The sequence below is a fragment of the Pteronotus mesoamericanus genome, unplaced genomic scaffold (assembly GCF_021234165.1).
Source record: "Pteronotus mesoamericanus isolate MK-2021 breed Mesoamerican mustached bat unplaced genomic scaffold, CSHL_Meso_final contig_20, whole genome shotgun sequence".
Classification (NCBI taxonomy): Eukaryota; Metazoa; Chordata; class Mammalia; order Chiroptera; family Mormoopidae; genus Pteronotus; species Pteronotus mesoamericanus.
The window spans coordinates 39389657-39461745 of record NW_026555085.1 but is presented as its reverse complement, the minus strand read 5'-3'; the positions used below and the strand labels follow the sequence as shown (position 1 = coordinate 39461745).

The following is a 72089-nucleotide window of genomic DNA, read 5'->3' as shown; positions in this document are numbered from 1 at the left end:
ATTCTGTAGTAGCAGATTAACTTAGACATCTTTTGATTTTCAGCGTTGTGCCAAAAGCAAACGTATTAATTGTTTTAAAGGCTAAGAAAAAGCTTCTGTATGGAAATGAAAACAAATTGTAGAGTCAAAGGCTTTTAAGGATGTAAATTAGTTTTTAACTTCATGATGACAAAACCTAAAAAAAATATTTCCGAGAAGTTTAAATTAAATTGAATTTAGTTAACCCATAGAGCAGTCTCCAGTTTTTTAGAAAGATTAGTTATTACATCACAAAATTCAATACATCAAACTTTTTACTAAATAATAATTTATCAGGGTTATCTACAACCATACCCTCTATTCTAGGATACAACTTTTGGCCTTTTACAGTTATTCTTCCAAGTTCTTTCACCTGCAGATTTTCATTATACAGGCATTATGCTTGAAAAATGAAGGTAAATGATATAAATACACCTTATGACATGTTAAAACTATTATGGCTTATTGTCAACAGACACCTCAATGATAAGCATTTTGTATTGTGACTTCCAGTTGTATCTAAACTATTTCATCTTCAATGTTCTTCCCAGAAACCTCTCAAAATTTAATTTTTAATTGAATTGCCCTCATTTTGATTACTGGCATTGGGATCTATCAGCTGATACAAGCTTAAAATCTGGGAGTCATCCTAGCCTTCTCTTCAGCATCCAAATCTACTTGACAGTCATTAGTTTCTTTTGTTTCTTCCTCTTTAACATCTCTAAAGCCTCTTCCCTTTTTTCTCTTCTCACTTCATGGCCTTATTTCAGGCTTACAGAATTTGTTACCTGGACTGTTGTCTTAATTTCCTAACTGGCCTCTCTGCCTCAGTTCTTAACTCTTCCTTATCCAATCCATTTTCCACATTGCAGCCAAAGTGATCTTCCTCATCATTTCTCTCTAGTACAAAGTGCACAGGCATACACACACTTAAGAAATCCTTTCCTGCTTTCCAACCATATATAGAATCAGATTTTAATGTTTTTGCATATTATACAGGACTCTTCATTACTTGGCTGTTGCCTAACATTCCAGCTTTGCTTATTTGCTTCCCCTCTTCTATGTCCCAGCCATCCCAAACTACTTGGAAGTTCCTGAATATCATTGGTGTTTTCTCCCTTTCGAGTGTCTTTTCTTTTCCGTCTAGTTTAATGGTTTTCTACTACTTTTTAAATTTTACTTTGAAATGTCATCTTCAGGAAACCTTCTCCTAGGCTCTTTAGACAAAATCAAGCACTTTGTGTTCCCAGAACACCCTGTTCATTGATTTTTGTGGCAGGTAAACTGTTGAGAAAATTATTATTTTTTTTACATGTGTCTGTTTACAGTAGTATCAGAATTCCTGTGTCTAACTATTCAGTTCAGTAAATAGGCAAATGACTTCGTATATGTGTCCTTTACATTTTCTTTCTTTCTGAACTGAGTTAAAAGTTTTAAATCGTAGATTGGCCTTGCTTTTATCACTACGGAATCCTAATGAAATCAAATGTATATAGTGAATTGGTACTGGCATTACAATAGGGGAGGTCCAGTAGCCAATTTGATTTATGATTTTTGAGTATTGTGAATACATAAGAGTACCAACACAGTATGGAAATACAATTAGCTATTAAATAAGTCATTAATGAATATGTCATTTAAAATTTCTTAGTAGCTACTTCTAGTAACAACAGATAAAATTATCCATTTTATTAATGTTTTCTTTATTCTCTTATATCCAAAATATTATCATTTCAACATGTAATCAACATTTCAAAATGTATACTACTTCCGTTTTCAAATTTAAATTTAATTAAAAACTCAGTTCCTCAATTTTATAGGTACATTGCAGGTGCTTAGTAGCCTCAAGATTAGTAACTACCAGGACAGCGAAGGTCCAGATCAGTGACACTTTTCAAGCTCTTGAATTTCTTTTTAAGAGAGCTGCATTAGTCCTTAACCTTTTTAGGTTATATATTGCTTTATGAAGTTGATGAAACATGTAGTCCTTTTCCCAGAAAATGCACATAAGAATATCAACACAAAATTTGGACCATTTCAAGGAGTTCCAGGAGCTCCTGAACTCACATCTGTAGAACTTCTTTAGTGGGTACATGGACTCGATATTCAGGACCCTTGTCAGTAGTCTTAATGGAAAACAAATGAAAAGACTTAGAGAATTCTCAGGCAGATTAAGTGTAATTGTTAGAAAATGCTTAACTACTTTGTGCATGCACACACTTCTTCCCTGCCCTTCTCCCTGCCTCATCATTATAGAAAACCACCAATCTAAAGAAAATCATTTGTACTTCAGGAGTCAGGAAATGAGGGCTTTGCCTTCTCTGCTACTGGATCTAACGTTTTGTGAGTCTTTTTGATGTTTTTTTTCTTGATATTTATGAGTACAACTCCAACCTATGACAAAAAAAATACCATTTGGAAGCTGCTTTAAAAGAGAAAGCAGCTTCCATCTCTGTGGATTTCCTTTAAAGTATTATTGCATTGTAAATCACATAGCACAATCAAACAAAAAACTTCAGAATTTTAGAAGAAAAAAGTTAGTGGTAGTGCATGTATGTTATCTTCTTCTTCATCTGAAAGAGTAATAGATATATTTTTTTTAACCACAGAAAGGCAGTGCATCATGGTCTGTACATATAATTTGATCTCCCAAAATTTTTTTAAATAAAGCTTTATTATGGAGATAGTTAACGTGGTATTTTAATCATGATAATGGTGATATACATACAAGCATACCTTGGAGATAGTGCAGTTCCAGTTCTAAACTACCTCAATAAAGCTAATGTGGCAGTAAAGTAAGTCACAGGAATTTTTTGGCTTACTAGTGCTCATAAGTTATATTGATACTACACTGTAGTCTATAAAATGTACAGTGGCATTATGTCTAAAGAAAATAATGTTTAAAAATATTTTATTGCTAAAAAATGTTAACCATCATCTGAGCCTTTGGGGATAATGGTGCTGGTAGACTTGCATGATGCAGTAAAAAAATGATTAGGATTATGTCATTATGTGTAACTATATCAATGGCCTTATTGATTAGTTTGAGGATTAAATAAAAAAGCAGTTCTGTATATTAAGTGTGATGTTGTTCCTTTTTAACAGATTGTAAGAACAATGCTCTTATACCAGGAAGCATTCAAGTAAATGGCCATGGAGGGCAGCCGTCTAAACTTGTGAAGAGGGGGCCTGGAAGGAAACCTAAGGTAGAAGTTAATACCAGTGGTGGTGAACTTATACACAAGAAAAGGGGTAGAAAACCCAAAAAGCTACAGTATGCAAAGCCAGAAACTGCAGAGCAAAATAATGTGCATTCTATCAGAGATGAAGTCGTTCCTTCTTCAACATGCAATTTTCTTTCTGAAACTAATACTGTACAGGAGGATTTGTTACAGAAAAAGAGTCGTGGAGGCAGAAAACCCAAAAGGAAGACGACACAAAAACTAGACTCAGATCTCATAGTCCCCACAAGTGTTAAAATGCTAAGGAGAAGTAACCGAAAAAAGACAGACGATCCTATGGAAAAGGAAGAAGAGTTTGAGGGACTTAAAGGCTCTGAACCCCACATGAGAACTAGAAACCAAGGTCGAAGGACAGCTTTCTATAATGAGGATGACTCTGAAGAGGAGCAAAGGCAGCTGTTGTTTGAAGACACCTCTTTGACTTTTGGAACATCAAGCAGAGGACGAGTCCGAAAGTTGACTGAAAAAGCAAAAGCTAATTTAATTGGTTGGTAATGCATACCAGACTATTTTACTTCAGAATCATAAAGCAGGTACAGTTAAGGAATATGTAGAACTAAGGCTTCTGCTTCCTTGCTGCTGTGGTGGATTAGGGAATGTTATGATTTGATTTGCAAAAAAAAAGTAAACAAACTTAAGACACTTCACTTCTTTAAATGAATATATATAAATATATACATATATATTTTAAATGTTTGCTATTTATTACCCTTAGATAGGTTATGCATTTCAATATTCATTTCATTCACTGTTCCGGGGGAAAAAAAGGAATTGAGGACCTATAATGAATTCCCAGTTTATTTCTGGAAAAGACAGTTCTGCTACATTTTTAAGGAGCGTAATATTCCTAGTGATAGAGCATTTCATGTTAAAACAAATTATTTTTGACCAAGCCAGGTACATTTCTATTGCTATAAGAAGTTGTGCCCCCTAGGAAGACATATGTTACCAGAGCAGCAGTAAATTAAGAAATGTGTTTCCTCTAAAGATAAATATAAAACTCCCACAATTTGATACCCTAAAGAGTTTAGTTTTCATTATACAATGCTGATCTACAAAGAATCTAGAGGAGGCTTTTGCTGTATTCCATTTCTGCCAAACGTAAGAGAAAATGTACTGATGAAAAGGAAACATATCCACATTGGAAAACATTTGACTGTCTAATTTTTCAGACCTTGATTCTTGTATCAATCACTCGATCTCTGTTTATTGTGCCAAAGACTGAGAATCAGTGCAGTGGGAAGCCTGTTTTTGACTGTCAGGACAGCATACACTTTTCAATATTGGAAAGGCTATATATTATTCTAAAGAGCAAGTTATTAAAGAGTTATGCTGAGATGTATCTTTTTTTGGTACTAATAGTAGAAAATAATGCACTGGCGGGTCCTTTGACAGAGATGTTTTAGAGGAAGTGTTTAAGTGGTTAAAGGATTCAAGGAAAATACAGGAAAAAGGTATGGGATTTGATGTTTACTTATTGATCTGGATTAATGTCATTTCTAAACTTTAGACATATCTAATAGGCTAAAATGATTTAAAAAGAAATATGTCTGTATGTGTGTATATATTGATAAATGGGTATAATTAAATATATATACAAACACATACTTACTTATATACTATTACCCAGGTATAAATTCTTTTCTTCAGGATTTTTTTAGATAGTGGTAGAATAAAAATAATTTTAAAATGTCATACTTTATAGTTTAATTTTAAGGGGAAGATTGGTTATTTTCAATTATTAAAAGTTAAAATAGGCCAAATCACTTTTTATGCAATCATGTTTTATACAGTGGTCTCATTGCACATTGTGTTTTTTCTGCACTTTTTACGGTATCCTTATCACGCTGGTATGTCAATATACACCCTAAAGAAAAGTTCCATTTAATGATTGTGCCTTGTATTCTATTATTTTTTGCATCATTAGTAAAATTAAGTTGTCTATTGTAAATGATAATTATATGACTTAGGAGAATGTATTGCTATATGTACTGCTATGGAAAAGGAAGCAGTTATTTATTTGTTTATGGTACATTACTTATTTTATACCTTAAAAACCAACATAAATACCATTTCTATTGTTTAAAAATTATTGCCCATTTTTAAAAAGTTGAAAGAATGTAGTATTTTCTGAGGACTGGTATGGTACAAAAATGTAACCAAAATTTTCAGATACTACATTTTTTTTTAAGTGAGGATGAGAAAATATGTATCAGCATTGACCCTACTGTGGAAAAATAAAGACTTTAATTGAACCTTGGCAAAATACATTACATAATTATTTTACTTATTTCTGATAGGGATAAATGTTAGCTGTCATTTAATTGTTTTGAAGATAAATGGAAAGCAGTGCATTTGGGCTTTTTAAATTGTTTGTAACTAAATTTGTACAGAAATCCTGTGAAATTAAGTAAACCATTTTCCAGATCTTAACTGGATTGCTGTGATTTTGCAGTTAAAAAATAATTTCAAATTTTTCAGGTTTTTGTATATTTATTTTTTTCTAACAAATATATTTACTATATAATTAAAATTCAGTAGCCGAACTCTTCATAATGCAGAAATGGATGGCTTGGTTGTATAGTAAAATGAGTCTTTCAGTTACACCATTATTGAAAATAATAGTGTATATGTTTGAAATTTGTCATTAAAGTAATTTGTTGCTTTTGAAGGCAATCTATTTGAAACATAATTTCCTGATGTTATCTGCATTGTGTTAGAAAAAAATAATAGACTATAAATCCATTTTTGTAAAAAAATGTGTACAGTTCTAAAGTGTGTACAGAAAAAGGAAGCACGTACACAGTCTTAGAGTGGAATATACCTCTACTACAGTGTATGGATTAGTTCTAACTCTTGAGCAAGAAACGAGTATTTACCATTTTACCTGCAGCAAGTAAATGTATTACTCCTGTTCTAAAGACACTGTATATTTATGACCTTATTTGGACATTATTAGACACTGGTTTCTTAGTAAAGCAAAAATGACTTGGATGAGATTATTTGTAATTGAAACACTTAAAAATGTATTAGTAATACCAGATATATTTAGATTTTTATATTTTTATAATTTAGCTTCTATACATTGCAGAAGTTCAATTGAGAAATTTAAGTCATCATCATATTTTTGTTTTGTTTGACCACTTGGAAAATATCTTCTTTTAGACAGTGACTCCATGTATGTACTGTTTATAGGTAAAAGGAAATGTTGGCAGTTGTCTTGGGTGAGCAATAAAAAAAAAACCCTCAAGTTTACTGAAAATTTCAGAAATATAATCTGTTACATGCATGGAAATTGTAAATCAATTTATGTATTTTTAAGTACCTAATCCTAATATTCTCTCCTTTCATCCCAACATTCTCGAGTCCCAGTCAGATCTTAAAAAACTATAAAATGTTGCTAATGAGCAGTTAAACATTTACTCTAACTACAGTATCACAACTGGGCAATAGATACATACTTAAAATTTTATCTTTCACGGTCTGCTATTATGGCGTTAGACTATTTTCTGCATATATTTCTGTGTTTGTGTACTAAAGATTTGTTGGTCTTATATCTATTGTTTTTATTATAGCACTTCACAAATTTAAACTTTTATTTTGACAAAACTATCACCCTCAAATTTAATCAGAATAACTATATAGAATATTTGTGAGTTTGGATCACATCTGAGACATGAACTTGGCTAAATTTACTATCACTTGGAAATGAGATACACTGATCGGCAAACCAATCCTCATGTGGCATGTATGTGTCAACATCTAGAACTGTCCCTTATCTGCAGTGCAGTAGATTAATTAGACATTTTAACAAGTGTATTCAAATAACATTTTTGCTTATGTGATATTAACATTTACGTTTTAAAATATGATTTGTAATATAAATTAACTCATCCAGTTAATATTGTTTACTCTAATTCTAGCATTCCATTTTATAAATAACAACATACTTACATCTCTCAAATGTCAACTGGAAGCAATTTGATTTTCAGTTTTCTATCCAATGAAAAAAAATTATTATTCTGAATGTTTTTGTTCACCTGAAACTTTCTTTTGAGTAGACTGAAAGGACCAAGATACTTGAGTATTTAAAGGGCTTTGTGTTCCTTATATGCAGGAAATATATAATTTTAAAAGTCATAATAGGAGAAGTACTTTTATGTTCTGTGAATTACCCCCATACTTAGAAAGTAGTTTTTATTTTACAGGATAGGATGAGAAATTGTTTAGTTATGTTTAGGTGAGAATTTATTTTCCTATTAAAATTGGAAAAATAGACCTTTCCCTTTCTTTTCTCCTTGCATTTATCCTCAGTTCCTCAAATTTCCAAGTGATCTGAACTAAATATTACATTTACTAAGAAACTTATTTTTGTTCTTAATTATACTGAGCTAATCACCCCAAATGAAAAGTCATTTCATACTAAGTACAGTACCCAAGAAGTGGTCAAATTGAATCAGAAGCCTGTAAGTACCACTTTTGACACTCAAGATAAACCTTGTACACACTGCACGAAAACCATTAGAAAATATTATGAGCTATAAATACTTATTTTTAGTTTTGTTAGCTCTGTGTTGAAATACTTTTTTAATGCAGATAAAATCATCAGGAAATTTAACCAACCTTATATGGCACAAACCAAATACATATAGTGGGTGGCTATGAGTTTCTTCATTTAAGGAACTACAAGAATAGGTTTGAGATGATATATAGTACACATATGGTGCAGATGCACACGTATGCTCGTTACTTTTAAGAGTGTGTATTAATCACAGTGATAAACTATAAATTGAGACAAAATACAAAGTTACATTTTTGGACCATATTAAAACTGCAGGACATGGGGTCTTATTAAGGATTTTTTAGAAAACTTAAATCCTGTCACACAATATTTAGACATGTAGAATGTAGTTCAATTTTTAAAAAGTAACTGACCTAGAGGGTTAAAGTTGAAACTGACACATTTTCAAATTAAAATTATGCTTATTTTGTACAGAAAATGTTAAACACAAGCAAATTTGTTGTATGTAATAAGTAACAGAGTTTAAAGACAAATTAATTATTTAGCTCTACTGAGGTTTTTGTTGTTTTCTTCCAGAAACCTGGAGTATCATGTTTATAAATGGCAGTCTCACACCACAATAGCAGTGCCCTTTCTTTCTGTACATATTGATTGGACCTTTCTTTACTGTTATGTGGACACTTTCTATGTTAGTTTTGATGCATAATTCTTTGAATCCTTTTATACTAGAATGTATGTGTAAGAATTCCTGTCCCTGCAATGTAGTAACTACAAACTTATTTTTAAATAAATAGAAAACTTGTTTTTCTAAACTATTTGGTAGAGCCTCATGATTTCTTTATTATTTGCTCTTTGTTTTTTTTTGGTGGCTCATGAAGCACTCGGTACATAATTTCAACAGGCACTGTATTAAGCTGTTTGGTAAATATTGATACATTAAAAATTGCCAATGCTCTGTTTAGCAAACTGTTAAAATTACTAGCCGATCAGTATTGTGGGTATCTTAATATTTAATTCCAACATAACTGAAGGTTAAAAGTGAATCATTTTAGCTGTGTACATTTAATAATTTCATTGATTTGTTAACTACGTGCAGATTATGGGGGGATAAATACTTACAAATGCAGATATTTCTGTAAGATATATTTAAAAGGGAAAGTTCACATAAGCGTGAAGTGAAATTTAAGGGAAACAAATGGAAGAATGATGGAAAAGCGTTCTTTATTAAGCAGTTATACAGAATGAGATTGATAAAGCTACTACTGTTTTCCTAGCAATTTGTTCAAATTGGCATTTTTCTTGAATTTCTCAGAATTCCAATGTTAGTATAAGGAAAATATTAAGGTATAATAAATGACAGCTTAGGCACATGAGGGGATGATTTGTGATTTTTGTGCTATTAATGATCATTTCTCACTAAGAAATTTTCTAAACAACTTGGTATAAAATAAGTGTCTTACATTGAGGAAATCAGATGTAAAACATTCCTGGCTACCTTTTCTTTCTGAAGTATACATAGTAATGTACTTAGAAGAAGCAGCCAGGAAAAATGCATTCTCAGCAACCACTTTTTTCTGGTTCCTTTCTTGTAATAACATAAATTTTATGTTCTAGGCAAAGTTTCCTCATTACTTAAAGACATATTAAAAAACCAAAGCACTAAAATTCTGTTCCTTGCACAGGAGGAGAAAGATTACCTTGTATTTGTAATCTTTTTGCACTCAACACATTTACCATTTGTTAACTTTTTTGTTTTGTTTGGGAAAAGAACAGTAGAAAGGACTCAATGAGGTACCTTCCTGCCTAAATAGCTAGACTTGTTGGCAGCACAATGCAATGGAAAGAAATGGGCTTGGAATTGAGTCATCTCTTTGAGCTTCAATTTCCTCATCTGCAAAGTGAAAATTGTTGGTTAGATAATCTGCAGGATACAATTCAATTTGAATACTCTTTGATTAGTTCTTATTTGTTTATTGTCTTCTCTACCTATGGCTTAATCTTGGCTTTTCTATTTAGTCCCTAAAGAAAATACACCATTTAATGTATAGCTTCCAGGCAAGCTGTGTCTTGTGTCCATGACCTGATGTGTGTAAGTGGGAGACCTTCTGAATCCTTAGTAAAAGGATTTTTGACTCCACTGTTGCAACACACTGTAAATGAGTTTATTTGAAATATTTGTTTACTACTAATAAAAAGTACTAACGTTTGGGTTTTCCAGGGGCCCTCTGGGAAATGTAACCAGTAACAAGTTAAGACCAAAGAGCATATGAGGTAGGTAATTATAATTTAATATTATGTTAAGATTGCTGGAGGAGTTATGCCACCAGAAAGGGTGAAATAGGGAGTTTCAAAACTCCAGCCTTCCACTAGACTGGCAAAATCTGTCAGAATCAACCTTTTCAGAATTCTGTAATCTCATGAAAATTACCAGAAGAATGTTTAATGAAGAAAGAACTTGGCTGAATTTCAATAAGAAATTACGGCGTTTTAGCTTACGCACCATTCCCCACTCCCTTTATGACAATGCTGCAGGGACCTTGCAGTACTGGTGCCAGAGTAGGGAACCATATGGCCTGTGTTCTAAAAGAATTGTACTTTTGACCTGTCTAGTGACTCCTTGAAGGGTCAGCTCTGGGGCTAGCCTTTGTTTTAACCACCTCCAAACTTTCTCAGTTCTGAAGTGGTCCCCTGGGTGGGGTTTGCCAAAGCATTGAAAGGCAAATACACTAGACACAAGTGCCTGAAGCAGGGAAAACACAGGGCAAGCAGCAGACAGACCGAAAAGCTTGGAAGGAAGATACTACATGGGAGAATAGAGTTTGGATGCCTGTCCACCAATAACCCTGCTGTGTAAAAGCCAGACATTTTATTTCGGAAAAATGAAAGTATTCTCTAAGTAAGTTTAATGTGCTGGGTATTATGGTACCAAAATTCAGATGGCTTTTCTTTAAAAATCATTTAGTTAAAGACTTTAAAAGAAGTTACCCTCTAACCTGGGAAAGGTTATTTCTTGTCATTTGAAAGGCAAGAGACATGACTTTCCTTGAGTTTTGAGAAAACTTTTCAATGTTCTCTTACAAATTATTAAAATTACCTAGAGTTAGCTAATGAGTGTATTTGTTTGTTGATCCCTAGTTAAATTGAGTACTTTTTTAAATTTAGAGGAATGGTTAAAGTGGCCGATATTACAAATGAAATTTTATTTTGAAGCATGTCATATGACTCAAGCATTTTGGCTTAGTATTTGGTTGGCCAAAAAAGTTCATTTGGTCTTTTCCATAAGATGACTCTAGTAGCACTCTAGTTGTTTTTAACTTCATTCAAAACAATTTTGTTAGATTGTATTTTGACAGCTGTCATATCAGTGTGCATTAAAAAAAAAAGTTGGTGAAATTTTGTGTAGCATCTTTAATATTGAAGATGGAAGAAAATAGGCAAAATATTTGGTCTTTTATGCTTTATTATTTCAAGAAAAGTAAAAATGCAACTGAAATGCAAAGAAAGATTTGTGCAGTGTATGGAGAAGGTGCTGCGACTGATCCAATGTGTCAAAAGTGGTTTGTGAAGATTCATGCTGGAGATTTCTCACTGGATGATGCTCCTGGGTAGACTGGCTGAAGTTGATAGTGATCAAATCAAGACATTACTGAGGACAGTCAACCTTATACCACATAGGAGATAGCCAACATACTCAAAATACCCAGATCAATAGTTACTGGTGAAAATGAAAAATGCCTTTAATGGAAAAAGCCACACAAACTTTTTGGTCAACCCAACATAATATTTCAATCACAAATATAGGTCCTAAAAGTCATCTTGTGGTTACTAAGAAGCAGCTAGAAAGTGTCAAAAGACAGAAAAGTTACCACCTGCTAATTTCCTATTTGCTTCTCCCTATTTTACTTCCTATTTTATCTAATATCAGTGTTTTTCCAAGATTCCCAAGAAATGCCTTTTTATTATTTAATAGTTGAACTATTGCTAGAGAAAAACAGTAGTAGTTTCATTTTAAATGTTTCAGTTTGTTTACATCACTTGTCTAGATTTTTATTTTTTCCTAGACTTATTAAAGCATAATTGTAAATAAAAAATTATGTATACCGAAGGTGTATAACATGGTTTGATAGATACATTGTGAAATGATTATCTCAAGTTAATTCATACATCTGTCACATCATCTAATTACTTTTTTAAAAACTTTTTGATGTGATAATAACACTTAAGATCTAAATTCCAAGTACACAAGACAGTATTAAATATAATCACTATGTCATACATTAGTCCCCCAGAACTTACTCATCCTACAGGGGTGTCCAGCATGCGGCCTCTGGGCCACATGCAGCCCAGGATGGCTATGAATGTGACCCAACACAAAATCGTAAATTTACTTAAAACATTTTTTTTGCTCATCAGTTTTTGTTAGTGTTTGTGTATTTTATGTGTGCCCAAGATAACTCTTCTTCCAATGTGGCCTAGAGATGCCATAAGTTTGTACACTGCTGGACCCTTTAACCACTTTTTCCCCATTACCCTTCCCACTAGACCCTGGAAACCATTGTTCTACAATGTGGTTCTGTGAGTTTAACTTTGTTAGATTCCACATATATATAAGTGAGATCATACAGTATTTGTCTTCCTCTGGTTTATTTCACTTAATGTCCTCTAGATTCATCCATATTATCACAAAAGGTGGTGCTTTTTTTAATGACTAAATAATATTCCATTGTACCACTTTTTTAAATTCATTCATCCATAGATGGACTGTTGTTTCCATGCCTTGGCTATTGTGAATAATGCTGCAGTGAATATGCCAGTGCAGATAGCTCTTTGAGATACTAATTTCATTTCCTTTGAATATATACCCAGTAGTGAGATTGCTGAATTATATGATAGTTCCATTTTTCATTTTTAAAGAAAACTCCAGACCTCTAAACTCCACTTTTAAAGTGAAATTATGTCCTCAATAATATTTGTGCCATCAATTATGCTTTCACAGCCCATTTTATACCACTTATATAATGTGCTTATATTACATGTATACAGGTGATTTTACATGCCTTTTGATTTATAAACTTAAATTTTTGTGAAGTTGCATGTGTAAATATGCAAGTATAAATACAGATGTCACATTTTTCTTTAAAAAAATGGGAACTGAGTGCTATCTAATATTTTCTAAATTTGCAAGGGGGGCAATACTTGTCGTCTCTATACAACAGTAATTTTATATTTCCAAGACTTGTTCATGTTTTTACACAAGATACAATTCATTCATTTTCACTGCTGTATAATATTTATTGTGTGAATATATCACAACCTTACAAGTCTGTTTCCAATGGACACTGTGGTTGTTTTCAGCCTTTTGCTATTATGAATAATCCTGTTATGGCTATCATTTCCTGTGTTTCTTTTTGTCCCATGAGAACCTATCCTTCTGTGTGTGTGTGTGTGTGTGCAGTAAATCCAATTCTGATCATGTTACTCCTTTACTTAAAAATCCTTCAGCCTGGCCAGGTAGCTCAGTTGTTTGTTTAGAGCATCCTCCCAAAACACCAAGTTTGTGGGCTGGATTCCAGTCAGAGTGCACAGAAGAATCAGCTGATGAATGCATGAATAAATGGAGCGACAAAGTCAATGTTTCTCTCCACCTCTCCCTTAATCAAAAAAAAAATTTTTTAAATCCTTCAACTTGGTAGTTTGGCATAAATACCTGGAATAATAGTCCAGATAGCCTAAAGTGATCTCAGAACAGCTACTTTAATGCAAGCAAATTCTTTGTAGAATATACATCAAAATAGCCATGTTGCTGAGTGGCTTTGCTCCTCCTCTTTCCTTTCATCAGCAGGATCTACCCTGTTCTTCTCTACTCTGTACTCTGTCACTACAAATACTCCTTATCTGGTCAGATGTGAAAATGAATCTCTTACCACCAAAGCTTTTCAGGAGGAATCAAAAGGAAACCTGCCTTTGGGAGGCTCTCCCAGAAAAAGCTACGATGGTAAAATAAATAAATAAATAAATAATGGATGGAAGGAGTCAGATGCCCCCATTCTTCACCATGGCACTGCCGTTTATGAACTATTATGTTTCTTTCTGGGTCTCTTTGGACATCTGGGGGTGGGGGGAAGGCAGTTAAGATTCTTGAGTGGCCTGACTCCTTGAGTAGAAGATCAAATAAAACCTGATTTATTTCACTGACACATACTATGTCCCGGTCACTGTGCTAGGTCCAGAGATAAAACGTGGCCCCTTGTCCTAAAAGAACTCAGGGCCTGGAGCAGTGGTCCTCAACCCTGACTGCCCACAGGAATCACCTGGAGGGTGGTTTAAAAAAAACACGGATGCCTGAGTTGCCTGCATCCTGGCCATGAGAGAGAAGACAAATTTCTTAAACTCTCAGCCTATACTGCATGTGCATGATGGGGATAATAGAAGCTACTTCATAGGTTAGTTGTATTAAATAATTCATAATACATGCTTAACCCTGTACCTGGAATAGAGTGCACAGGTGATAAATTGCTGGGAGTGTAGAAAAATCTACATAACCGAGGTGGATAGGTAACTACATAGCTGGAGGTCTTTGCTACCGTGGAGAGAAACACGCAGGTGCTCTGAATACCCCCAAGAGGGTAATCTAAATCAGCTGGAATGGCCATCCTGGAGGATATGATATCGGAGCTGAGTTTTTAATTCAAAGGTGAGTAAGTTAGACAAGCCAGGGAGATAGCGGGAATGAGGAACATCCCAGAAAAGGTAGTCTGTTTGATTCTCCTGGAGCACGCCAGGAGGGGTGAAACTAAGAAGGGTACAGGGGCCAGGGTCTTGGGGGGGGGGGGCTTGAAACCACGCGGATGGAGTTGGCCTCCAAGCTGCTGGCTATCAGGAGCTACCAAACGGTTTTAAACCGTGAAGAGCACGATGGGTCTTGTTTAAGTTAGGTCACTGCGTCCTGGATTTGCGATGATCAGGTATCTCTTTGAGACACTAATTTCATTTCCTTTGGACATGTACCCCGAAGTGGGATTGCTGAATCGTATGGTAGTGGGAGCGGCTGCTGTGTCTCAGGCAGTTGAATTGGGAACGGAGTAGAGGTCCAGAAAGGAAAAGGGGGAAAGAGGTAAAATTTACAGCCCCTGCAGCCATAAGGTGGGGTAAGTGATGGAGTGGACCCGAAGGCCATTCTGAGCCTTAGCACTAACAGTGGGCAAACGACGAAAAGTGCTATGCCTAGGGACGGGGCTCACGGCAAGAGATGAAGCTCTGGGTGAAGTAAGGTAGATTCCCTTCTAGGGCTGGGTGAGTCTCAAATGCCCCGAGGGCCGAGAAGGTGCGACTCGGACCTGGGGTGTCCTAGCGGCGCTGACGCCCCGGCAGAGCACCCTCGCGGCGCGCCCTGGAGGCCGCTCGCACCCAGCGGCGAAGTCCGCGCGCAGCGCTCGGGGGCTGCGACGCGGCGGAGGCGGGCTGGCACCTGACCCACCGCTCAAGTGCGTGATTCTCTTCCCTGCTGTTCCCGCAGCCGCCGTCTGCGCCCCGCCCCGAGGTTCGGAGCCGGATCGCAGACCTGACTGCACAGACCGAGCGAGCGGCGCCCCAGGGGCGGCGTGCGCCTGCGCAGGGCCAGTCCGGGTCCTCCACCCTCCCTGCTGCCCCCCGGAGAGGCTCCGACCCCCTGGGCTCGGTCCCGGTGCGCCACGCCCGGATCTCGGTTTCTACAGCTTCAGGCCGCTGCGTGTGAATGGAAACCCCGGGACGGCGCAGGTCAGGCGAGGGAAGCTTAGCACCCGACTTCTTGACAGGTAACGCGATTGAGAAGGAACCAGGGCGAGGGCACCGCCTTCTCCTTTCGCCTTATTTTAGATATTTTGGGCTGATCATGGAAGAAGACGACCACGTGTGTAATTTATTGCTGCTTCGGGGGCAGGGGGAGGACAAGTGTTTATCTTTGCTCATTAAGGTTAGTTTTGGTTTGTGTTTTGTCAGCCCCACCTTTCTTTTGGTTAAAGTCATGTTTCCTCCCTTTGTTACTACCTATCCTTCAATTTCGTTAGGTATTTTTGTAGCTATTACACAATTTAGGATTCTGTTTGTGTATTTATAATTCTTCAGTTACTCTACCAGAAATGGATTTTTCTCTCAAACGTTATCACCAAGCTAACTTTTTTCCATGCATAATTTTACTCCAGTGATCCTGTTCTGATGTTGATTCCTGGACTAAGTTCTGGGAATTGTATTTGTCTTGAATATTCCATAATGCCCACTTCTTTGGTACCCTCATGGTGGACTTCCAGCATATTCCTGATACTCTATCAATCACTTTTTTATGCAGTATCCTGTTCTCATTCCTCTTGTGACCAGATCAAACCCCCACCACCCAGCCAGCCAAGCGTGCCCTCCCAGACCTGCACTGCCATCCCAACTAGCAACTCCAGTTTCTCTGCATTACTTAACAAACCCCTTCCTCCCGAATCTCCCAAGTCTCTCCTCATGATCACTCATAAATGTCAACTTGGACATTGACTTCAGCGTGCCTTTCAGTCTGCATGTCCATCCTTTGTAACTCACTCAAGTCTTCATTTGTTCTTATGTTCTTACCAAAAACAGAATACTTATGGAAAGATGCCATTTTAAACAAACATATTATGAAAAATAGCAAAGATATAGAAATAGCATCAAACGTCTAGTTAGTATTTAAATTTCCAAGTGCTTCCTGCTCTGAATATTTTTTAGTTTGTTTGAATCATCCAAATAAGCTCCACACATTGTAATTGGTTAATATATATTTTTTCCCTCCATATGTGTTTCATCTCTGCTTCTGTACCACTTTCTGTTGTTACTAGTAAATTATAACTTTTTAAGGCTCTTCTCCTAGACAATGAAATTATGGACTCATTAGCAATGTTCAGATTTAAAGTTGTGGAGTTTTCTGCATTTCTCATGCCTTTAAAGCCTGACATTTGGGCTTGGAATCAGGAAGTGAAAAAGGGCATATAAATACAAGTCTCTTAAATTATGCTTTCATTCAGGGTGATCCTTGGTTTACTTTATATAACAAGTGCACTCATTCATCTATATACAATGATTGTGCTAAGAGAAACTAGGTTAAAATCTTCACATTTTGGGGAAAGAGAAGGATGTCTTAACAACTTTCAGGCCACTCTGTTACGTGCCTGCTTTTCCTTCTTAAATCAGTTTTCCTCCTACTCAATGTACAGGGATGGGCAGAAGTAGTTTTACAGTTGTAATACAAATGATATTAATAATAAGAATAAACGCTGCATTTTGCACACTCCCAACTGTAAACCTACTTCAGCTCATCCCTGTACATTAGACGTCTTTGCTGAGTTGTGCTAGTCTCAATCAAAGATAGTCTCAATCAAAGTAACAAAGATAGCACTTGTTCTTGGTCAGTGTAATGTAGGTACCTACATTATTGCTGCACTGTGTGCATTCACCAAAAGAACTTCTGGTTTTAGACATGTAGGGGGCAGAAAATCAATGCACAACAATTTTATAAACGACGTTCGCTGGCTTTTCACTAACAGAAGTCTGGCTGGTTTTCTTCTGCCTTTCAGCTCTTTTCCCAGTATCTGGTTGGTTTCTTCAGTAATTAAGCTATCTCAGTTTCTTACTGTGTTAAACACACGGTGCACAAACATTTTGTGTCAACTTCTAACCTTTTATTATTTTAACACAGAAATTATGGATTACATGGATCTTGGATGTTTCAGTTTTCCCTTAAGAAAGGATCTTCTATTCCTAGTGAAGCTTTTCATACAGGCTCAGAGTTCTCTTTATTTTACTATGTATATCAAGTGAGTTCATATACCCGGACTCACAAATGGAAGACGCCTGTTAAGTGAACCCAAGTTTGTGGAAAATTGGGTGCTTGAGGCAGGGGAAATAAGGTATGCTATTCATCATTTATTTTTAAGAAGAGTACTTGTAGCTAGGAAGAAACATAATAACCTGGTTATGCTTCTAATTAGCTTTCGATTCAGTACCAAAAAATAAAAATTAACAGCACTGAGTTTGGCAGTAATAATTTGGAAAAAAATTTGTTTCATAAATAAATGTTGCTAAAGGATTTTGCACATTAAAGGTGAATAAACATGTTTTTCTCCTTTTTGCCTGATATACTACATAGAGAAGCATCTTGGACCACTATCCCTGTGGAGATTCCTGAAAAGCGTGTACTGAAAGTTTTGCAGCTCTGTTCTGCTAGCAGCTCTACCAGCAGTGTTTTGTCTTTTAGGGATAGCAGTGCTTCTGCTCAGTCTTCAAGGAGTAAGAATGTTGTACTGCATTGTAATTCTGTCTTGTATTTTCTTTGATTCTTAAAATAATGGCTATCCTTCAGAGGAGACCTCTACATCATTTAAGATAATATTTTTAGATTGCATGGGCAGGATAATGATTAATAAATTTTGTGGCTTTGGCAAAAGATATAAAACAACATGTGGACATTTTACTATTTATGTTGAACATTAACTCCAGAAACAGAAATCCCCTAACACAATGATATAATGATCCAAAACCACAAAAAGTAAAACAAAAAACGAATCCAAGTTCAGCGTGCATTCTTCTTTTGTAGTGGATGTTCTGTAATTAAATCTTCCCTCCTTATCTTTTTCTGGGGGGGGATGGCAGGGGAGATGGCTCCATAAATCACAGCACTACAAATAGTTACTGAGCTTCAGTATAATACTTTTCAACAGTAGTTGATCTGAATACTTAACAATAATTGCCATTAGCTTTAAGAACAGAAAGTCTTAAAAATCTTTAAAAACTAACTTGAGCACTGATGGCAAAATGGGGCTCAAAACAGTTTTGAAGAAAAATAAGGTTTCTTAATAATCCTTAGATAAAAAAGTGTAATTTCTGAAATATAATTACTTTTTAGCCTTATCATTTTAGGAATAGGTACAATGAAGATGAATAAATCTTTGCGTGTATTGAGTTGTAAAAGTCAATATATTAAAAATAATTTTGTATTATATTTAGTTGATATTCAAGTTACACTTCACTCCCTACGACAATATATAATGTAATACCTTAGACTTTTCATTGGTTTAACACTAACTAGGAAAAATTTTCTTTTCAAGGTGTTTAACTTGGGTTAGAGTTGACTTATTTGAGTCATTATACTAATTTAAAAATGGAGTTAAAATAGATATGACTAATTCAATAAAAGGAAAAAAAGCATATATTTTTGTATCAGCTACAAATTCATTGTTATCAAATACAAATATGACTTTCTAAAATAGGCTTTGAAAGTAAAGGTAATGCTAATGGAAACAAATTCAGTTTAAGCATCTAGCAGCCAGCTTTTCCTCTTCCTTAGCCTTTTATTAGCCGGATACTAGGAAAACAAATGTTTAAGACATAGCCCTGCTCTTGAGGAATTCATAGTCTTGTGTAGAGACAGATAAGAAATAAGTTGGATGTATTAATATGATCAATGTAAAGTTGATATATGTATGAAAGTATTGGAATTATTTACCTGTTTTTGACTCTTTGCCAAAAATAGTAGAAGGGAAGGAGCAGAGAATAAGTGATAGAACTGCTATATTAAAAACAAACAAACAAAAAAAGATACAAACACAGACACACTGCCGCCACCAGATGGCAAATAACATGGTACTTTGAGGACTTTTTTTTTTTAATTCAGAGATTGCTAACTTTTTCATGATCATTTAGATTAGCACTTTCTCCTGCCATCTGGGATTTTCATTTCTTAGTGTGTAAACTAATTTTATTTTCAAGTTCACTATTATCTCTTATTAATTGTACTGAACACACATAACCCTCATAAATCTTAAACCCTGTGTAGCAGATAGTGTATGCTTTTGCTCCATCTTTGTTTCTTCACTTTTATAATAGAACCAGCTTACATTTGAAGCCCAAAGCCAGCATTTGTTCATTTTGAGGTGTGCTCATTGACAAGTGACGTGACTATTTGGAAGTAATTATTGATTGGGCCCAGAAGAGTGGCTGAAACAGAAATATCCTTCTGATAAACAGTTTATAAAACAATATTATTCTTTTCATAAAATAGTACAAATAATCCCTCTTGGATATTATTACCTTGTCCTAAGAACAGTGGATTCTGGTCTTTTAACATAACTGAGAATGTTAACGTAATTTGATTGTGAGCAGAAGCTATTTGGCTGGAAATACAATATGCATTAAACAGTATTAATATTTGTTAATTTAATTAAACTATAATTGACTATTGAAGAATGTAGGGGTTAGGGACACTGACCACCTCCCACCACAGAGTAAAAATCCACATATAACTTTTGACTCTCCAAAAATTTAGCTGTTCCTCAGTATCCCCTGGGGATTGGTTCCAGGATTCCTGAGGATGCTCTAAGTCCCCCCTGTAAAATGGGATAGCCCTCCACATTTGTGCATTCCCAAATGCTGATAAAAAACAGTATTTATTGAAAAAAGTCTATGTTTAAGTGGACCTGCACAATTCAAACACATGTTGTTTAAGGTTCAACTGCAATATATACAGGAATTAATATTAGGAATTAAATGTAAACTATACACACACACACACACACACACACAGAGTTTTGTTTTTTCTAGAATGAATAACAAAGCATTTGCCTCCCATATAATTTTGCAATGTAGATAATATATATTAATTCCCACTTTTGACCTCATAATTCACATTTCTATTTCTTTAGGCCAGTGAAAAAATTCCTTATTATCAAATTCTTGTGAACAAGTCTAACAGATTTGGGATATCCTTGACCTACATACCTGGGGAGGACAAAACGATTATGGGATATGAGGTACTGCTGTGACTGGCATGGAGCGGAGGTCCCTATGCGGGGGTGACGGGCGATTGAGAAAGACACAACACAGTTTAAGGAGAAGCAGGGGCCAGGGAGAGCATTGTCCTCTGAAGGAGAGACAATGACCCTGAACCTGGTTACTGCGTTTATTTTATAGGGCTGGTTACATAAAACTCAAAGAAGTTTTGCAGACTCAAGGGCAGGCTGCAGGCAAAGATTGTTCCATTCCCTGGCTATCTAAATGATAAAATATTTCTTCTGCAAAAGTTACAGTTGCATTCAGCTGAAGCTTGCGGTTATCTCTCTTCTTCTCAATCCCGCTTCCGGGCTGCTGTCAGCAGCCAGCCTGCTTTGCTTTTTGCAGATGCAAGTGGTCAAGTGTGGCCTTGCCAGCACGTAACCTGGGCTTGACATCAGCCCTCACCATCCTCCACAAGGTACAGCATCTTCAGTTACAAATTATTTTTCCAGATCTTATGTATTTACATCGAACTCAAATTGCCTGTCAAATAACTATACTGATAAAAGGTAATTGCTACTACAAAAAAAAAAAAAAGTAATTTTGCATGTAACTGAATAGAATCCTAAATTTTATCACTAATATTCAGAAACCTTATTTTAATAGTATTTCCTTTTATAAAGGAGCTTTGAATATAGTGGGTCTGTTTCCAATATCCAATTAGAATTTTCTTCTTTCAGAAGAAAACAGCAATTATAATTTGCTGCTTTCTGGAATGATTGTTTAAAAGGAAGTTCAGAAGAAATGAATTTCATTAGGATTAAGTTCAGGACAGGTTTGTTCTAGTAGGCTTTGTGGAACAGGTCCTGTAAGAAATTCACTGTGGGACTCCAGTGTATGCCATGTGTCAGAAATTAAATTGCCTTCAACTGTCCACAAAATCCGATACACCCCTTAGTACATGGGATATCATACAAAAACCACTCCAGTCTTTAAAGAGTTTCTTTTCTTAGCTGCTCTATAGAATTGTACGACTGTCCATTTTACAGAATATTTTTTTAAACATTTAAAAAAAACTCCTGTAAATTATAAAAAGTATTTGATAACTTAAAAAAATACTTGTTTCTTTTCAAGCTAGTTGAATAGCTTCTTTACCAAATGTGATGGAACCAAAAATATAATGAAACCATGGCTAAGAAAAATCTACCTACATAATTAAATTTTTATTGAGTATAAGCAAATTTTTTTCTTGATGTACAGCCCCAATTGGACTTTCTGCTCAACTGGATAAATAAAAGCTAAGATATAACTTAACTTTTAAAAAATCAAAATCCAACATATACTGTTGTGGTTTTTTTTTGGTGACTTTATTTTAAGATTATATTTATTTATTTGAGAGAGGGAGAGGAGGGAAAGAGAGGGAGAGAAACATCAGTGTGTGAAAGATACATCAGTTGCCTCTTGTGTGCCCCCACCTGGCGATCTGGCCTGAAAACCATGCTTGTGCCCTGAGAATCGAACCTGTGATCCTTTCGTTCACAGACCAGCACTCAATCCACCACGCCACACCAGCCAGGGCATATTCTTACCATGACAAAAGTTCATCTTAGCATTAGACTTAGAAAAGCCAGTTTTTAATTGAGCTGACAATAATCAGAGAATGCAGTTGAAATAATGGCTACCATTTACTGAGTGACTGCTATGTACTAGGCATTATTTTCATGGCTTTATATTTATCAACTTTAATCCTATAGTAGTATTACTAGTTTCATATCATTGGTGAGGAAAGAGAAGCTTAAAGGACTGAAGTGCCTTGCCAAGTTTACACAACTGGTAATTTGCTGATTTTCTCAGCAAATATTTGAGAGTTTACTCTGTGTTGGCCCTGACACTGACACTTTCCCGGGTGTAAGAATGAAGCTGTGAACAAGACAAGATCTCCATTCTAAAGGACTACGCTCTGGGAGTAAAGTCAGAATTTGAATATAGTGGTGTCATAATATAAAACTTTCATCTTAGCTTCCACACTCCTTACTGCCAAGGACACTACAGAAGAGATGGATAAAACTGTTCCAGTGCCACTTAAGAAAATGGGATGGAAACTGTATACTGGAAGGTGTTGTAGGAAAGAAATATAGGCACATAATTATCAAGATATATCTACTGTTATTAGATCTTTTAAGCATATTTGGAATGACCTGGGTGTGTGAATCTATTATTTCAACTAAATTATAGAAAATAAATAAAGATCAGGTATTTCTGATGAAAATTTAGCATCTGAATTGAGATATGCTATAATATAGGATATACAATGGATTTTGAAGAATTAGTGTAAAAATGAATTATATTGAATACCTGTTAATTATTTTTAAAATACTGACTATTTGCTGAAACGATAATGTTTTGGATATACTCTGTTAAATAAAATATTAAAATTAGTTTAAACTTATTTTTTTACTTTTTAAAATATGTCTACTAGGAAATTTTATATTACATATATGACTTGCATTATATTTGTAGTGAAGAGTGCAAATATAATCAAAGAAATCCTGATAAAGAGCTTATATATTATTTGGTCCATGTATTATCTTTTATTTCTGGCATCAAAATATTTTCACAATATACTCCCTTAACTTTTTATCAAATTACATTTTGCTCTTCATTCTTTCTATTAATAGTAACAATCATACAAGTAACTGTCAATATTTCTTCCTATAGTAGAAATATAAAAGTTACACATGTACTAGCATAAATTCATTATACAAATGTGCACATGACATATTTATTTCCAAAGAGTATTTCCCACAGTGAGGTTTTAAAAATAGAAAGTAAACGTAAGTATTTGTTGGGACTGTATGCAAGGATTCACAAATTTTGGGCAGAACACTTTATATACTGGGTGTGTGTGTGTGTACACACACACATACATATACATGTATGAATATATATTCAGACAAAAGCAACAGTATAAAGAGTATAAAAATAGACAAAAAGATACAAACACAATATATTTTGTTTGGAATTTTAGAGATGTTTTTTTTTCTTCTCTTTCCCCTTTACTTCAAAAGTTATAAATACTTTTGAAGCAGCATGTATTGTTGCACTTTTGATTTTTTGTTGTACAGTTAAGGAACTTGAGAGTCTGGATGACTGGTGATCATCGATTTGGTCTTCCCACTCTTTCATTTCTTCTTCTTTGATTAATAAAGGTTTTCCTAGAGTTTGGCCCACAAGGTTACACACTTCTTGAGCTTTGCGCCATGCATTCTCAACAGCAACAAGACAGGCTTGCCGTCTTAGGGATTAAATGCAGAGATTATTAATATGGCATTCAATGAACGTAGCAATGAATAGTTTTGTTTAATTAATTGATAGTTTAATTAAAGATGTGTTTAACTTACCGAAGATTCTCAACAGAACCTGGAGTGTGATAGAACAGGGGTTGGCTGATGACAACAGAGCTATCTAGCTTTTCAACAAGAAAGTTACAAATATTTTGCATTTTTCCAAATTCAGTAAATGTAATGCAGACCTGTAAATGAAATGACACTTGAAATTATTTTCATGCCTGATACATTATTTCAAACTTTTCTCTAAATGTGAGTTAAAAAAAAGTAAAAGCCATATTACAGTGAGATCATTTTATAGGATGTAACTATACTAACATGAAAAGCCTATCTGGTACTTTAAATTATTTTGTTATTAAATTTTTTTGCTTATGAGTTTTATAATTTATTTAATATTAACTTGAATATTTTAAAATACATTTTAAACCAGTTGGGGACTTTTTTATGAAAGAGAATTGGAGGTTTTCCCTTTCAACTTTACTACTTGGCTGAATTCTGATAAATTTTTCATGACACCTTAGTCAAATCTATGCTGTTAGCTTCCCAATTAGCAGTATTTACACCATATTTCTCTGCTGTTAATGATATGTTTCTTCTTCCAGTAGTTATTTTCAGAGAGAGATATATATATATGGAAATGCATCTATTTCATTATGTCCTCTGTCTTTAAAAATGTAGGGGCAGTCCTTATGCAATACTTTAAAACTGTGGTCTTAAAAAACTTTTTATGGATGTAGACTAAACATTTCTTCTAAGGAAACTACACAAACTCAATATGTAAAATGAAAAAGTACAGGCACTGGAGGGTAGGCTGGAGTAACAAAAGATCTTGAAAGAGATGGGTAAGGTGACCTTCCGAGTCACCTCATGCAATGCAGAATAGTTGCCTTTAATCATAAATGTTATCCAGTGAAGACCCATGTTCCATCTGGTTTCAATACTAAGTGAATACTGTATTTTATAATTATTTTTTCTTCTATTTTTAAAAAAAGCTGACTGGGATTTTGACTGGGATTGCTATGACTCTATATATGGTATATCAATTAAGGAAGAACTGATATCTTGATGATATTGAGACTTCCAAATCACGAACAAGGTATGTTTCTCCATTTATTTACATCTTTTTAAATTTCTCTTAGCAGTGATTTGCAGTTTCCAGCATACAGCTCTTTCCCTTTTTTTTTTTAATCCTCACCTGAAGATATATTAATTTATTTTTTTTAGAGAGAGAGGAAGGGGAGGAGAGAGAAAGAGCGAGATCAAGAGAGAGAGATCAAGGTGAGAGAAACACATCAATTGCTTGCCTCTTGTACATGGCCCAATGGGGGACCAAACTCACAACCGAGGTATGTGCCCTGACTGGGAATCAAACCTGTAATCTTTTGGTGTACAGGACAGCAATCCAACCAACTGAGCCACCCTGCCAGGGCTCACATTTTTAAAAATCACATTAATCCCTAGGTATTTTATATTTTTTCTGTTTATCAATTCTAACAGGTTTTTTTGGTTTTTAAGTTCCATCAGATTTTCTGCACAGATGATCATGTTGCCTATGAATAAAGACAATTTTACTTCTCATTTTCCAGTCTGAGCGCCCTTTATTTTTTTCTTGCCTGACCGCATTAGCTAGAAAACTTCAAGTACAATGTTGAAAAAAAAGTCATGAGAGTAGCTATGTTTGTCTTGTTCCTGATCTTAGGCACAATGCAGTCAGTGTTTGTTTCACCATTAAACATGTTAGTAGATTTTTCACAGATTCCCTTCATCAGTTTGAGGAAGTTCCCTATGATTCCCAGTTTGCTGAGAGTTTTTATTGGGAATAGATGTTGGGTTTTTGTTAAATGCTCTTTCTGCATTTATTGAGATAAACATATGGTGTTTCTTTTTTATTGTATTAATGTGGTAAATTAGATTGGCCAATTTTTGAATGTTAAACCAACCTTTCATTCTTGGAATGAACCATACTTGGTTATTCTTTTTTATATATCACTGGATTTCATTTGCTAAAATTTTGTTTATAAGTTTTGCACATGTTTGCAATGGATATTATCTATAGTTTGTTTGGTTTTTTTTTGCTTGTGATATTTGTTTGTTTTTTACTCCCTGGTTCTGTTATCATCTAGCCCCAAATTATGCATTGGGAAGTATTTCCTCCTTTTCATTTTCTGGAAAAGTTTGTGTACAGTTGACATTATTTCTCCCGTGCATTTATAAACTTTCTAATTTCTCTTTTGACCATGGCTTATTGAGAAGTATATTTTTAAATTACAAATATTTAAGGGATTTTCCTGAGATTTGTTATTGCATTTCAAATGTAATTATGGTCAGAGAACGTACTTCGTATGATTCAGGTACTTTTAAATTTATCAAGACTTGTTTTATGATCCAGAATATAGTCTACCTTGGCAAATGTTCCATGTGTGCTTGAAAGGAATGTGTAGCCTGCTGTTGGAAATGAGTGTCAAGAAAGTCAAACTGGTTGGTAGTGTTATTTACATCTCTTACAGTCATATTGATTTGCTGTTTCATTTCATTATTAAGAAAAGAGTACTGAAAGCTCCAACAAAAACTGCAGAGTTTTATTTATTTTCAGTTCTATCATTTTTACCTTTCATATTCTGAAGCTTTGATATTAGACATATATGTGTTTAGAATTATGTTCTCTTGATTGGCCTCATTTACCACTATGAAATCATTATCTTTATCTATGGTAATGTTCTTTGTTTTGAATTCTACTTGTATGATATTATCATAGTCACTCCAGCTTTCCTTTGATTCATATTAGCATGGTATGCCTATCCATCTCATTTTTTAAAGTGAGGTTTATTAAGGTATAACTTAAAATACATACTTCTTAGTATGTCTAATGCATTTTGACAGATACATTAAGTCATATAGTCACCATTATTAAGAGTCCTGTCAATCTTCTCCAATTCCATTGTGCTCTTCCCATCCCAGCCCCTGGAAACTACTAATCTGTTTGTTTTTTAAACTTTATTTTTTAGAGCAGTTCCATATAGTTCCTGCTACCACAGATGCTTAGCCCCCTACCCTAATCAATATTCTTCACTAGAGTGAAACATGTGTTACAGCATATGAAACTACTTTGACACATCATAATGACCCTAGTTCCATAGTTTACATTAGGGTTTACTCATGGTGTTTTATTTTCAGTATGTTTGGACATATGTGTAGTGACATCTATCTAACATTATAGTATCATACAAAGCATTTTCACTGCCCTAAAATTCCCCTGTCCTCTCCCCATTCATGCTGTCCTCCCCCTAACCTCTGGTAACCAATGTTTTTCCCAGAACATTATACAGTTAGAATAAAACAGTATGTAGCCTTTTCAGATTTTGTCTTTAACTTAGTAATAGGCATTTTTGGTTTCTCCTTGTTTTCATGGCTTGATAGCTGGTTTCTATTTGGTACTAAGTAATATTCCATTTTCTGGATGTACACAGTTTATTTATCCACCCACTGAGGGACATCGTGGTTGCTTCCAAAGTTTGACTGTTATGAATATAGCTGCTGTAAAGATAAGTGTGCAGGTTTAAACTCCTTTTGAGTAAATACCAAGAACTGTTACTGCTGGGTCAGCTAGTAGGAGTATGTTTAGTTTTATAAGGACAGTGGTTTTCCAAAGTGGCCATACCATTTTGCATTCCCACAAGAAATGAAGGATTTCTGTTGTTTCACACCCTTGTAAACATTTGTTGTTGTCAGCATTCCAGATTTTAGCCACTCTAATAGGTGTGTAGTGGCATTTCATTGTTTTAATTTGCAATTGCCTAATAACATGATGCAGAACATCTTTTCATATGCTTACTTGCCATCTCTACATCTTTGTGAGGTGTCTGTTAAGGACTTTGGCTCATTTTTATATTGGGTTGTTTATATTCTTATTGTTGAGTTTTAAGAATTCTTTATATATTTTGGATAACAGTCCTTTTAAAATAAGTGTGTTTTGCAACTATTTTTCTCCTGACTGGCTTATCATTCTCTTCACGTTGTCTTTCACAAAGCAGAAGTTTTTAATTATGATAGAAACCTGGCTTATCAATTATTTCTTTCATGAATCACTCCTTTGGTGCTGTATCTAAAAAGTCATTGTGATATTCAGTCATCTGGGCTTACTCCTATGTTATCTTCTAGGAGTTTTATAGTTTTGCATTTTAGCATTAGCTCTATGATACATTTTGAGTTAACTTATTTTTATTTTTTATTTTTAGAGAAAGGGAAAGAGAGGGAGAAAGAGAGGGAGAGAAACATTGATGTGCAGGAGAAGAACATCAATTGGTTGCCTCTCACATGGCCTGAACAGGGGACCTGGCCCACAACTCAGGCATGTGCCTCAACCATGAAATGAACTAGCAACCTTTCACTTTGCAGGATGGTGCCCCACCAACTGAGCCATGCTGGCCAGGGCTTGAGTTAATTTTATGAAGGAAATAAGGTCTGTATCTAGATTCATTTTTTTTTGATATGTAGATGTCCAGTTGTTCCTGCACCAATTACTGAAAAGACTATCTGCCCCATTACACTGTGCTTCTTCCTTTCTCAAAGATCAGTTGATTTGTATGGGAGTCTATTTCTTGGAATTTTGTTCTGTTCCATTGATCTATTTGTCAGTTCTTCAAACAGCACTACCTTATCTTGATTTTGTAGCTTCATATTAAGTCTTGAAAGTCAGGTAGTGCCAATCTTCCCATTTTTTTCTTCTCCTTCAATACTGTGTTGGCTATTTTGGGTCTTTTGCCTTTCCATATAAATTTGAAACATCTTTTCCATATCTCCAAAATAAATAAAATTCCATATCTGGAATTTTAATTGGGATTACATTGACTCAATAGATCTAGTTGGGAAAAACTAACACCTTGACTATATTAAATATGAAATGAGTATCTATGACTATGAATCCTATCCTATCCATGAATATGAAATATATATCCCTTTGTGTAGTTTTTCTTTGATTAAGTTCATTAGAGTTTTATTAGTTTCCTCATATAGATCTTATACATATGTTGCTAGATTTATACCTGTCATGTTTTTGGGTGCTATGGAAAATTGTGTTCTTAACTTCAAATTCTACTTGTTCATTGCAAGTATACAAGAAATAATATTTTGTTGAGGATTTTTGCCTCTGTGTTCATGAGAGGTATTGGTCTGTATTTTTCTTATCCTCAATTTTCATAGGATCCGTAATGATGTCTCCTTTTTCAGTTCTGATATTGATAATTTATTTGTTCTATTTCTCTCTTCCTCTCTTTATGTCTGTGTGTCTCTCTGTAGCCGGCTTGTCTAGAGGTTTATTGACCTTTTCAAAGAATTAGCTTTTAGTTTCATTGATTATCTATTGATTTCCTGTTTTCAATTTCATTGATTCCTGCTCTAATTATTTATTTTCTTCTGCTTACTTTGGATTTAATTTGCTCTTCTTTTTCCAGTTTTCTAAGGTGAAAACTTAGATTATTGATTTTAGAGTTTTCTTTTTAATACATGTGTTTGATGCTAAAATTTTGTTCTAAGTACTGCTTTCACTATCTCCCACAAATTTTAAGAAATTGTATTTTCACTTTCATATAGTTCCAAATATTTTAAACTTTGTCTTGTGATTTCTTCCTTGGCCCGTGTGTTATTTAGCAGTGTGTTATTTAATCTGAATGTATTTTCCAGTTATCTATCTGTAATTCCACTGTGGTCTGAGAGCAGACATTGTATGGTTTCTATCCTTTTAAATTTGTTTCGGTATCTATTTTGGTCTAGAATATGTTCTGTTGGGGTCGATGTTCCGTGGGAGCTTAAGATTTGTGATGTTTTGGAGGAAGTAGTCTATAGATGTCCATTATATCCAGAGAGTTGATGGTATTGTTGAGTTCATCCATGTCCCTATTGATTTTCTGCCTCTTGGATTTGTTCATTTCTGATAGAGGGTGGGTTGGCGTCTCCAACTATTATAGTGGGTTCATCTATTTCTCCTTGCAGTTCTATTTTTGCCTCATAAAGTTTGATACTCTGTTGTTCGGTGAATACACACTAAGGATTTTTATGTCTTTTGAAGAATTTCTTCTTAATAATTATGTGATGCCCTTCTTTATCCCTGATAACTATCCTTGCTGTGAAGTCTACTCTATCTGTAATTAATATAGTGACTTTTGCTTTCTTTCGATTAGTGTTAGCATGGTATATTTTCTTCATGCATTATATATATAAAACACATATGTTTTATATATAAGTATATATACTTATATACTTTTATATATGTTTTTATATTTAAACTGGGTTTATCATAGACATGTTGGTGGGTATTGCTTTTTGATTCACTATGACAATCTGTTTTTTAATTGGTGCATTTAGATCATTGATGTTCAAAGTAATAGACTGATAGCTGGATTAAGATCCAACACATTCTTTACTGTTTTCTTTTTGTTGGCTTTGTTTGTTTTACTAGTTTTGTCTTCAACTCTTTTTCTGCCTTTCTTGATTTCAACTGAGCATTTTATGATTTCCTTTTCTCTCTTTTCTTAACATATCAGTAATATACTTTTTATTTTTATATTTATTTTTATTGAATTTATTGGGAGACATTGGTAAATAAAAATTACATAGGTTTCAGGGGTACATTACTATAATACATCATCAGTATATATTGTAGTGTGTGTTTACCTTTCCTAGTCAAATCTCCTTTCATGACTATTTATCACCTTTACCCTCTCCTAACTCCTCCACCTGCCCTTCCCCTCTGGTGATCATACTGTTGTCTGTGAGGTATTTTGTTTTGTTTTGTTTTGTTTTTGCTTAACCCCTTCACCTTTTTCACCCAGCCCCCTTGCTCCAACAGCTGTCAGTTTGTTCTCTGTATCCGTGATTCTGTTTGTATTTTGTTTGTTAATTTATTTTGTTCATTAGATTCCACATGTAAGTGAAATCATATAGAATTTGTCTTTTTATGACTGGCTTATTTCACTTAGCATAATATCCTCTAGGTCCATATATGCTGTCCCAAAAGGTAAGATTTCCCTCTTTTTCTTTCTTACAAGCTGAGTAGTATTTCACTGTGTAAATGTACCACAGCCTTTTATCCACTAATCTGCTACTGATGAGCACTTAAGCTGCTTTCATATCTTGGTTATTATAAATAATGTTGCAGTAAACATAGTGGCGTATATATTCTTTCAAATCAGTGCTTCAGTTTTCTCTGGGTATATTCCCAGGAGTGGAAATGTTGGGTCATAAAGTAGTTCCATTTTAAATTTTTTAAGGAAACTCCATGCTGCTTTCCACAGTGGCTGCACCAATCTGTATTCCCACCAATAGTGGTTCTCTTTTCTCCACATCCTTGCCAGCACCTGTTGTTGGTTTATTAATGATACCAATCTGACAGGTATAAGGAGATTATCTCACTGTGGTTTTCTCTGTTCATTTCTCTGATGATTAGTGACACTGAGCATCTTTTCATATGTCTAGTGGCCATCTGTATGTCTTCTTTGAAGAAGTGTCTATTCAGGTCTTTTGCCCATTTTTTAATTGGATTGTTTGGTTTTTGGTGTTGTTTTATAAGTTCTTTATAAATATTGGATATTAACCCCTTATCAGATGTATCTGTGAATATGTTCTCCCATTCAGTGGGTTGTCTTTTCATTTTGCTCATGATTTCCTTTACTGAGAAAAAACATTTTTGTGTGATAGTCCCATTTGTTTTATGTTTTCTTTTTCACCCTTGCCCAAGGAGATATATCAGAAAAAATATTGCTATGAAAAATATCCCAGATTTTACTGACTACGTTTTCTTTTAGAATTCTTCTGGTTTTGAGTGTGACATTTAAGTCTTTAATATATTTTGAGTTTATTCTTACGTATGGTGTAAGGTTTTCTATTTTCATTTTTTTGTATGTCCAATTTCCCCAACACCATTTATTGAATAGGTTATCTTTATTTCATTTTATGTCCTTGTATACTCTGTCAAATTAAAATTGACCATAATAGCTTGGGTTGATTTCTGGGCTCTCTATTCTGTTCCACTGATCTGAATCTCTGTTTTTGTGTCAGTACCATGCTGTTTTGATTACTATGGGCCTTGTAACAACTGTAGTTTGATATCAGGTAGCATGATTCCTCCAAGTTTGTTCTTCTTTCTCAAGATCACTGTGGCCAGTTGGGATCTTTTGTGGTTCCATATACATTTTTGGAATACTTCTAGTTCTGTGAAATATGCCATTGGTATCTTGATAGAAATTATGTTGAATCTGTAGATTGCTTTGCATAGTATAGATATTTTAATGATGTTAATTTTTCTTACCGATGAACATGGCATATGTTTCTGCTTAATAGAATTTTCTTCATTTTTTTTCTTCAGTGTATTACAATTTTCTGAGTATAGTTCTTTTACAGTTATTTTATTCCCAGGAAATTTTTTTGATGCAGCTTAAAAAGGGATTGTTTTCTTAGTTTCCCTTTCTGCTAGCTTATTACTAGTGTACAAAAATGTAAATGATTTCTAGATAATTTATTTTGTATACTGCTACTTTACTGAATTTATCAATTCTAATAATTTTTGGTGGAATCTATACAGTTCTCTATATACTTGTACAGTATCATGTCATCTGCAAATAATGACAGTTTTACTTCTTCCTTTCCAATTTGGATGCTTTTTATTTCTTCATATCTGATTGCTGTGGCTGGACTTCCAGTACTTTGTTGAATAGGAGTGGTGAAAGTGGACATCTCTGTCTTGTTCCTGATCTTAAGGGAGACACTTTTAGTTTTTTCCCACTGAGTGTAATGTTGGCTGTGGGTTTGTCATATATGCCATTTATTATGTTTAGGTATGCCCCCTCTATTCCCACATAGCTGAGAGTTTTTATCATAAATGGGTGCTGGATTTTATTAGACACCTTTTTTGCATCTATTGATATCATGTGATTTTTATTATTCATTTTGTCTATATGGTGTATTACATTTATTGATTTGTGGTATTGTAACAACCTTGCATCCCTGGAATAAATTCCATGTGATTATAGTGTATGATCTTTTTAATGTGTTGCTAGATCCAATTTGTTAATATTTTGTTGAGGATTTTAGCATCTATGTTCATCAGGTATATTGGCCTATAATTTTCTTTTTTTTGTAGTGTCTTTATCTGGTTTTAGGATTAGGATAATGCTGGTCTTGTAAAACGAGCCTGGGAGTCTTCCTCCTCTTGAATTTTTTTGGAATAGTTTGAGAAGGTAGGTGTTAGTTATTCTTTAAATGTTTGATACAATTCTCCTGTAAAGCCATGGACTTTCTTTTTGGGGGGGAAGGGAGAGTTTTTTGATTACTGCTTCAATTTCACTAGTTGTAATCTGTCTATTCAGAGTCTCTGATTATTCCTGATTCAGATTTGGAAGACTGGATGTTTCTAGGAATTTTTCCATTTTTGTCCAAATGTCCAGTTTGAAGGTATATACTTGTAATATTTTCTTACAATCCCTTGTATTTCTATGGTGTCAGCTGTTAATTCTCTTTAATTTCTTATTTTATTTATTTGGGTCCTCTCTCTCTTTCTCTCTTTTTTTTTTTAATGAGTCTGGTTAAAGGTTTGTGAATCTTGTTTATCTTTTCAAAGAAACAGCTCTTGGTTTCATTGTTCATTTGTACTGGTTTTGTTTTAGACTCTATTTCTGCTCTGATCTTTATTAATTCTTTTCTTCTACTCTCTTTGGCTTTGTTTGTTATTCCTTTTGTAGTTCCTTTCAATGTAAAGTGAGGTTGTTTATTTGAGGTTTTTCTTGTTTCATGAGGTAGGCCCATAATGCTATGATTTTCCTCTTAGGGCTGCTGTCATTTTGTCCCAGAGATTCTGTGTTATTGAGTTCTCATTTTTATTTGTTTCAAGGCATCTCTGGATTTCTTCCTTGATCTCATTGTTAACCCATTCATTGTTTAGTAACATCTTATTTGACCTCCATGCTTTTGTGTTTTTCAGTTGTTTATTTGTGATTGATTTCTATTTTATAACATTATGGTCAGAGAACATGCTTGATATGATTTCAGTAATTTTAAATTTATTGAGACTTGTTCTGTGTCCTAACATATGGTCTATCCTAGAATATGTTCCATTTGCACTTGAAAAAAATGTATATTCTGCTGTTTTGGGATGAAATGCTCTGAAGATATCAATTAAATCTATCTGATCTAGTATGTCATTTAAGGCTGCTATTTCCTTTTTGATTTTCTGTCTGGAAGATCCACCCATTGATGTCAATGGGGTGTTACACTCCCCTCCTATGACTGCATTACTGTATCTCTCCCTTTATGCCTATCAAGATTTGCTTTATATATTTAGGTGCTCCATTTTTGGGGGGTGCATAAATGTTTACAAAGGTTATATCTTCTTGTTGGATTGCCCCTTTATCATTATGTAGCATCCTTTTTTGTTTGTTACTATAAACTTTGCTTTAAAGGCTATTTTGTGTGATATATAAGTATGGCTACTCCAGGCTTTTTTAATGTCTTTTTTTTCATTTCCATTTGCATTATATATCTTTTTACATTCCTTTTCTTCTAGTCTTTGTACATCTTTCATTCTGAGGTGGGTCTCTTTTAGACAGTATATATATGGATCTTGTTTTCTTATCCATTCAACCACCCCATGTCTTTTGATGGCACAGTTAAGCCATTTAAAGTTATTATTGATAGATTTGTATTTATTGCCCTTTTATTCTTTTTATAAAATTTATTACATGACCATTTCCTATTCTCCCAACTACCCAGATATAACTTTATACTTTACCCAGAATTTTCTCTTTGGACATCAAATTAGGCTCCCTGGTTTACATAGACAAATACTAACTCATCTTACCCAAACATAAATAGGAGAAAAAAATACTGTCTGCTATAATTAAAGTGCCCTGGTATTGCGTTGGGAGACCGCCTAGGTCTGCGTGAAGGAATTTTCTTCTTGTAAATGAATAACTCAGAAAAGTCAGCCAGTGCCTTGAGCTTGTCCTGCCTTTTGGATACGTGAAAGATCAATAGTGATTGAGAAATCTTGAGCCAAAATGGCAAACAAAATCTCTACCAACTGTCGGCCTCCAGTTCCTTGACTAAAAAACAAGCAAATAAAACCTTTAAAGCAGCTAAAGAACATTTATTTAAACTGACTTTATCTTTGTCAGTTTTATCATCCATACTTATGTGGGAGTGGGATGGGTAGCTGGGAACTCAGGAGTTAATTTTCTTTTCAGTCTGGGCTCCTTTGAATCGGGTAGCATGCTTGCAGGAGAAGCAACCATTTGTGGGAACTAATGCCCCAGCACCCAATTTCAGCTTCTGCAATAAGCAATTGCATCTCTGGTCCTTTTGAGGATAAGGCCTTTGAAGTGCATTTTTTTTTTCAAGTTTGTTAATTGTGTGTGCCCTCCTTGGAAAGAAGCCAGCAACCAGGAGTCTCCTGCTGCTTCTCAGTGCAGAGGAAACCTTAAGGGGAGCACAGAATGAGGGGCAACCTCTCTGGGTTTGGAGTAAGTGAAGTATGTTCCCTCCTTCGATTGCTACTCTATGTCTTTTGACTGGAGCATTTAAGCATTTACATTTAAAGTGATTATTGATAGGTACCTGTTTACTGCAATTTTATTCTTTTAATTATGCTCCTCTCTTCTTCTCCTTCTTCTTCCTCTCCTTTCTCCTTTTTCTTTGCCCTTTAATATTTCTTGCAGTACTGGTTTGGTGCTAACAAACTCCTTTACCTTTTTCTTGTCTGGGAAGCTCTTTATTTCTCCTTCTTTTAAATGATAGCCTTTCTGGGTAAAGTAGTCTTGGTTGTAGGTCCTTGCTCTTCATCAGTTTGATATTTCATGCCAGTCCCTTCCAGTCCAAAATGTTATTGTTGGAAAATTAGGTGACAGTTTTATGGGAGCTCCCTTGTAGGTAACTGCCTTTCTCTTGCTGCTTTTTAGATTCTTTGTCTTCAACCTCTGCCATTTTAATTATGACGTGTCTGGGTGTGGGCCTATTCGAGCTCATCTTGTTTGGGACCCTGTACTTCCTGGACCTGTGTGCCACTTTTCTTCACCAGGTTAGGGAAGTTTTCAGTCGTCATTTCTTCAAATAGTTTCTTGATCTTCATTCTCTTCTCTTTCTGGTACCCCTATGATGTGGATATTGTTATGCTTCATGTTGTCCCAAAAGTCCCTTAACCTATCCTCATTTAAAAAAATTTTTTTTTCTTTTTGCTGCTCTGACTGGGTGTGTTCTGCTACTTTGTCTTCCACATCACTGATTTGATCTTCTGCTTCATCCAACCTACTGCTTATCCTTCTAGTGTATTCTTTATTACAGATACTGTATTCTTCATTTCTGACTGGCTCTTTTTTATGGTTTCTATGTCCTTTTTCATGTTGTAGTTCTCAGTAAATTCCTTGAGGATCCTTATAACCAGTCTTTTAAACTCTGTTTATGGTAAGTTGCTGACTTCCATTTAATTTATCTCTTTTTTGGAGATTCTCCTGTTCTTTCACTTGAGGCATGTCTTTTTGCCTTTCCATTTTGGTTGTTTCTTTGTGTTTGTTTCTATAAATTAGGTAGATCTACTATAACTCTCAGTTTTTGTAGGGTGGCTTTATGTAGTAATGTATCCTGTGGGACCCTGCGGTGCAGTCTCCTTGATTATCTTTACTTGGTGTTCCAGGAATTACCCTTGTGTGGGTTATGTGCGCCTTCTTGTTATAACTGAGTCTTGATTGCTATTACTCCATCTGTCTGTGGGGTCAACCCTTAGTATGACTGACTGAAAATCAAACCTAATCACAGTATATAAGCTGCTGTGCAGGTGCTGACCACAGAAAGTGGAATTTGCCTCAGCAGCGTCTGGAGCCTACCAAGATCTCCCTTTGAATATCCAGTTGTAAAGTTAATTGGGTCCTTCTCTGATGTCTGAAAATGGCCACTGGGTGCATTGTTTCTAGGGCCACTTGGAAGGCCAATGCCAGATGCTGCCTGTGTCTAGCTCTGGGCGATCTTTTTGCACCAGTTTGTGGCTGCCTCTGTTGGGCTTGGGTGTGTGCAAGAAGGATCAAGCTGTGCACCAAGGCTGGCTTTTACCAACACCGGGCCTGGAGGCAGGTCAGCAAATGTCCCAAGAAACCCTGAGATCCACCTCCACATGACTTTGTCTTTTGACTGCTTGTCAGGCTCAGTCACTGGAAGAGCCTCTGGTGGTACTCAAGTTACATGAGATAGGTTCTCAGTGATTTGCAAGTAAGGATGCGTGGTGTTCACCAGATTGATACAGGTTCAAACTTGGTGCCAGCACTAGGTCTGAAACCACTCAGCAAATGTCCCACGGTATTTCAAGTCTAGCTGTCACCTGCTGGGTGCTCACATACCTCTGTGTTGGGGTGGGGTCTCAGGGAGTCATGATGGTGAGGCCAATAGGTTTTTTTATAATTATTATTTTTTTATCCTCACTTGAGGACCTTTCATTGCTTTTAGAGAGAGAGGGAGAGAGATAAGGAAACATCAATGTGACAAACATCAGCTGCCTTCTCGTATACATCCTGACTGAAGATCAAACCTGCACCTGTGAACTTTTGGTCCATGGACGCTCCCACTACCTGAGCCACACCAGCCAGGGCAGAGGCCAGCAGTTTTTATCGGGCCTTAACAGAGCAAGATTTAGCCATGTGAAGGGAAGGCTCTGTACTAGTTTGGCATGTGAGGAAAAATTTCTCCCATCTTAGAGCCGCACAACTGAGTTTGTCCCAAGTCTTCCAGGAGCTGGATTTCAGCAGAGAAGGAGGTGCCTGTCAGGCTTGGGGTAAGTTAGGGGGTGTGGCCCCCACTCCGGAGCCACACAATTCAGTCTGTCCTGGATTCTGTCCAGACGTTGGCAAGGCCGAGCCACCAAGAGTCAGAAGGGTGGGGACTAGTTCATTTCCCATGAGGTCGAGGCACCAGTCAGGTACACTGGTGGGGACAGCTCACCTATCCCAAATCCACACAGTTCAGTCACTGACATCTCAGCAGGGCATGAGCTCTGTATGGTGGTGTGACAGGTAGTCTAGAGGGTTGGGCTGTTGCCTTCTCCCTGGCTGATGCCATATAGAAGGGCAAGCTCCACCCATGAAAGGTGGCATCTGTGGTTCAGTAGAGGGACTCAGCACAGGGGGTCCCAGCTACTATCCCCTCAGCTCTCTCCCCAGAGCCACAAACCCCATATTCTCCTCTCACAACTATAGTCTGCTCCACCCTGCCTCCACCAGAGCCCAGAGTAAGTGGCTATGAATGAGATTTTGTATGTTGACCCTTTAAGAGGACGCCTGTGTCTCTAATGGACTTCTGCCTTTCCTTGGCTAATGAAAACCTGCTGAATTTTACAGTCAGGTGTTATGCAAGTGTCTCTTCCCTGCCTCTGGTGCCTAGGCTGGAGAGCCTGATGTAGGGTTGAAATCCCACACTCCTCAGTGGGAAACTTTGCAGCTGAGAAATCCCTCCTGGATCTCCAGTTGCCTGAGGGAGTGGGGCCAGCTTTTTTCACATCTATGCACTTCCAGTTTTGATGTGGCTTCTCCTGTAAATCCTTGATTATAAGACTTCTCTTCAGGTTGTCTCATTTGGTTATTTAGGTTGACTGCCCTATATTTTAGTTGTAAGTTGAGTTTTTTGTCTCTCAACCCTAAATACTTCACTCTACTCTCTTGCTGCTTAAATGATTTCTGATAAGTCAAATGTAATTCCTGCCTTTATTCTTCTATGGATAAGGTGTTTTTTCTTCCTGATTTCTTTCAGGTTTTCTTTTCATTATATGTGGTTTTCTGTGGTTTGAAAATAATATGCCTAGCTGTAATTTTGGTTGTTTTTTTTTTTTTGGCATGTATCATGCTTGCTGCTCTTTGAGATTCCTGGGTCTGTGGATTGGTGTCTGGCATTATTTTGGGAAAATTCTCAGTCATTACTGTTTCAAATATTTTTTTCTGCTCCTTTCTCTTGCTCTTCTTTTGGTATTCCCATTATGAGAATGTTACTCCTTCTGTAGTTGTCCATAGTCCTTAGATACTGTGTGGTTTTTTTTTCCCATTTTTTGTTCTTTGCTTTTCAGTTTATGAGCTCTCCATTGAAATGCCCTTAAGCCCCCTGATTCTTAGCTGTGCCCAGTCTGCTAATAAACCTACCAGTTATTCTTCATTTCTGTTACAGTGTTTTTGACCTCTAGTATTTTTTGGACCTTTCTTAAAATTTCAATCTTTGTGCTTACATTGTCCATCTGTTCTTGCATGGTGTCTACTTACTCATTAGAGCTCTTGGCATATTAATCATACATGTTTTAAATTCTCAGTCTGGTAATTCCAACATCCCTGCCATGTCTAGTTCTGATGTTCTCTCTGTCTCTTCAAATTGTATATTTTGCCTTTTGGTATGCATTGTGATTTTTTTCTTAGCCAGACATGAAGTATTGGGTAAAAGGAACTACTGTAAATTTACTAAAAGGCATTTACTAATGTGGTGGTGAGGTACGGAGGAGGGAGAATGCTGTATTGTTCTATGATTTGATCTTCATTTTTTAGTGAGCCAGTGCATCTAGACTGTGAACTTCAGAAGTGTCTCTTAGTTTTTATTTCCCCCAACTTAAGTAGGAGAGAATGGCTAGAATGGGCTTGAGTTGGGTATTTCCCATCCCTCAGGATAGCTAAACTCTGATAATACATTAGCAGGTTGGCTTTGGTTAACTAGTTTCTTCTGAGGGCAGATGTTGTTAAGGAGAACCATGGGCTCCAGCATATTTCAAAATGGTTCTTTTTTCCTTCCCTCTGCCAGACACACTAGGGAAGTTTTTTCCAACATTTACTGTGAGAACCTGGTTGAGCTCACAAATACAAATCTCACCAATAAATTCCATAAAAAACCTATGGATCTCCTAGAGTTTTAATTCTCAGAGTTGTCCACACTGATACTCCAGGAATTTGTCAATTGTAGTTCAAATTTTCCTACCTGGGCACTGGTTCTTTTGGTAGTTTCTGTTATGTGACTCTGGTCTGGTAGCCATAACTCACTGTATTTGCCTGTCTCTCCAATTTTGGGGCAGCCAAGTTGCCCTGTATCTTCACCTCTCTTATGAATCCTATGAAAGTTAATGCTCTTCAGTTTGTTCCACTTTTTACTTTTTATAGTGCAGTGGTGACTTCCAAGAACAATAGGAAACTGCAAGTCTCCCATTACTTTTAACCAGTTGGTGTCTTCATATTAAAGTGCATTTGTCACAGGCAGCTTATAGGTGAGGGTTTTTGTGTTTTTTTTTTTAAATACAGTCTGAACATCTGCCATTTAATGGAAGTATTTAGAACATTTGCATTTGATGTGATTATTGATAATGGTTAAGTTTAAACCTCTGATCCTGCTACTTATTTTGTTTGTCTCATATATTTTGTTTTCCTTTTTCTCATTTTCACCTTTTTAAAAAAATTGAGTATAATTTTATTACTCTATTTGACATCCTTCATTGGCTCAGTTGCTGAAACTCTTTTTTTTCCGTAATTTTTATTCTTTCTTTTAAAAAAAAATTAGGTGTGGCTACTCAGAATCTGACAAATTGTCAAAGTATTAACATATATACTTCTCAACTTTCTTCCTATTCATTCATTCATTCATTCATTCATATTTATATAAGACACGTTAACATTTTGCTATTTTACTCACACTGGCATGAAAACATATTCCTCTAAGAATTAAGACAATATTAATTCATTTGAGACCATGTCTCTGACATATCTTTACTACTTATTGTTATTTTAGTGATTGCTTTGGGATTTATAGTACACGTTTGATTTACCACAATCTAAATTGAAGAGATATACTAAATATATAGGAACCTTACAATATTGTACTTCTATCCCTTCCTTCTTGATCTTGATGTTATTGCTGTTATACATTCCCTATTACAAATGTTACAATCCCTACAGTTCATCATTATCATTTTTGTTTAAATAGCAAATTATCTTTTATAGAAATATGGAGATGATATAAGAAATATATGTCTGTCTAGAAGGTATCCAGCCATGTAATATGAAAAATAAAGACATTTATTGAAGATACAAGATAAAAGAAACACTGTACATAGGACAATGATGCCTCAGTCCCCTTCAAAGTAGGCACCTTGGGACCTCACACAATTCTCCCAGTCACCATCAACTGCCCCATCATATTTTCCTGAATCTCATCAATGGTCTGAAATCTCTTCTCATTCAAAGGTGATTGCAGTTTTAGCAAAAGCCAGAAGTTGCAGGGCACCAAATCTGGGCTGTAGAGGGGCCGAGTCACCGGGGTGATTTGATGTTTCACCAAAAAGCTCTGCACGAGACATGACGCATGAGCAAATGTGTTGTTGTGATGAAGCTGCCAATAACCAGTTGTCCACATGGGCATTCCAGTTCTTTCTCCATGGATGCCAGGTTACACTGATGTCGTTCAAACTGTTCTCATTATATTAACTGTGGCGGGAATTTTTCTGGAGAGACCATAATTTACCTGTGTAGTTACTATTTTTGGTGTTCTTCACCTCTCTATTCCTTTCTAGTATCATACCTTATGCTTGAAGAACTTCATTTAACATTTCTTATAGTGCAAGTCTATAGGTAAATGGCTTCTTTCAGCTTTCTTAAAGTCTTTAACTGCCCTTTGATTTTGAGCAATATTTTTCCTGGATATAAGTAGGCAGTTTGTTTGTTTTTTTTTTCTGAATACTTTAAAAATGTTCCTCTACCTGCCTTCTTGCTTGCATTGTTTTCAACCATAAATTCGTTGTCTTATTTTTGTAATATATCTTTTTCCTCTGCCTGTTTAAGATATAGCCCTGGTCTTGAGCAATCTGATTATAGTATACATTGGTATAGGTTTTGTACTTCTTGTACTTAGGGTTAGTTGAATTTCTTGGATTTGTGGGTTTGTAATTCGCATCAAGTTTGGGAATTCTGGGGCCATTATTTCTCATTATTTTTGTCCCCCATTTTCCTCTCTACTGGGACTCCAACTATATGTTTATTAGGCCCCTTGAAGTTGTCTAACAGCTCTTTGATTCATTTTGTGTCTTTTCTTTCCGTGTTTCATTTTGAATAGTTCTTATTGCTATGTCTTAAAATTCACTAAGCTTATCTTGTGTAATGAATAATTTGATATTAATACTCTTCACTGTATTTTTCACCTCACACATTGTAATTTTCATCTCAGCAATTCAGTGTGGGTTTTTTAATACCTACCATGTCTCTACTCAACTTTTGAACATATGAAATACAGTTATAATCTAACAATCTTGTGTGTTAATCATAACATCTGTATCAGTTCTGGGTTAGTTTGAATTACTTTTTTCCTCATTATGAGCTTTATTACCTGCTATTTTGCATGCCAGGTAATCCTTCTAAATTTAAGGTATTGGATTTTTTTTATTTATTTGTTATAGAAGTCAGTTAAGTTACTTAGAAAATGATCTTTTTGAATTTGCTTTTAAGATGTGTTTGGTGATATTAATGTTCAGCATAGGGCTAATTATATCTCCCTAATGAGGCAAGACCCTTCTGTATACTCATCTTCATGTAGCATGAATCATGAAATTTTCTAGTCTGGTTGGTGCTCTGCCCCAGCCCTGTATGAGCCCCAAACATGGTCCTCTCTGATTCTGAGATGCTTCTTTTTCTAGCCTGTGGTCATTTCCTCACACTCATGTGCTGATCAGTATTTTGCTGAGTACTCGAGGGAGTCCCTCTGTAGTTTTCTAAAGATCTTTCTCTGTGTAGCTCTCCATTCTCCAGTATACCACCCTACAAACTCTAGCATTTTGTGTGGGCTTTTAGTTCCATGTCCTCAACACAAGGAGTTAGCCATACTCTGCCGGGGTTCCCTTCCCTGCACAGGGGCCTGGATCCTCTCTGAAGACAGTGAGGTAGGACAATTTTAGGACTCTTTTTCTTTTCTTTTTTCCAGGGACCACTGTGCTTCATTGCCTTGTGTCCACTCTTTTGAGAACCACTGTTTCAGATATTTTTGTCCATTCTTTAGTTGTTTCAGGTAGGAAGGTAAATTTGGTACATGTTACTCTATCTTAGCCAGAAGAAAAACTCTTGTCTATCTTTTGAAGAGAAGTCTTAACAGTGTTTCAAAAAAAAACCAACATAACATTATACAAGCTAAACTTTTCTGTTAAGTCAAAATCAGCCTTCCCAGCCCCACCCAGGTTGCCATTTTTAACCTCAGGGTAGCTTCCAAATTTGCATTTCTTTCCTGGTTACAACTCAGAGCTCCACAATCCCTACAGGCTGTCTGTAATAAGAAATACAGACAACATCATACAATTCTGCATTTGCATGGTTTAAACATGGAAAAAAATTCTTTTGCTGCTATATTTAATCTATAACCAATTCCTGAAGAAGTGTTTCTTAAAGAAGAGGTAGAGATGGAAGCCCCACATGGATCCATGTGATTTGATTCCCACACTTGCAACCTCACATAATGGAACACGACAGGATTTACAGTGCTCCTGTGGGCTCTAAAAGGTGACTAAATTTGACAGTGCAAAGACTGAACTGACTGAGCGTAACAGGTTCTAAAAGTCAACAAAGGAATTCCTTATTTGTACATGTATCCTTGAAATCAATTTAATTTTTAAAAATTATTCTGTCTACTGTAATAGATACTTCAAAACAAAAATAATAAAATTACACTAATATGCTTTACTAAACTGTTCACATTCTGATTTTCATCCAACAGATTGAAATAATGGTAGAGCTGAAAGTTCGTGAGAAAAAAAATTGGGCTGAATCACGACCATTTCTGAAAATAATAAAGTAAAAACTTTGACTTGAATTTGGGTTAAAGACGCTACAAATTTCCTCAATAAGATATAAAATTTGACACAGATATATTTTGTTTGCTACCAGTGACACATGCATGCAATGTAGGACCTCTAACATTTTTCCAACCTAGATTATAGGTTGATCTGGAGACATACTAAGTCTAATTATTTATTACAGGTTTACATGACCAAGAGCTCTGTGATTCAATATGATATGGTGCCAGTGAAATCAAGATTCTAGTTCCAGTTCCTGAATGGGTTGGTTTGACAGAGAATCCTAATTGGTGTACTGTTATGGACTGAATGTTTGCGTATCCCCAAAATTCATATGTTGAAGCTCCAACTACCAATGTGACTATTTGGAGACTGGGCCTTTCTGGAGGCAACGTGGTTAAATGTGGTCGTAAGGATTGAGCTCTGATACAATAGGATTAGTATCTAAGGAAGAAGATATACCAGAGAGCTTGCCTGCATCCACCATGTAAGGACATAATGAGAAGGTAGCCATCTGTAAGCCAGGAAGAGAGCTCTCACCAAAGACCAACCATGCTGATACCCTGTTCTCAGACTTCCAACCTCCAGAACTTAGAGAAAATAAATGTTTTTTAAGCCACCAAGCTGGTATTTTGTTATAGCAGCCCAGGTATACTAATACAGGTACCAATATCCATTCCCTTTTTTTTCTTTAATAATAGAACTTATAAGTTGTAGCTGGGCATTGGCACCTGACTATACAGGGTCTGGCAGAAGTAAGGCTTGTTTGAGTGTGGCTGGTAGGGTACGTGAATGTCTCGCACGAGATGGACAGCCATTTGAACATTTCATCTAAACTGTCATATGGTGTGCTTGAGTGTGATATTATTATGTTACAGAATTACATGCCTATGAATTTTGTAATAAAAGATTTTGTAATAAAAAACGGGCATTATTTGTGCCAGACCCTGTATTTCTAAGTTTCTCTTGCAGCTAATTGTGGCTGAGTTCTGGCTAAAGAAAACTTAGCAGCAGAGATGGGTCAGCCCCTTAAAAGGAATGGGCTTATTTTCTCTTTTTCTCCTTTCCCACTGGGTGGGATACAAACAGTATGATGGTGGGAACTGGAATAGCCACCTTGGTACAGAAATAGAAGCTGTGGTTAAAGATGCAGAGGTGACTCACTATCACTGGACCGGCTGCCTCTGGCTGTTAACAGAGAGACATTCGTATCTTGTTTAAGCCACTGTTTTGGGGGGATTAATTTGTTATAGCAGCTTAGATTGCTCCCTAATTCTGGTGCTTATTTTTACTATATGTTGTTAACTACATATTTCAAGTATAGTCTGCTATAACAGTCACTTATTTTTATTTTAGTGTATCATTTTAAATTTCTTAAAATTTATTCTTTAAGATGGGGCCTTTCCAACCACTACTTAGCAAATCAGCAATAGCAGTAACAATTAACAATATTTCATCTTGGTCTTCAACAGCTGCAGCGTTAAAGTCTACATTTATATTTGAGGTAGCAAAATCAATTGGGAATTACTTATTAAAACCTTCAATAACCAACTTTATTCTATAATACAGTATTTATTTTTTCCTAAACATTTTGAAAGACTATAGCTCCTCAATGCTGTCAAAGTCTTAGGAAAGAGGTTAAAGAGATAAATGAAATGGTAGGTCAACTTAATAGGAGTCAGAACTATTAGTTAATTTTTAAAAACCAAGAATAAAAAATAAATATGTCCTACACAACTTTAAAACTACCTGTTAATCTCATGAAATTGCATGAAGTGGTCTTATAGTTACTTCATCTGCCCACAAGCAGTGCTTAAACTGAGTATCAGATAGAAGGTAGATGGTGGTCTCTGTTTTTGTTTTTTTTGTTTTTTCCAAATATCTTCTCAATATGAAGATATCAATAGGCTGCACATGGGATTAAAAAAAGGAGAAGGGGGACTGATCTGAAAGCAGAAAAAAAAAAAGAAATCCTCTTTAAAAACTGGTATCTACTTTTAGGTATGTTTCCAAGAAAATTTATATAAATGTACCTACTTTACTGTGCAACATACTGAATCTTTTTAATGCATTTTTGGTGTTCTTTGCTAAAGAAAAGTATAAATGAAGGAAGGAGAGTAGCCTATTAAACAGATTCCAAAAAAGATACTAGTTGTTTCTTTACTCTCTACCACTTCCAAGTCATTTGAGGCAAATCTACTCCCATAGAATCAGATTTAATATATGTACTTGTTTGGTCTATTTCTATAAATTACAGGAAAAGCTGTCTATTGAGGTCAGTGCACTAGCTGCTCAAACAAGATTTCCTCTGACCTGCATCCCTCTTACCATTATCCCTACTTAACAAGTAAACTCTTTGTCCTTGTCCCAAACCATGTGTAAAAATAGTTTAGGAGTATCTGTGTTAAACAATTAACAAGTAGATTAATTTTGTAGGAAAAAAAATTCTCCTGCTTTTCTTAATAGTTCAAGAAATTCTATTTTGAGCCTACTAATGCCCTGAACTTCTGCTTTTAAATTCAGCATTCCGATTGTAATCAATACATAACTGGATAGAAATCAGTTAATGAGGCAGTCACTTAACTGAAGAACAGATACGTTGCTCACGATTTTTAAAGAGAGTAGATCCAAGGTGACGGAGGAATAAGTGGAAGCTACACTAACCTTCTCCCAGGACCAAGTTGGAATTATAACTAAATTGAGTAGAGAAAGCATCCAGAATGAACAACGGAACAATAGCGGGAGAGAAGCCTTATAACCACGGATAGAAAGAAGAAAGAGCTTCACCATAATGTGAATGGTACAGAGCAGAGAAGAGATGTGAGAGGGATGGCTGGGTTCCTATGGGCAGCAGCTGAAGTGCTAGAGGAACAGTTCAGTGGCAGGGGGTGTTCTCCCTGAGAAGTGTAGGGTCTAAACCCCAAGCTGAGCTTTCCAGCCTATAGCACCAGGGCCTGAAAAGAACCCAGATAACATCCAGCTGTGAAAAGGTTTCTCTCTGTCAATGACAGACGACTGGAGTCACAGAGAGCCTTTTAAAGGACCAATGCATACATTTTCATTTGCAGCTACTTACCCTTGATTCTGGCAAAGCAGAGGGCAGAGTGGACTAGAGGCACTTGAGAAACTGGGGACGGGGGCTCTGAAGAGAGAACTGGGAGAGCAGCCGCCAGGATCCTGGTATTGAGTCATCCCTCATACTGCAGGGGCTATCTTGCTCAGGCAGACCACTCCCCTCCAAGGGGCATCAGCCTGAGGGGAAGCAATAGTCCTGCCTGCAGAGATTGCTCTGCCCCACACTGTGATGCTTAAGCCTGACTGCTGATTACAGGTGGCTAGATTAACAACTGAAGGAGTCAACCATAGATGGTGGATCCTTGGTAGTCTTGATCAGGCTGCCTAAGGCCAGACCAGGACATCATGTGACATCACTGACATCACCAGAGGTGGATCCAGAAAGAAAAAAACAGTGAACCTACACAACAGTATACAAGACGTGGTGGGCGGAGTGACTCTCAGTCAGCCAGCCAGAGGGAAGAACTCAACAAAGAATGACCCAATAACAATCAAAACCCAATTACAACCAGAGAGCCAGCATAAATAGCATAAAGGGCATCTCAAGAGCATCAAGTTCAGGAGTTCTAGCAGACTGCACCACTGAATCCCAAAGGTCACCTACCACAGAAGGTCACACTACGAAGGCAAGAAGTCAAAGCAGATCAATCTAAGAAGCAGAAACAAACAAGAAGAGTACCTAAAATGGGGAGGCAAAGAAACAACCCCCAATCAAAAGGAAAGGAGGCATCCCTAGACATAGTGTTAAATGAAATAGAGGCAAGCAAACTATCAGACACTGAGTTCAAAATAATGGTTATAAGGAAGCTCAATGAGCTCAGTGAGGACTACAAAGAGCTAAAGAGACGCTAAAAGGAGCTTACTTTGATCTTCATCAGCATGAAAAAGGACATAGAAATTATCTATAAGAGCCAGAAGGAAATGAAAAATACAATTTCCAAATGGAAGAACACAGCAGAGGAAATTAAAAACAGGCTAGATGAAGCAGAGGATCAAATCAGTGAGCTGGAGCACAAAGTAGAAAAAAATTCCCAGATATAACAACAAAACAAAGAATCTAAAAGAATGAAGAAGGTTTAAGGGAGCTGCAGAACAACATAAAATATAATAATATCCGTATTGCAGGAATAGCAGAAGGAGAAAAGGAGCAAAGCATAGAAAACCTGTTTGAAAGTAATGACAGAAAACTTCACTAACTTGATGAGAGAAAAAGTCACACAAGTCCAGGAAGCCCAGCTCAATAAAAATCGCAAATGGATTAAATGCCCCAATCAAAAGACACAGGGTACCTGAATGGATAAGAAAACATGACTCACATACATGCTGTCTACAACAGACCCCCCTCAGAACAAAGGTCTACAGAGACTGAAAGTGAAGGGATGGAAAAAATATTCCAAGTAAACGGACAGGAAAAAAAAGCTGGGGTAGCACTACTTATATCAGACAAAACAGATTTCAAAACAAAGGCTATAAAAAGAGATAAAGGAGGACACTATATAATACTTAAGGGAACAATCCATCAGGAAGATATAATCCTTGTAAACCTAAATGCACCCAATATAGGAGCACCAAAATATATAAGGAAAATCTTGGAGTACTCCAGGAAAGATATTGACAGCAACACATTCATAATAGGAGATTTTAATACCCCATATTCAACAATGAATAGAACTTCCAAGCAAAGAATCAACAAGGTTATTGCAGCATTGAACAACACTCTACATCAAGTGGACTCGAGTTATATATACAGATCCTTTCACCCTAAAGAAGCAAAATATACATTCTCTTCAAAAGCACATAGAACATTTTCAAAGATAGACCACATGGTCGGTCACAAACCAAGCCAGAACAAACTCAAGAAAACTGAAATCATATTAAGCATCTTCTCAAATCACAATGGCTTGAAACTAGACACCAACATTAAGGGAAAAATTCAAAAACAGTCAAATTCATTGAGACTGAATAACATGCTATTAAATAACAAATAGGTTAATAATGAGATCACAGAAGAAATAAAAAAGTTTCCAGAAATAAATGAAAATGAACACACAACCCAAAACTCATGGGACACAGCAAAGCCAGTTTTGAGAGGGAAGTTCATAGCAATACAGACCTACCTAAAGAAGACAGAAAAATCTCAAATAAACAACCTAAGCATACATCTACAAGGACAAGAGGAACAACAACAAAAAAAGCCTTGAGCGAGTAGAAGGAAGGAAATAACCAAGATCACAGAAGAATTAAAGGGCATAGTCTAAAAGAATAATTCAAAGGATCAATAAATTCAGGAGCTGGTTCTCTGAAAAGATAAACAAAACTGACAAGCCTTTAACCAGTCTCATCAAGAAAAAAGAGAGGACCCAAATAAATAAAATCAGATAAAAGAGGAGAAATTACAACCAATACCACATAAATAAAAAGGATTGTAAGAAGTTACTACACACCTATCATATACCAAGAAATTCTGACAACCTGGGTGTAAGGGACAAATTTCTAGACACATATAATCTTCAAAAACTGAATCAAGAAGAAGCAGAAAGCCTGAACAGATTTATAACAGCTAGGGAAATTGAAGCAGTAATCAAAAAACTCCCAGCATGCAAAAGTACTGGACTGGATGGTTTCACAGGAGTATTTTACCTATGAAAAAATATAAACATTTAGGGAAGAGCTAATACCTATCCTTCTCAAACTTTTCCAAAAAACTCAAGAAGAGGGAAGGCTCCCAAACTCTTTTTTGAGACCAGTATTATCCTAACTCCAAAACCGGGTAAAGACACAACAAAGAAATAAAATTACATGGCTAATATTGCTGATAAACATAGATGCTAAAATCCTCAGCAAAATATTGGCAAACCAGATCCAGCGATACATTGAAACGATCATACACCATGATCAAGTAGAATTCATCCCAAGATGCAAAGATGGTGTAATATTTACAAATCAATAAAGGTAATACCCACATAAACAAAAAGAAAGATAAAAATCACATGAACATATCAATAGATGCTGAAAAAGTACAGCACCCATTTATGATAAACATGCTCCGCAAAGTGGGAACAGAGGGAGCATAACCAACATAATAAAGCATAACCAACATCTTACTCAATGGGCAAAAACTAAAAGTTTTCAGCTAAGATCAGGAACAAGACAAGAGTGTCAGCTTTCACCACTTCTATTCGATGTAGTACTAGAAGTTCTAGCCACAGCGATCAGACAAGAAAAAGAAATAAAAGGCATCAAAATTGGAAGGGAGGAAGTAAAACTGTCATTATTTGCAGACAACATGATAGTGAACATTGAAAACCCTATAGGCTCTACCAAAAAACTACTCAACCTAATAAATGAGTTTGGCAAAAGGGCATGATACAAAATCAATATTCAGAAATCGAAGGCATTTTTTGTACACCAACAATGAAATATCAAAAACAGAAACTGGGGGGAAAATCCCATTTACTATAGCACAATAAAAATAAAATACCAAGGAATTAACTTAACAAAGGAGGTAAAAGACCTGTACTCAGAAAACTACACAATACTGAAGAAGGAAATTAAGGAAAATACAAACAAATGGAAGCATATACCATATTCATGGATTGGAAGAAGTAACATCATTAAAATGTCCATACTACCCAAAGCAATCTATAGATTCAATGCAATCCCTATTAACATAGCAGTGACATACTTCACAGATATAAAACAAACATTTCAAAAATTTATATGAACCAAAAATAACCCTGAATAGCCACCGCAATCTTGAGAAAGAAGAACAAAATCGGAGGGAAGATAATACCTGATATCAAACTATACTACAAGGCCAATGTAATCAAAACAGTCTGGTACTGGCATAAAAACAGACACATAGATCAATGGAACAGGATAGGGAGCGCAGAAATAAACCCATGTCTCTATGGCCAATTAATATTTGCAAAGGGGACAAAGCATAGATGGAGTAAAAATTGCCTCTTAAACAAGTGGTGCTGGGAGATGTGGAATGGTACATACAAAAAAATGAAACTAGATCATAAACTTACACCAAACAGCAAAATAAACTCAAAATGGATAAAAGACTTAAACATAAACTGAGACACCATAAAAGTCCTACAGAAAAACATAGTAAAATTTCAGATATCCTATGTAGCAATATTTTTGCTGATTCATCCTCTAGGGCAAGGGAAATAAAGTAAAGAATAAACAAATTGGATTACATCAAATTAAATGCTTCTGCACAGCTAAAGAAAACATCATCAAAATGAAAAGGTGAAGAATTAATATGATAATATCAACCTGTTTTGTAATTCAATACAGCTAGTACAGGTAGTATGTAAATATATGTGTGTATGTATATCTGTATATACATTTGTAATCACAGCACTTTACCTTAATGAAACATAAATGTGGACTCTGATATAATACATTAATTTATTCTCAAAATGTTTTCAATTTATTATATATGGTACAAGATTTTTATCCTTTCCCAACTGTATGGGAAAACATATTTGCTAATGATACCTCAGACAAGGGTTTGATCTCTAAAATATATAAAGAATTCATATGATTCAATGCTAGGAAGACAGACAATCCAATTTAAAAATGGGAATAGGACCTGAACAGGCACTTCTCCAAGGAGGACATACACAGGGCCCACAGGCATATGCAGGGAAGTTCAACATCACTAGCCATCAGAGAGATGCAAATTAAAACCACAGTGAGATACCACTTCACACCAGTCCAAATGGCCATCATTAACAAATCAACAAACAACAAGTGTTGGTGAGGTTGTGGGGAAAAGGGAACCCTAGTGCACTGTTGGTAGGAATGCAGACTGGTGCAGCCACTGTGGAAAACAATATGGAATTTCCTCAAAAAACTAAAAATGAAATTGCCTTTTGACCTGGCAATTCCACTGCTGGGATTATATACTAAGAATCCTGAAACATCTATTCAAAAGAACCTATATATACCTATGTTCATAGCAGTGTTATTTACAATAGCCAAGTGTTGGAAACAGCCTAAGTGCCCATCATTAAATGAGTGGATCAAAAACCTGTGGTACATTTACACAATGGAATACTATACAGCAGAAAGAAAGAAGGAGCTCCTACCCTTCATGACAGCATGGATGGAACTGGAGAATATTATACTAAGTGAAATAAGCCAGGGGGTGAAAGACAAATACCATATGATGTCACCTATAACAGGAACCCAATAAACAAAACAAACAAAAGAGCAAAATAGAACCAGAGGCATGGAAACAAGGAACAAACTGGCAGGGATCAGAGGGGCAGGAGGATAAGGGAGGAAGGAAGGGGAAGGGCCTAATTAAAGAAAAGTATAAAGGCCCCATGGACATAAACAACAGGAGTAGGGTCGGGGGTAGGGGAGGTGTGGGCAGGGCCGGGGAGAGCAACAGGAAGGGGTGTGGAAGGACACACTGGGACAACTGTAAAAGAACAATAAAGAAACAATATTTAAAGAGAGAGATGAAGGATAAAAATCTTGTACCATCTCTAATAAATTGAAAACATTTTGAGAATAAATTAATGTATTATATCAGAGTCCACATTTATGTTTCATTAAGGTAAAGTGCTGTGATTACAAATGTATATACAGATATACATACACACATATATTTACATACTACCTGTACTAGCTGTATTGAATTACAAAACAGGTTGATATTATCATATTAATTCTTCACATCTCTAGTCAAGAAGAATCCCCATTAATTTAGCATTCCAGTACTAAAGAAGAAAATAAACTTCAAAATTTTAAGTGCTATTAATGAATTCATCTCCTGGATAAGTTACATATCAGCTATTCAAACATTCTGCAAATGAGACTTTTGAATTATTATTGCTAATATAAATTACCACAAAGTAACAGGCCAAAATCCTCTCTAAAAATATGTGTAGTTTTAATTTCCAAAAAGCCAAGTAGATAAAACTGAACAAGCTGCAGTTATATGTGCTAGACACCTTTCAATGCCAGGCCATATTCTAGAACAGAGTATTTTAAAATGTATAAGAAATAAGGAATAAATACCATATGATCTCACATGTAAGTGGAACCTAATCAACAAAACAAGCAAGCAAGCAAAATATAACCAGACATTGAAAAAAAGAAGAAAATGACAGTAACCAGAGGGGAGTGGGAGAGGGATAATGGGGGAAAATAGGGGAAGGGTTGGTCATCAAAGAACATATATAAAGGACACATGGAAAAAGCCAAAGGCGATAGGTTCGAGGGTGGGAGGCAGGGATAGACGGGGCAAGGTGGGGAGTAGTGGGGGAAAATGGAGACAACTGTACTTGAAGAACAACTGAAGAAAAAAAGAAGGAAAAAAGAGAAAAGTTTTCTTTGAGAAAGAAAGAAAATAGGGCCTTCTGATTCATTTTGCTCCCTTGCCATAGGTCTCAAGCACATAGTGTGTTTTATCTTTGGTACTGCCACACATCGGGTCTCGGCCTTTTGGCTAAGATCAAGTGTGGTACTGCTGCAACCTTTTTTTTTTTTTTTAACTTTATGTTTTACACTATTACAGTTGTCCCCATTTTTCCTCCCTTTGCCCACCTCCACCCAGCCGTAACCAGCCGATTGTTTTCTTTTCTCTTAAGTCTCCCTAGCTTTCTCCTTCCTGTCTTTGAAGAAAAGTATACATGGTTTTCTTATGTTATTAGTCCCCCAGGCAGGCCTTCAGGGAATAACAAAATAAGGACACAAGAATTTAAAACTGAAGTCTTGCATGGTTCTTGGAATCATATATTCAGATTCTAATTACTGAGTTTCTTGCTGAGACATTAAGTAGAAAACCAATCTGACTTCTAACTTTGCTTTAATTCCTGAGAGTGAAATTCACCAACTCTATACTCTTCTTCTAATCTCTACCTTCTGAACTACTGCCAAACTATTTCTATCCAAGGCCATTATACTGAGCATGTAAATTTGAGATTATTAACAAGAAGTCTTGATATACTAAACTTTACTTCCTAGTTGGTAAGTTACCAGGGAAGTAAAACAGCCACAGGGGATTTATGTTTAGACAAGTCTTAGGATATACTGACATATAGTCTTCATGGCAACATTGTTACTTAGGGTCATAGTTGATTAATGCTACTCAATATTTTAATTAATTACATAGGTGGTACACTGATGATCGAATTAGCAAGTGATATAAAGCTGGTAAGACTGACAGTAAACACTGCTTGATAAAATCAAGATCAAAAAAGATCCTAACAGGGTAGAAATATAGATCTATTTCTGTAAGATCTATAAGTCTAGTGGATAAATTTTCCAGATATAAATGTAAAATTCTATACTTCATTTTGAAACAGCAATAACAAAGTATAAGATAGGAGAAATATGATTTAAAAGCAGCATGTGAGCAAGCACTTTTTTAGCTGTTATTTTTATGACTGTAACCTCAACAGAAGAGAACAATGTGATGCAAGTGCCAAAAAGTTAGTTCAGTCTTTTGTGTGTTATTAGAAATAAATATTCCAGGAAAAGGGAGAGAATCATCTTTCTCTGTTATGGAATGGCTAAATCACAATTAGGACACTATAGGAGAAAATTCGTTAACTAAAGGAAAAGTTTGTCATACAAGAAATTACCAAAGAAACTGGGGACTCTTACCCCAGGAGAAGAAAAAAGTAGCATCAATATGACACTGAACTTCAAGTATGTACTTCAAGGAAGAAGTATTAGCCTTGTTTTGTTCTTGAGAGATACACTATTAAGAAGAGTACTAGTGAGTCAGTTTTGGTTTAATGTTAGAAAATTTTGTGTTGATTAGATATATGGAATGGGCGTTTTATATTCATGCCTATCAATGTATAAAATATTACATGACAAAAATGAAGAATTAAAGAGATTAGATGAGATAATGTGTGGAAAACACCTGAAATATGGCAAACATGCAATGAAAAGGAGAGAAAAAACTGCATGAGTGGTTATACTACTTTTTCTAATCAAAAGACATTTACTGAATGTCTGTGATATCCAGACTTTTGAAATTCCTTTTAACACTGAGATTATGAAGAGAAAACAGTAACGACAACAAAAGAGTAGGGATAGAAAAACTACAAAGCTAAGGTTTGAATCCAAATCCCCTCCCCATACATAACTGCCACTAATCTACCCTTAAAGAAGTCACTTAAATAATTTATAACTTTCAATATTCTTTAAAATAAGCAGCAGCATGGTAAGTAGAAGGTTAGATAAGCAATCTTTAAAGTGCCTTTCAGGGGGGGGGGGGGGGGGGGGGGGGGGGGGGGGGGGGGGGGGGTGGAAAATGGAGTGGAGGAGTGGATAAAATTTTGGTTAAAAAAAAAAAAACGAAAAAATTATTTTTTTTTTTTAAAGGAAAAGAGGAAAAAAGAGGAAGGAAAAAAAAAGGGGGGAGGGGGGGGGGGGGGGGGGGGGAAGGGAAAGAAAGGAAAAAGGGGGGGGGGGGGGGGAGGGGGGTTTTTATAAATAAAAATTATTTAAAAAAAAAAATAATGATGAAAATTTCAGATATTACCTTAAAAGTAATGTTCTACTATCTAATATTATTTAATATATTTAACTGCCCAAGAGAATATTGGTATGTATAAGACATTAGGTTTTAGTGTTCACTACATCCATAGCCATAAAGCTGCACACTGTTCTTTACCTCGTGACCCCACCACCCTTGTCCCTGCGGACTGCTGATGCTGACCTAAGCACAATTATGTGTGTGAGTTCTGTCTACCAGGAGCCCTATACAAAATATAATCAGATTCTCTTTTAAGAAATTTGCATACAAGACATTAAAAAAGTACAGCAGAAAGAGGATGAGCACAGTTTAGCCAAGACCTCATTTAGTCATGTCTTAAAACAAATAGCTTGAATGTACTTCCATACCTGGAGGGTCAGTCCCTACAACTGAATCTGAAAAACACATTCCAGTGTTCCATGAAACCCGGCCGTGTGTTTGCTGGGACTGTTCCTGTCCCCCAACCCCACCCCTTACTTCTTGGTGTACACTCAAAAAAAGATCCCATTAACTAAGATATCGTGAGCCTATCTATGTTCACTACAACTAACTAGTAATAATTACTAGAGGAGTGCTGGAACAAATCGCGGCTTTTGACCTCTGTAATATGGAATCTTACCAGACTGCTCTTCATCCTGTGTTGAAAGGCAGTCCTTACGAGTACAAAATAACTTTTGTCAAATGGATCCCTAAACTCATTATGAGTAATTTTTAAGTTTCTTGAGAGAGTTAAATTTTACGTGAAGAAATCACAAAGCTGCTAGGTTAATTATTGGGGCAACAGTGTATTGTAGAAATGACTATCTCAGAGGTAAGGAGCCAGGATTCTAATATCCATTTCATTCTAATATTTGAGGAATGATATTTGAGAAGTCTGAGCCTAAGTGATCTGAGCCTAAGGTCATACCCTTTAAAATTAGAAAAATATTGTATTACCTGCCTAAAGGTATGACCAGGTGATTTATGAGGCATTTTCCACCTCTAAGGACAAAGATTCTTGACTAGATATGCAAGCTTCCACTCTAACTCTATTCTCATTTCCTGTGGCAAGGCAGCAGCACAGACCAAGCACATACCCTAAGATATTCCAAATCAGAAACAGACAGCAGCCTGTTTTAACATACTCTGATTTCATAAAATCCTGATTATAAAATCATTAAAAATAAGTAAAAAGTGTAGGCAATTGTAGGAACTAAATGTTATCATTGAGTATACTAAAATGTTTTATTCTTTTAAATTTAATATTATGGGGTTTTTTAGATTTTATTTATTTATTTTTAGAGAGGGGAAGGGAGAGAGAGAGAGAGAGAGAAACATCAGTGTGTGGTTGCCTCCTGGGCACCTGGCCCACTATGCAGGCATGTGCCCAGACTGGGAATTGAAGCAGTGACCCTTTGGTTCACAGCCCGGCCCTCAATCCACTAAGCCACACCAGCCAGGGCTAATATTTTGTTCTTAACTTACCACAAAACAGTAAAATTGCATTGTGAAACAAAAGAATGTTAGAGTGTTTTATCTTTTGTTATGACTTCATTAATTTGCTTTTTATCTAAGAAGAAATTTGCCTTTTGTAGTGCTTCCTGCTCACTATGTAATAACATTACTACAATTTTATTCAGGTGGCAATTAACTTCTACTTCCCCCTTGTGATTTTTATTCCATTTCAAAATGTCTCTGAAGTACATCTCATTAAATTTGTTTTAAAATAGATATGTAACACCAAAAATAATTTTGAGAAAAATAACCTTTTATCAATACCCTGAGAAGCATTTCTTCTATACATTTCAGTTCAAGAATACAGATAAATGCAAATAGTCTCCACAAAGTCATGCTATTTTCAACTGTTAAGGTAAGGACATACCTCTGCTTCCATATGATAAGCATTTTCCACTCTTCTAATATCCTTTGTTACAGTTACATTTTCTGCCTGAAACAGAAAGTACAAAAGTATAATTACTAAGTGTTTGACTATTAATGGAATTACTCTAAAACAGAGATTTTCAACCTGTGTGCAGTGGTACACTGGGTGTGCCACAAGAATTTTTAAAATGTACAATACCTAACTATTTAGTCAGGGGCACTGACCTCTTTTTCCCTTAGACTGTCAAATAAAAAAATAACAACAGCCAACACATCAATAGTCATCTGGTATGAACGAATCAAATTATACCTATTTGTCAGATTGGCAAAAAATATATTTTTACTTTAGTTAATAGTTTGTGTGTGCCATGGGATAAAAATTCTGTGTGCTGCAGAATTTTAGTGGATAGTTTGTGTGAACCATGAGATGAAAAAGGTTGAAAATCACTGCTCTAAAACATAAAGTAGCAACCTGAACCTATTAAAATCAAAATGACAAAGCATGCAGAAAGAACTGGTTTGACTGATGTTTTAAAACTTTCCTAAGCAACAAAATAAATGTAGAAGCCTATAAATTGTTGCTAAAAATTTTATTATAATTCCATTTGTAGTAATTTTTACATTAGCTTGTACAAAAAGTATGAACCTAGGGTGGTATGTAAGTGAAGAATTATTTGTTCACAAAACATTTGGAATGTTATAGGACTTAATTTTTAAAATGTTTAATTTACAAATAATTTAATACAAATTTACTAAATTTCAACAGTATGCAACTTTGGGCGTTATTCAACTTTTTTTTTGAGCCTTAGTTTCTACATTTATAAAATTAGGTTAATACCATGTACACTACATAGAATTGTTTTGAGGATTTAATGACAAGTTGTATATAATGTGTTGGACACAGAGAAGGTACTAAGCAAATGTAGATGCTATCCTATTATGATATAAAAATTTCCTAAAATACTGGACCCAGATGAGTTTGTTTTTAGAAAATATTAATGCTTTTAATGCTGATTCTCTGGGTAAATACAGGTACACAATTTGGATAAAAATGTTCAATTTATTTACTTTTCTAAAGGGTTTTAAAATGTACTGAAATGAACTCTTTACCTACTCTCATTTTGGGGGACAGGCAGAACCTATGTTTTACAAAATTTTTGTATCCTTCAAAATATATTCTAAATAAATAATAAAGTTTATTATGCCCAATAATGATTTAATTATAAGTTATTTTGTAGGGCACTTAGCTGCATCTGAATTTTAAAATATAAACTAAGTTCAAGCAGTTTATATTATCCAGAAAATTTGCAAAATCTTTAACCCAAAAACTTGAGCTGAAGTATCAATTATAGCTGTGATGTCTGTCATTATCATGAAAATATGTATGCATTTCTTATGATAGAGATAGTAATTGCTCACTGTAGATAATTTAGAATAAGGATAAATATGAAACTGTACTGTATATATTTCTTGTAATCAGCTTTATTCACTTGATTAACATGGAACTTTTCTGTCACTTAATAATCCTTTATGACACATAAATATATCTTCTATTTTTTGGGATATCTCCTTTTTTTTTTTTTTAAACTTTTTCCCACTTCACTTGATAAATACATAGAAAACTTCTGACTGAAAAAATTATCAGATAAATAATTTTAGGAAAGGTAGCTGGAAACAAAATATCTTTTATTGTATTTAATCATGTTATTGTTGCCAATTAAAGAAAATCTAATACTAGAGAGGAAAAAAAGACAAAGAAGAAATAATATTGTCTCTCAACCCCAAACTCCATTACTATTAGCATTTAAATAAACATTTTACTGATCCACTTATCCACGCATATAAATATATCTAGATCTATGTATGAGTTTTTTCATAAATGAAATTATGTTCTACATGCTCTTCTGGAACCTACCTTAATAAATTTTTAATTTAAGAATAATTTTAAATTTACAGAAAGTTTACCAGGATAGTACAGAAAGTTCTTATATACCTCAGTTTCAGATTTCTCTGATGTTACTGTCTTATATTATTGGGAACAGTCCCGCCTGGTTTCAGGGACTGTAGCCTCACTGACAGGCGAGAGGGCCCCAAGGCTGGAGCTAATCAAGGAGGCCTTGGGAAAACAGGCCACTGAGGAGAAGAAACCTGTCCCCCTGGCAGGGGCTGAACATCACCCTCACATCACCCTGCTGGGCTCTGGAGGATGGCTGGTTAGTCAATGACAGGTAAGACCCCTCGACGCCAGGGGCAACCTAAGACAGGCACAGTCACATGGGGGCCATCAGGGAAGGACTTGGGGGACATGGAAAAGGGGCAAAATACCCTCACCCCTCAGCTCTGTCATGGCCAGAGTCCTCATTCTACCTGAAAGAAGTGTCCTTATCTCTTGGCTGCTCTGCTCAGCCACCGGACCAGGTCAGTGAAACTATTAAAGGCAGGTATAGCCCTAAACTGGATCAGGCAGTTCCTGGGGACAATTAGGCCTGGCAAAGGAATGTATTAAGTCCTATGAAACTTACTTTGCTAAGAATGCCCTCAAGTTAATGAGTACTGATGTTTGGGGTCAAGCGTAGAATGTGATCAGTTTCCCAGGTTTCAGGGTTGAATGTGCACCACCCTGTCTACCAGTCCCTGCCCTGAGGCAAATCTCTGTATTCCTTCAATTGTTATCTATGATCTCTGTTTTCTGTAAATATATCCTTTTGACATTGATTGATGAGCATTGCAAGCATGCTGTATACCCCTGTGTACACCATTATCAATAAAGGCCACTTCAAGAGAAGGCCTCGGGGCATTCTCCACTAGAGGGAATTGCCACCTCCTTTTCCTGGCAGACCGAGAGTGTCTAAAACAACTTATTTTATTTTCTTCCATCTGCAGGGGGACTCTGTGCAAGACGTAGTACCCTTCATAATCACTGTACCATGACATATCTGTCAGAACTGAAAAACAAACACTGGTACATTAACATTAACTAAGCTCCACACTTTATTTGGATTTTACGAGTGTTTCTATTAATGTTCTTTTACTATTCCAGGATCCAATCCATGACACCATATTGCATTCAATCATCATGTCTCCTTTGTCTCCTCTGGTCTATGGTAGTTTCTCACTCTTCTTCTTCTTTTTTTTAAATGACCTTGAAAGTTCTGGTCAGTTATTTTACAGGATGCCCCTCAATTTGGGTTTATATGGTGGTTTTTTATTATGATCAATTCAGGATCAATAGAAACAAATATCACAGAAGTGAAATGTTCATCAAAACACATGATGCGGTAAATGATATACACATGACATTAATCTTGATCACTTGTTTAAGAGAGTGTCTGCCAGGTTCCTCCACTGTCAAGTCACTATTTTTATTTTTCCATGCTTTATTCATTGAAGGCAAGTCACTAAGTTCAGTCCATATTTTCTCAATAAATGCTACATTATGCATTTTGTTGCTCAAGTTGTTCTAGCTATGGCTATTGGGAATTCTTCCAGGCTGGTTCCTATATCCCTTTGACATACTCCCATCCTTTTGTTTTTTGAGTGCTTCCTTACTTTCTGGTGCAAGTTGCTACAAGCTAATGTTGCAGCTTCCCTGCCCAGCCTTTTCTCCAAGAAGCTTAGTATCTTTGAGACTGGTATTTAGAACTGAGATCTGGGTGTTGAGACTGCTCATTGCTACTAGAGTACTATTCCTTGTAGGCCTTCTCAATGAACAGAGTTTGTGTGTAAATTCATGTATACTCACATATCTACAATTGTTTCTGTTATCTGTCCATCTGTATATAAACTAAGCTACACATGAGTTTCCATCTCTAACTTAGCCAGAGTTCACTCTAACCATCCTTTCTTATCTGTAATTTCCAGAAGGTATCCAGGCATGTAATATGAAAAATAGAGCCATTTATTGAAGAAGATACAAGATACAAGAAACACTGTTCATAAGACAATGATGCCTCAGTCCCCTTCAAAGTAGGCAGCTTGGGTCCTCACACAGCTCTCCCAATCGCCATCAGTTGCCCCATCACATTTTCCTGCATCTCATCAATGGTCTGAAATCTCTCCTTTATCAAAGGTGATTTTAGTTCTGGGAAAAGCCAGGAAGTCACAGGGCTTTATATTATATATAAATTTATATGTATAATTATATATTTAAATAGATTTATATATAGTTATATATAAAGTTATATATATAAAACATATACATAAATGTTTATATAGTTATATATAAATCTATTTAAATATATAATTATATATAAAAACATATATATAAAAGTTTCAGAATTGTTAACCAGTATCTGGTTGGTAAATAAATTTACCAACTATAGTGTTTATGTATCTTTCATCTTTATCCTTGGTGTCCAGACAAAACACTATTTTCCAAAATTACTTAGGATACTGCTCTCACCCTTTCCCCCATGTTGATTAGTTATGTCATTTATCTGTAATAGAGTTAGGTTCATTTGTCATAGTCTGGATTCTGTTTGGAATTGATCCTTATTTTCATGCTTTCTTAAATTTACATTCAGTAATGTTTATTCGTTGTGATTTGCAGATCTATGGGTTTTGACATATGCATAGTCAGTATCCACCACCTGAGTACCACACAAAAGGATTCTTTCACTTGAAAAGTTCCTCTGTGCACCCTCTTTAATAAAGTCGATCACTTTCCTATGCAACAACCCCTGTCAACTACCAATTTGCTTTCTGCCCTATGTTTTTTCCTCTTCCAGAATGTTGCATGAGTGGATCATAAAATATAAACCTTTTAGGTCAGGCTTCTTTCACATGTACATCTATGATTCATCCATTGTGTTCTGTGAATCAATAGCTTGTACCTTTTTATTGCTGAAGTTTGTTTATCCATTCCCCTGTTGAAGACATTTTGGTTGCTTCCAGTTTTAGTGATCTATGAAAAGGCCATTATAAGCATTTGTGCACTTAATTTTATAAGAAACTGTGTCTTCCAAAGTGGCTGTACCATTCTGCAACCTTACCCACACTGATGAAAATTTGTTGCTCTACATCTTTGCCAGCATTTGCTATAATCAGTGATACTGGATTTTAGCCATTCTAATAGCTGCAAAGTGGTATCTTGTGGTTTTAATTTTTATTTCCCTAATGACAAATGTTGAGCATCTTTTCAGAAAGTGTTTATATGCCATCTGTCTAAATTCTTTGGTGACGTGTCTGCTCAGATAGTTTGTGCTTTTTAATTAAGCTGCTTGTTTACTTACTATTGAATTGAGTTCTTTATATATTCTTGACAGTCCTTTATCAGATATGTGATTTACAAGTGTTTCTCTCCAGGTTGTGGGATGTCTTTTAAGACTTTATTTTTTGTTTCTGTGTGGTTTTTAGGTTCACAGAAAAATTAACTGGCAAGTACAGAGATTTCCCATATACCCCATCTCCACACATACATAGTCTTCACCATTATCAACATTCCCCACCAGAGTGGCACACTGGTTACCAATGATGAATCTATATTGACATATCATGATCACCGAAAGTCCATAGTTTATTTTAGGGTTTACTCTTGGTGTTGTATGTTCTACGGGTTTGAGCAAATGTATGACATGTATGCACAACTGCTGTATCATATAGAGTATTTCACTGCCCTAAAAATCCTCTGTGCTCCACCTTTTCATTTTTCCCCATCCCCCAATCCCTGACAACTACTGATCTTTTTACTGTCTCCATAGTTTGCCTTTTCTATGACATCAGTTGAAATAACATAGCATACAGCCTTTTCAGATTGACTTATTTTCTTAGTAATATCTATTTAAGTTTCCTCCGTGTCTTTTCATGGCTTGATAGTTCATTTCATTTTAATGCTGAATAAACATTTCATTGTCTGGAGGTAGAGCGGTTTACTATCCTATTCACCATCTGAAGGATATCTTGGTTGCTACCAACTTTTGGCAATTAGATTTTTTCATTTTCTTAATGTTTTCCGCAAAGCAAAAGTTTTTAATTTAGATAAAATCCAATTTATCTTTTTGTTTTTCATGAATTGTGCTTTTGGTAATAAATCTAAAAAAAAACAACTCATCTTCAAACCCAATGTCACATAGATTTTCTCTTTTCTGTTTTATATTTAGGTCTATGGTCCATTTTGAACATATTTTTTATAAAAGGTGTGAAGTGTGTGTCAAAGTTCACATTTAATTGCTATAGCAGCACCCTTTGTTGAAAAGACTCTCTTTTCTCTACTGAATTGTTTTTATACCTCTAGTGTTTTCCTCTCTGAGAAAAAAAAATCTTAGAAGCAATAAAATATTTATTTGGTTTAGCCCAGTGACCCTTAAAGGGAAGTGTCTGTGGTCTGAACTATATATAAAGTGGAAGAGAGTTACCTTGCTTACCAGTGTAGTCATGTATTTGCTAAATTTATTATTCCCAATAATGTTATAGGGAATGGGGAGGTAAAAATTGCCTTTTGGCAGTCAGATTGAGAAATTCTAGGTAGAATGTAAACAATGTTTCCAACAGGGCACAGACAAAACCTAAGCAAAGTTTCTAACAGAAATTAACTGCAACCACAAAAATGATTAACATTCTTTCTCTGCTTGTTGCATTCCTTTATAGAAGGCAACTCTAACCCAATTTTAATCCTTTGGGATTTTCCTATGAAAAAAAAAAATGAATAAAATAACCAATTGCCAAATTGCCCCTACTTCACTGTTCCTTAGAATCACCCAGTTCAAGTCCAAAATCTGTAATAGGTCCCGCTATACTCCCCTTTTTGAAACACTCCTATGTCCTCTGTGATGCATTCTTCTTTGCTGCATGATGCTACAGAAACCTAAATTTGTTTAACTATAGATAAACTTGTGGCAGTGCTTGGCTGGTGGGCTACCACACAAAGTTTGAGGGGTTTTTTTGTTTTTTGTTTTTTTGCCTATTTCTCTATAATGCAGTGGTTCTCAATCAGAGGGCTATTTTACTCCACCAGGGGACATTTGCTAATGTCTGGAGACAACTGATTGTCACAAGGGGGAGTACACTGCCATGATGTAGTGAGCTGACAGGGCCAACAAGTGTTTACCAGAAACTGAGAAGGTGCCTAAAATGCAGAATTTTGCTTGTAAAACTAGGACAGTAATAGGTATATTGGGACAAACTGGCCATCTTATGGGTTGGGGCCAGGAATGTAACTAAATATTTTATAATGCACAAAACAGCCCCTTACAACAAAGAATGATGTAGTCCAAGATATTAATAATAGTGCTGGGATTAGGAAATCTGCCATGCTGGGAACAAACTAAAAAATATTTAAGTATACCGGCCTACTCCATTAAGTTTTGCGAATTAAGCTACTGGGAAGCTATTTTATATCTAAATACAAAGGGCAGGGTTTTAAAAGGCAAAATGGTCAATATAAGGAAAACTACTTAACTCTATGAAGGAAGCAAGGTAACATTCTCAATAACCTTAAAAATGTTATTATAGGAATAAACTTAAGAAATGCAGACATAAAGAAAATCATAAAACTTTGCAGAAAAAAAAAATTTGAATAAGAGGACTGGGACCCAATACTATAAAATCAGCTATTTTCCTAAACTTAATATATAAACAATGCAAAATATGAACAGAAGTTTTATGTGGACTGTAGAACTTCCCAGTGTCTAGATTTTCTGTTTGTACACCCATGGTGCCATTTAACATGTCCCTTGCAGACAGGAAACCTTTTCAGTAGGAGAGTAATGAGGGAAGAACTTGCTCTATACATACATTACAAAGATGTAATAATTTAAACAATGTGGTACTATTACAGGAACATAAGAATGAAAATAAGCAGTACTATTCTGAAACTGATCCAATAATGTCTGAAGATTGCAAATATATCAGTAACATTTCAAAGCAATAAGCACAACAAGCAATATGTAATCCTCATTCATACATTTTGCCCCTATTCTCTCTGAACAGCTACTATGTGCTTCAAAGTAAGCACATAGGTCTTTCCATTACCTTACTTTAGACCTAAAGTAAGCCACATAGGTCTAAAGCATTCAGGATTATCACATCTAGCTTGCCAAAGGATTAGGTTAAAAAGTGGGTAGAGATTCAAATCTAAGCTAATTAGTATATGGCATTTCTCTATCCACAAAGATAAGTTTAGATTGTCCATTTAGAGTTAACTATAGGAATTATTTTTATGTAGCTGCTGGAAACAAAAATTATTGTCTTTCTCTTTATGGTACAATATATTCTATAAGGCTTGGGAATGTTGTAGCCATTTTGGGTTTATCATGCAGAAAGCTGCAGATAAAAAGCCAAGAGAAATGCATCAAAATAGAGTCTTGACTATGGCATACCTGAAACCCATATTACAACTTTAATATAAGATTATGTAAAGCAATAATTTTTATTTTTAAAGGCTGTCTGAGTTAGGTTTTTGCACACACAGAAAGGGAAACATAGATTGCAATAAATTATTTCAGTATAGCGACTTACCCATCTAGGAGAAAACAAAACCTTTTTCCTTATACCAAAATAAACTCCAAAAACAGCAAATATATGATGTACTATTAAGGGACCCTAAGGAATCCAGGAAATATTAGTTAATGTTTATATAGTTTTAGGCTTGAGAAGGACCCAATAGGTATTATATCTAAAGCAGAAAACATATGGAAATTATTAATAAATTTGACTAAATAAATCTTTAACATTTTGAATGTTCAATACTGTAAACAAAGTTATAGGGCAAATATGATATTTAGAAAAATTTTATAATATATGAGAGACATAGGGTTATTGATAATAATTTTTGAAGTTTTCATAAATTAATAAAAGACAATAGAAAAATGGGGAAAGTATTATGAACTGGCAATTTACATGAAAAAAGTTTAACATCAAATGTTAAAAAACAATAAAACAGGAAAAAAGTAACATTTTTTTTTTGACTACTGCATGTACAAAGTTAAAGAAGAAAATAATGCACATTGTGCCAAGGATATATATCTAGTGAAGATGTAAACTTATATCCCTAAAATGTAATTTTTTTCCTCGTCCTTAAAAGTTTGCACAAGCCAGGAATTAATGTCCAAAGAACATGTATAACTACCTAGCAGCAAGGATATTCGTTCCGTCACCATTTTTAGTAATTAAAAACTGAAGTCAACTCATGAGATTTTCAGTCTGTTCCTACTAATTCCCTACATTAATTTGGGTGTAGCCAGAAACAGACTCTTGAGACAAGGATTTTAAGTATAGGCAGTGAATTTTAAAGATAATCTCAAGAAATATCATAGGGGAGTGAGAAATGAAACAGAGAAGGAAAGAAAGCCATTAAAGGGTATGTTGTTGAACAGTCATCACTGTGGGCCACAGGAACTTATTCATAAAGATAAACTCTGGGAATCTGGGTAGAACACGTCTCAGGATTATTCTGCCCAATGGGTGAGACATCTGGGGTCTCCTTTTTTCAGTCTTCTCAGCTGTTAGTTGAAAGCCCCAGGAACTGGAGGAGGGGTTGTTAATTCTCTGGCACTACCAGCTCGTCCACTTATAAGCAGAGTGGATTCCTGCAGCCTGGAAAAGCTGGCAAAAAATTCAGAAGCTTTGGCAGATGGACATTGGACCTGTATGCATAAAAATGTAAATGGCAAAGGATACAAGTGTGAAGTATCAATAGCATCTACTACATCCTTGCCCTCAGCCTACCCATCCACTGACAAGATGTTAAAGCAGCAATATATTCTAGCGGTTAACAGCATGGGCTTTATGGTCAAAGTTCCTGACTGGAGTCTAACTTCGGCCACTTTCTAGCCGTGTGACCATAATCACTGTGGTCCTGAGAGTTCTCATCTGTAAAACAGCAACTGAACTACCAGACTCATATGGTGGGAGTATCACATGAGATAACATTTGTAAAAGGTCTAGCAATAGTAAGCAGTTTTTATTATCAGTAATATCCAAACTCCTCAGTATTGCACACAAGGCCTTCCTTCATGTTCTGAGTTCAGCTTTCTTCTTCAGTCTTATCTAGAATCCCCTCATTTTCTCTAAGTACTCCTGTGCCCTAGCCATAGGAAACTGTGTCTAGTGCTCTGAATACATACAGTTGCTGCATTCTACTGTGAAATTTCCCTCAGCCACTGTTTAAGATTTGACATGTGTCACTTCCATTATGAAATGTTTCTGGAATTCCTCAAGTAAAATGAACATTATTTCCTTTTCTTACTCTACTATAATGTATCATGTACATACTTTCATCACAATACCTACTATATATTAATCTATTCCTATCATGAAACTCCTTCAATGCAATACCTAAATTTTACTCATTTACATGTTTATCAAAAAATATACAGTTATAAGTAGGCAAACATTAGAACTTACAGCCTATGACAGTAATGTACAAACCAGAAAACATAATAATTCCAAACTACACTAAGTACTATTTAAAAATAAATAGTGATAGGGAATGCCTAACAAATACTTGATGGTTGAATGAGTAAATACAGCTTAGAACTTGAAAACATTTTTCTATAAAAGCACTAAAAATGAGGGTTATGCCTTCACATGTGAAACTACATGTGATCATAAATCTATATATATAATCTATAATATTGTTGAAATAATTATTTAGTGCTTGCTTCAATTTTTTATTCATTCAGAAACTATTTTCTAAGTATACACTATGTGCTATATATGAAGCATAACCTATGAATGCAAAAGCAAATAAGAGACAAAATTGTATCTTCTCTAGAGAGGTTTAGAATATGGAAGAGTGACAAGCAAAAGGAATAAATATAATACAGTATTTTAGTACCAGTGGGGAGTGGAATGTGGCATGACAGGGACTAGTGTTACATAGGAAAGGAATGCCAAGGAGGTGAACTTGTGCTAGTTCTTAGAGGAAAAAAAAAAATGGCATTCATCCAGTCAACCAAGTGAGAGATGACAGGAAATGTTAAGTGTTAAGCTCCGTCTATAAAGCAAAGGAGTTTGGAATAAGTGGAGCTCTTTGAACAGGGGAATGATGAATATAAACCTAAGTTTCCAAAGTCTAAAGTGAATGAAGAGCCCTGGCTGGCGTGGCTCAGTGGGTTGAGCGTCAGTCTGCAAACCAAAGGTTGCTGGTTTGATTCCCGTCAGGGCACATGACAGGGTTGTGGGTCGGGTTCCCAGTTGGGGGCCTGCGAGAGGTAACAGATCAATGTTTCTCTCCTTCCCTCCCCTCTCTTTAGAAATAAATAAATAAAATCTTTTAAAAACATGACTAAAGACTTTGTGAAAACCTCATTATAATTTATCCTGCCAAGTAATATAAATGATTTTTTGCATTATCTATTGAACCAATTATCTACATGACTACTTTCCTCCATTAGCAGATATAATTGGAAGATTACTAACTTTTGTATCTCTTGCCTTGAACGCTGAATCTTAATATAATTTTAACTGTAACCTGGACATAGTAATTTATTTTGTTTTACATATTAGAAGTTACAGTCATGCGAGAGTAGTATTAATTTTACATAAGTACCTTAAGAATTAGTAATATTACTGAAATAGGACTGCAGCACTGGCAGCAGTTTTTCTGAGGAAGTATTTTTCTACTATTAAACTCACTTTATTTATATTATTTTAATTAGCATTTCAGTTCTTCTAAACTGTAAAATCATTTAGAGACATCTTTTCCAAATGATTTTAAAAATAATTGTAAATGCAGTACAAATATATTTTGTCCTTAAAAACTTGAATTTTGGGGGGGGGGTGTCATTTCTAACAATAAACCGGAAGAACTTTTATAAGTTCAGTGTTACCCTGAATAAATCACAACTCTGGCCTTTGGAGTCCTACTCTGTAAAATGAAAGAATTGAGATAGTTGACCCATTCTATGGCTTCTGATTTTCTTTCATTCTAATTATCTGGAGCCTGGCATAATTGGAAGCAACCTTTATTTTAAAGTTCAGAGCATTATTTATTACTTAATCTTTTTAAACCTGGAAAATGAGAATAATAAAACCTGCCTAACAGGACCGTTGCATGGATGAAATAAAGCTGGTTCATTTTTTAAAAATTCTTTTCTTTGAAGTAGGCTTAAAGTTAGATTTATATACTGATTTGTTTCATGGACATATTTGGTAATTAAAGGTATTTATATATGTGGCGTCTACAATAGAATGACTTAATTTTTTTAAACTTAGAACTAAAAAATTTGGAGAAAAATTTTAAGTCTTTAATCCCTCCCCTGCCCCCATTATTGTTTGCAAAAATTTCTTAAGAACTCTTCCATGGGAAGCTTTACATGACTGGGAGGAACCTGGCCATGCTTTTCACCTGCCAGATCCATGATGTAGCATCACAGCAAAAAGTGATTAGTGTACAGCACACTTAGGAAAGCATTTACATCTAGCAGAGCTGTCCAACTTTTTGGCACCTCTGGGTCACACTGGAAGAAGAGTGATCTTGGGCCACACATTAATTACATCGAGACACATAAGCATACACACACACACACACACACACAAAACCTCATAATGTTTTAAGTAAATTTATGATTTTTTTTGTTGGGCTTCATTCATAGCCATCCTGAGCCGTACGCGGCCAGAGGGCCGCAGGTTGGACACTACTGATTAAGGTTTCAAGTTTAACAATTCATCATTTCAGGGCTAAAAACACAATTATTGCAGCAAATATCGCCATATAAAACCCTATTCAATTTGCATTCTCTTATTTTACAAGTCACTGCGGCCAATAATAACTGTCATCTAGAAGAAGGATAGGCCAAGAATTTATTCCGCCAGATCCTGGCACTATGTAACACCGTTGAGCCAAAAGTGTCTCAGGTGCTCCAGACCCTCCACAGCTCCACCCCTGCTCCACGAGCCGTGATGGCCAGACTCTCTGCCACCCGATTTTTGCGATTTGGCTCCAGGCGCCTCTCGCGCAGAGCTCTCACCTGCAGACCCTGCTGCTGGAGGCTCTGCGTGATGTAGTCCAAACGGCGGCAAACGCTCTTCTTGGCCTCGGCCGCCGCCTCCTTGGTGCTGCTCACCAGCACCGCTACCTGAGCCCGGTCGGGGCTCGCAGACACCTCCGCGGTACCGCTAACGTGCACCTCTCGGGTCAAAGTTTGGCCCTGTGCTGAGAGAGGACGGCGGAGACCCGGCAGCGTTTCTCCGCCCGACACCAAGTTGTTCTCCTGGCTTCGGTCAGCCCAGGGAACCAGTTCCACGAACACCCGAGACCGAGAGGTCTTTTCCAAAGACATAGTGATGGCAGCTTGGTTACCATAACAACTCAGAGCTGACGGCGGCCGAAGGGGTCAAAGCGCTCTGGGGCTTTCTCCTGAGCGGCGCAAAGGATGCTGGGATGGACTTGGAGGTCCCGGAACTTACAGAGAGTGGGCGGGAAGTCCGCTTTGTGGTGCAGGTTTTTGCTACACACATCTTTTTTAATACCGTGTTGTCTGAACGGGTTGTTACACTTTTTAACGTCTTCACCTTACTGCCCTCAAAAATTTAGTAAGGTTTATCTGTGGCCTGCCCCTCAGTGAGCTCTTTGTTTCTACGCCCACCGTCTTTATTTGTTTCTCGTTCTGTATACCTCGGGAGACGTTCCTGAGATGTCAGGTGGGGCAGCGGGATTGCTTTTATACATACAATATTTTTCCCACGGGAGTCCGTAATGTTTTTCAGCCCTGTTTTCTCTGACAATTCCATTCCGTCTGAGCACACCTTAACGCGCAACCGAGCCCTGGTTCGCAAGAGTTTTTTCTGTTGAGATGAACTCCTTTTTGCCAGTTTGATTTTGGGAGTTTGAGTACTCGAATCACATTTCCATCGGCTCATGCTACGTTGATAATACATTCACATTTGCAATGTGCTTCTAAAGTGCTTGCAAATGGAAAGCTGAGAGAAACTGTTAAATAGTTCCAGTATTAGTAGCTAAACTTTTGGCAGGATTTTCAAGTCTCAATTTTTTTCTAAAGTCCCTGGAATTGTTCTGACCTTGAATATGGACTGGAGAGTTAAGCGGTATCAAAAGTACACTCAACCTGAACATTGCTGGACAACATAGATCTTGTCTCTTCCCTTTTCTTGGTAGAAAAATGAAGAAAGGCATTGGTCCTTTCTTCAAGCCACTGACCCCCATTAAGTATGTTTCCTTCTACCACTATGTATGTGAAAACATCTAGTCCTCTTGTTCCATAAAGGGGGACAAAAAAAAAGAAAAGAAATTTTGAATAATTTTTTTAAAAAGGACTACTATTTTTTCGAAAAGAGCCTGAAAAAGCCAACTGCCTGTCCTCAAGTATTTTCTCCTCTATCATTTTTCTTTTCTAGTAAGAATTCAACTAAATTAGATGGTACTCTCTCCCTTTCTTCATTGGCTTATCAGTGGGTTAATTTTCTCTATATTTCTTTTGATGTATATCATTACCTAAAAACACTCTATGATAGTATTTTAATTTAAAAACAAATAGCTTTTCTCCATACTTTTAATAACTTGAGATAATCAAAATAATGGTTCTTGAATTGCTCGAAAATTCATTTTTACTAATGATAAGTGTACAATAATCTTCAAGGTGAATTATTGAATGAATGACTGTCATGAGTAAAAAGCAGCAGGAGCTTTAAGTGCATATTAGTATTTATGAAATAAATTTCAAATATATGGGAAAATTAATAAGTGGTACAGGGATCATTGATTAGCTATATGAAAAAAAAGAATTGCTCTATATTGCATCATACTGAAAATTCAAAGGAGACAAAAAAGAATTGGAATAAAATACAGGTGAATATACATATACTTGTAATTCTGGAAATGGAAAGGATTTTCTAAGCACAGTTTCAAATGCTTCAACGGTAAAGAAAGGTATGAAAATTTTCACTCCTAAAAAAAATTTTCGGTATACGAAAACAAAACAAAAAGGCGAGGGACAAATAAATTGGGAATAATTGTAAATTAAAAATA

General features: G+C 35.7%; 2 protein-coding genes across 2 annotated transcripts in view; one reads left to right on the top strand and one right to left on the bottom strand.

Moving 5' to 3' along the window:
* Positions 1-8535, top strand: part of PHIP (pleckstrin homology domain interacting protein) — a 130266-nt gene extending 121731 nt beyond the window's left edge. The window contains exon 40 of the mRNA XM_054569644.1: positions 3124-8535. Within this exon, the coding sequence (XP_054425619.1) occupies positions 3124-3755 (632 nt within the window). The 3' untranslated portion in view covers positions 3756-8535. The remainder of the gene's footprint in view (positions 1-3123) is intronic.
* A 14620-nt stretch (positions 8536-23155) lies between these two features.
* On the bottom strand, positions 23156-70430 carry IRAK1BP1 (interleukin 1 receptor associated kinase 1 binding protein 1). Its single transcript, XM_054568844.1, has 4 exons — positions 70072-70430; positions 57165-57230; positions 23949-24079; positions 23156-23842 (listed from the first exon to the last, which is right to left on the bottom strand). Exons 1-4 carry the CDS (start codon positions 70381-70383, stop codon positions 23572-23574), a joined length of 780 nt encoding a protein of 259 aa, XP_054424819.1. The 5' UTR covers positions 70384-70430; the 3' UTR covers positions 23156-23571.
* Positions 70431-72089: the final 1659 nt, after the last annotated feature.

Excerpts from the sequence above, each read along its gene's own strand:
- IRAK1BP1 (XM_054568844.1), bottom strand. The coding sequence starts at position 70,383 with ATGTCTTTGGAAAAGACCTCTCGGTCTCGGGTGTTCGTGGAACTGGTT. Across the intron at positions 57,231-70,071 it reads TCCAGCAGCAGGGTCTGCAG|GCAGAAAATGTAACTGTAAC; the intron begins GTGAGAGCTCTG and ends TTTCTGTTTCAG. Across the intron at positions 23,843-23,948 it reads GGTTCTGTTGAGAATCTTCG|ACGGCAAGCCTGTCTTGTTG; the intron begins GTAAGTTAAACA and ends TTAATCCCTAAG.